We start from the raw sequence: 72089 nt of genomic DNA, 5'->3' as shown, positions 1-72089 counted from the left end.
ACCTGTCCTCACAGTACACCTCGCTGCACAGCTAACCATAGGTCTGGGCATCGTAGCTTCCTGCCAGGTGACCGAAGTTCGCAGGCAGATGTGTCCCAGGGACACATGCAAAGAGGCTCCTGCCCGGGCCACAGGCTGCCCACTGCCCCTGCCCCAGATCGGGGGCCGCCAATCAGCCCTGTCGGAGTCCCCTTCCTCTAGAGGGAGTATTGGACCAACACTTGTAGAAAACGGTGTCCTCGTGGGCAACTCATGGGAGGGACACAAATAAATCTTTGCCGTCTTTCTGCGGAAGCTTACGAGCGTTCACACCTAAGCGTCTTACAAGGTCAGCTGTTTAGCTAAACATGAGCTCATGATCTAAATTTACACAATAATGAAGAAATCAGCTACGAGGGGAGACAATCAGTAAAGACTATCAATACCAGAATTAGATTCCCAAGGCCATCCATCAATTGTTGGAATAATCAGGTGCAAGGCAGAATATATACATAAAACTGGAACTGAAACAAGGAACAAGGATGTTTTCAAAGACTGGTAGGATCTCTAAAACATTTTTAAAGTACATGTCATTGATAAAGCTAAATACTCAAAGGTTGTGTAATACAACAGATTAAGCATTGAGAAGAGTGAAATTATGCTGTTTTGAAAACTATGGCAGGTGAGATTTTCTGCCTAATTATAGAAGAAGATTTCTCTAAAAATACACATTATTTCAATGACTTATTGGCTGTGAAATAAGTTAAGGGTATTTCAAATGGCTTGTCTGCAAAGAAAGGTGAGATGTAGGGAATCACAGAAAGTCGAGGGGAAAATAGGTCAATATATACATTGCTATATGGTGAACTAAACCTTAGGCCAGCAACAATGGAGAGGACCTGACCCTTAGAAACTTACAAGTAAGCTGGAATCTTCAAAAGTTCAAATCTTTATGAGTAAAATATTTATTAAAATGAATAACCAAGTGTTTTAATTGACATCAGAAGATCAAAACAATAAACCCTGAGAACATAGAAAAAAGATAAATAAAGATATGAGCAGAACTTAATACAACAGAAAACGGATAAAATTGAGGTGATTTAGTAAGTCCAAAGAATCTTCTTTGAAAAGATTGAAAAGACACACTTTGATTAAGGAAAACAAAAACATAAGTAAAGAATATACAGAAAGAATCAGGACAATGTTATAACAGAGAATATATGAAATGCCAGTAAATTTGAACATTTCTGTAAAGTGGACCATTTCCTAGCTCCTAAAGTTTACCAAACCTGACACAAGAGGAAATCATTTAAGGTCATCATGTCTGCCCTTGGCATTCTCGGAACGCCCTGGCCTCAGGATGCAGCCTCTGTAGTCCATGGTAACCTGCGGAGAGGGGGCGGGGCTGAGGGTGGTTGGAACTCTGCCCTCACTGAAGGAGTGGGTGTGGCCATCTCTGCTGTGACTGAACAAAGGGCAGGGGAGCAGGGGGCCCAGGGCAGGGCCCTCAGAGCACGGCAGGTCCAGTGGGCTGTCACAAGCATTTAGGCCCAGGCCAAAGGGCGCCTTCTTTGTCTGCACAGCTGCCCAAACTCTCACCTTTCCACTCAGGCCGACCTCTTACTTGAAGTGTGTGTGGAACCTGTCCTCACAGTACACCTCGCTGCACAGCTAACCATAGGTCTGGGCATCGTAGCTTCCTGCCAGGTGACCAAAGTTCGCAGGCAGATGTGTCCCAGGGACACATGCAAAGAGGCTCCTGCCCGGGCCACAGGCTGCCCACTGCCCCTGCCCCAGATCGGGGGCCGCCAATCAGCCCTGTCGGAGTCCCCTTCCTCTAGAGGGAGTATTGGACCAACACTTGTAGAAAACGGTGTCCTCGTGGGCAACTCATTGGAGGGACACAAATAAATCTTTGCCGTCTTTCTGCGGAAGCTTACGAGCGTTCACACCTAAGCGTCTTAGAAGGACAGCTGTTTAGCTAAACATGAGCTCATGATCTAAATTTACACAATAATGAAGAAATCAGCTACGAGGGGAGACAATCAGTAAAGACTATCAATACCAGAATTAGATTCCCAAGGCCATCCATCAATTGTTGGAATAATCAGGTGCAAGGCAGAATATATACATAAAACTGGAACTGAAACAAGGAACAAGGATGTTTTCAAAGACTGGTAGGATCTCTAAAACATTTTTAAAGTACATGTCATTGATAAAGCTAAATACTCAAAGGTTGTGTAATACAACAGATTAAGCATTGAGAAGAGTGAAATTATGCTGTTTTGAAAACTATGGCAGGTGAGATTTTCTGCCTAATTATATAAGAAGATTTCTCTAAAAATACACATTATTTCAATGACTTATTGGCTGTGAACTAAGTTAAGGGTATTTCAAATGGCTTGTCTGCAAAGAAAGGTGAGATGGAGGGAATCACAGAAAGTCGAGGGGAAAATAGGTCAATATATACATTGCTATATGGTGAACTAAACCTTAGGCCAGCAACAATGGAGAGGACCTGACCCTTAGAAACTTACAAGTAAGCTGGAATCTTCAAAAGTTCAAATCTTTATAAGTAAAATATTTATTAAAATGAATAACCAAGTGTTTGAATTGACATCAGAAGATCAAAACAATAAACCCTGAGAACATAGAAAAAAGATAAATAAAGATATGAGCAGAACTTAATACAACAGAAAACGTATAAAATTCAGGTGATTTAGTAAGTCCAAAGAATCTTCTTTGAGAAGATTGAAAAGACACACATTGATTAAGGAAAACAAAAACATAAGTATAGAATATACAGAAAGAATCAGGACAATGTTATAGCAGAGAATATATGAAATGCCAGTAAATTTGAACATTTCTGTAAAGTGGACCATTTCCTAGCTCCTAAAGTTTACCAAACCTGACACAAGAGGAAATCATTTAAGGTCATCATGTCTGCCCTTGGCATTCTCGGAACGCCCTGGCCTCAGGATGCAGCCTCTGTAGTCCATGGTAACCTGCGGAGAGGGGGCGGGGCTGAGGGTGGGTGGAACTCTGGCCTCACTGGAGGAGTGGGTGTGGCCATCTCTGCTGTGACTGAACAAAGGGCAGGGGAGCAGGGCGCCCAGGGCAGGGCCCTCAGAGCACGGCAGGTCCAGTGGGCTGTCACAAGCATTTAGGCCCAGGCCAAAGGGCGCCTTCTTTGTCTGCACAGCTGCCCAAACTCTCACCTTTCCACTCAGGCCGACCTCTTACTTGAAGTGTGTGTGGAACCTGTCCTCACAGTACACCTCGCTGCACAGCTAACCATAGGTCTGGGCATCGTAGCTTCCTGCCAGGTGACCGAAGTTCGCAGGCAGATATGTCCCAGGGACACATGCAAAGAGGCTCCTGCCCGGGCCACAGGCTGCCCACTGCCCCTGCCCCAGATCGGGGGCCGCCAATCAGCCCTGTCGGAGTCCCCTTCCTCTAGAGGGAGTATTGGACCAACACTTGTAGAAAACGGTGTCCTCGTGGGCAACTCATTGGAGGGACACAAATAAATCTTTGCCGTCTTTCTGCGGAAGCTTACGAGCGTTCACACCTAAGCGTCTTACAAGGTCAGCTCTTTAGCTAAACATGAGCTCATGATCTAACTTTACACAATAATGAAGAAATCAGCTACGAGGGGAGACAATCAGTAAAGACTATCAATACCAGAATTAGATTCCCAAGGCCATCCATCAATTGTTGGAATAATCAGGTGCAAGGCAGAATATATACATAAAACTGGAACTGAAACAAGGAACAAGGATGTTTTCAAAGACTGGTAGGATGTCTAAAACATTTTTAAAGTACATGTCATTGATAAAGCTAAATACTCAAAGGTTGTGTAATACAACAGATTAAGCATTGAGAAGAGTGAAATTATGCTGTTTTGAAAACTATGGCAGGTGAGATTTTCTGCCTAATTATATAAGAAGATTTCTCTAAAAATACACATTATTTCAATGACTTATTGGCTGTGAAATAAGTTAAGGGTATTTCAAATGGCTTGTCTGCAAAGAAAGGTGAGATGTAGGGAATCACAGAAAGTCGAGGGGAAAATAGGTCAATATATACATTGCTATATGGTGAACTAAACCTTAGGCCAGCAACAATGGAGAGGACCTGACCCTTAGAAACTTACAAGTAAGCTGGAATCTTCAAAAGTTCCAATCTTTATAAGTAAAATATTTATTAAAATGAATAACCAAGTGTTTTAATTGACATCAGAAGATCAAAACAATAAACCCTGAGAACATAGAAAAAAGATAAATAAAGATATGAGCAGAACTTAATACAACAGAAAACGGATAAAATTGAGGTGATTTAGTAAGTCCAAAGAATCTTCTTTGAAAAGATTGAAGAGACACAATTTGATTAAGGAAAACAAAAACATAAGTATAGAATATACAGAAAGAATCAGGACAATGTTATAGCAGAGAATATATGAAATGCCAGTAAATTTGAACATTTCTGTAAAGTGGACCATTTCCTAGCTCCTAAAGTTTACCAAACCTGACACAAGAGGAAATCATTTAAGGTCATCATGTCTGCCCTTGGCATTGTCGGAACGCCCTGGCCTCAGGATGCAGCCTCTGTAGTCCATGGTAACCTGCGGAGAGGGGGCGGGGCTGAGGGTGGGTGGAACTCTGGCCTCACTGGAGGAGTGGGTGTGGCCATCTCTGCTGTGTCTGAACAAAGGGCAGGGGAGCAGGGCGCCCAGGGCAGGGCCCTCAGAGCACGGCAGGTCCAGTGCGCTGTCACAAGCATTTAGGCCCAGGCCAAAGGGCGCCTTCTTTGTCTGCACAGCTGCCCAAACTCTCACCTTTCCACTCAGGCCGACCTCTTACTTGAAGTGTGTGTGGAACCTGTCCTCACAGTACACCTCGCTGCACAGCTAACCATAGGTCTGGGCATCGTAGCTTCCTGCCAGGTGACCGAAGTTCGCAGGCAGATGTGTCCCAGGGACACATGCAAAGAGGCTCCTGCCCGGGCCACAGGCTGCCCACTGCCCCTGCCCCAGATCGGGGGCCGCCAATCAGCCCTGTCGGAGTCCCCTTCCTCTAGAGGGAGTATTGGACCAACACTTGTAGAAAACGGTGTCCTCGTGGGCAACTCATTGGAGGGACACAAATAAATCTTTGCCGTCTTTCTGCGGAAGCTTACGAGCGTTCACACCTAAGCGTCTTACAAGGTCAGCTCTTTAGCTAAACATGAGCTCATGATCTAAATTTACACAATAATGAAGAAATCAGCTACGAGGGGAGACAATCAGTAAAGACTATCAATACCAGAATTAGATTCCCAAGGCCATCCATCAATTGTTGGAATAATCAGGTGCAAGGCAGAATATATACATAAAACTGGAACTGAAACAAGGAACAAGGATGTTTTCAAAGACTGGTAGGATGTCTAAAACATTTTTAAAGTACATGTCATTGATAAAGCTAAATACTCAAAGGTTGTGTAATACAACAGATTAAGCATTGAGAAGAGTGAAATTATGCTGTTTTGAAAACTATGGCAGGTGAGATTTTCTGCCTAATTATATAAGAAGATTTCTCTAAAAATACACATTATTTCAATGACTTATTGGCTGTGAAATAAGTTAAGGGTATTTCAAATGGCTTGTCTGCAAAGAAAGGTGAGATGTAGGGAATCACAGAAAGTCGAGGGGAAAATAGGTCAATATATACATTGCTATATGGTGAACTAAACCTTAGGCCAGCAACAATGGAGAGGACCTGACCCTTAGAAACTTACAAGTAAGCTGGAATCTTCAAAAGTTCCAATCTTTATAAGTAAAATATTTATTAAAATGAATAACCAAGTGTTTTAATTGACATCAGAAGATCAAAACAATAAACCCTGAGAACATAGAAAAAAGATAAATAAAGATATGAGCAGAACTTAATACAACAGAAAACGGATAAAATTGAGGTGATTTAGTAAGTCCAAAGAATCTTCTTTGAAAAGATTGAAGAGACACAATTTGATTAAGGAAAACAAAAACATAAGTATAGAATATACAGAAAGAATCAGGACAATGTTATAGCAGAGAATATATGAAATGCCAGTAAATTTGAACATTTCTGTAAAGTGGACCATTTCCTAGCTCCTAAAGTTTACCAAACCTGACACAAGAGGAAATCATTTAAGGTCATCATGTCTGCCCTTGGCATTGTCGGAACGCCCTGGCCTCAGGATGCAGCCTCTGTAGTCCATGGTAACCTGCGGAGAGGGGGCGGGGCTGAGGGTGGGTGGAACTCTGGCCTCACTGGAGGAGTGGGTGTGGCCATCTCTGCTGTGTCTGAACAAAGGGCAGGGGAGCAGGGCGCCCAGGGCAGGGCCCTCAGAGCACGGCAGGTCCAGTGCGCTGTCACAAGCATTTAGGCCCAGGCCAAAGGGCGCCTTCTTTGTCTGCACAGCTGCCCAAACTCTCACCTTTCCACTCAGGCCGACCTCTTACTTGAAGTGTGTGTGGAACCTGTCCTCACAGTACACCTCGCTGCACAGCTAACCATAGGTCTGGGCATCGTAGCTTCCTGCCAGGTGACCGAAGTTCGCAGGCAGATGTGTCCCAGGGACACATGCAAAGAGGCTCCTGCCCGGGCCACAGGCTGCCCACTGCCCCTGCCCCAGATCGGGGGCCGCCAATCAGCCCTGTCGGAGTCCCCTTCCTCTAGAGGGAGTATTGGACCAACACTTGTAGAAAACGGTGTCCTCGTGGGCAACTCATTGGAGGGACACAAATAAATCTTTGCCTTCTTTCTGCGGAAGCTTACGAGCGTTCACACCTAAGCGTCTTACAAGGTCAGCTGTTTAGCTAAACATGAGCTCATGATCTAAATTTACACAATAATGAAGAAATCAGCTACGAGGGGAGACAATCAGTAAAGACTATCAATACCAGAATTAGATTCCCAAGGCCATCCATCAATTGTTGGAATAATCAGGTGCAAGGCAGAATATATACATAAAACTGGAACTGAAACAAGGAACAAGGATGTTTTCAAAGACTGGTAGGATCTCTAAAACATTTTTAAAGTACATGTCATTGATAAAGCTAAATACTCAAAGGTTGTGTAATACAACAGATTAAGCATTGAGAAGAGTGAAATTATGCTGTTTTGAAAACTATGGCAGGTGAGATTTTCTGCCTAATTATATAAGAAGATTTCTCTAAAAATACACATTATTTCAATGACTTATTGGCTGTGAAATAAGTTAAGGGTATTTCAAATGGCTTGTCTGCAAAGAAAGGTGAGATGTAGGGAATCACAGAAAGTCGAGGGGAAAATAGGTCAATATATACATTGCTATATGGTGAACTAAACCTTAGGCCAGCAACAATGGAGAGGACCTGACCCTTAGAAACTTACAAGTAAGCTGGAATCTTCAAAAGTTCAAATCTTTATGAGTAAAATATTTATTAAAATGAATAACCAAGTGTTTTAATTGACATCAGAAGATCAAAACAATAAACCCTGAGAACATAGAAAAAAGATAAATAAAGATATGAGCAGAACTTAATACAACAGAAAACGGATAAAATTCAGGTGATTTAGTAAGTCCAAAGAATCTTCTTTGAAAAGATTGAAAAGACACACTTTGATTAAGGAAAACAAAAACATAAGTAAAGAATATACAGAAAGAATCAGGACAATGTTATAACAGAGAATATATGAAATGCCAGTAAATTTGAACATTTCTGTAAAGTGGACCATTTCCTAGCTCCTAAAGTTTACCAAACCTGACACAAGAGGAAATCATTTAAGGTCATCATGTCTGCCCTTGGCATTCTCGGAACGCCCTGGCCTCAGGATGCAGCCTCTGTAGTCCATGGTAACCTGCGGAGAGGGGGCGGGGCTGAGGGTGGGTGGAACTCTGGCCTCACTGGAGGAGTGGGTGTGGCCATCTCTGCTGTGACTGAACAAAGGGCAGGGGAGCAGGGCGCCCAGGGCAGGGCCCTCAGAGCACGGCAGGTCCAGTGGGCTGTCACAAGCATTTAGGCCCAGGCCAAAGGGCGCCTTCTTTGTCTGCACAGCTGCCCAAACTCTCACCTTTCCACTCAGGCCGACCTCTTACTTGAAGTGTGTGTGGAACCTGTCCTCACAGTACATCTCGCTGCACAGCTAACCATAGGTCTGGGCATCGTAGCTTCCTGCCAGGTGACCGAAGTTCGCAGGCAGATATGTCCCAGGGACACATGCAAAGAGGCTCCTGCCCGGGCCACAGGCTGCCCACTGCCCCTGCCCCAGATCGGGGGCCGCCAATCAGCCCTGTCGGAGTCCCCTTCCTCTAGAGGGAGTATTGGACCAACACTTGTAGAAAACGGTGTCCTCGTGGGCAACTCATTGGAGGGACACAAATAAATCTTTGCCGTCTTTCTGCGGAAGCTTACGAGCGTTCACACCTAAGCGTCTTACAAGGTCAGCTCTTTAGCTAAACATGAGCTCATGATCTAAATTTACACAATAATGAAGAAATCAGCTACGAGGGGAGACAATCAGTAAAGACTATCAATACCAGAATTAGATTCCCAAGGCCATCCATCAATTGTTGGAATAATCAGGTGCAAGGCAGAATATATACATAAAACTGGAACTGAAACAAGGAACAAGGATGTTTTCAAAGACTGGTAGGATGTCTAAAACATTTTTAAAGTACATGTCATTGATAAAGCTAAATACTCAAAGGTTTTGTAATACAACAGATTAAGCATTGAGAAGAGTGAAATTATGCTGTTTTGAAAACTATGGCAGGTGAGATTTTCTGCCTAATTATATAAGAAGATTTCTCTAAAAATACACATTATTTCAATGACTTATTGGCTGTGAACTAATTTAAGGGTATTTCAAATGGCTTGTCTGCAAAGAAAGGTGAGATGTAGGGAATCACAGAAAGTCGAGGGGAAAATAGGTCAATATATACATTGCTATATGGTGAACTAAACCTTAGGCCAGCAACAATGGAGAGGACCTGACCCTTAGAAACTTACAAGTAAGCTGGAATCTTCAAAAGTTCAAATCTTTATAAGTAAAATATTTATTAAAATGAATAACCAAGTGTTTGAATTGACATCAGAAGATCAAAACAATAAACCCTGAGAACATAGAAAAAAGATAAATAAAGATATGAGCAGGACTTAATACAACAGAAAACGGATAAAATTCAGGTGATTTAGTAAGTCCAAAGAATCTTCTTTGAAAAGATTGAAAAGACACACTTTGATTAAGGAAAACAAAAACATAAGTAAAGAATATACAGAAAGAATCAGGACAATGTTATAACAGAGAATATATGAAATGCCAGTAAATTTGAACATTTCTGTAAAGTGGACCATTTCCTAGCTCCTAAAGTTTACCAAACCTGACACAAGAGGAAATCATTTAAGGTCATCATGTCTGCCCTTGGCATTGTCGGAACGCCCTGGCCTCAGGATGCAGCCTCTGTAGTCCATGGTAACCTGCGGAGAGGGGGCGGGGCTGAGGGTGGTTGGAACTCTGCCCTCACTGAAGGAGTGGGTGTGGCCATCTCTGCTGTGACTGAACAAAGGGCAGGGGAGCAGGTGGCCCAGGGCAGGGCCCTCAGAGCACGGCAGGTCCAGTGGGCTGTCACAAGCATTTAGGCCCAGGCCAAAGGGCGCCTTCTTTGTCTGCACAGCTGCCCAAACTCTCACCTTTCCACTCAGGCCGACCTCTTACTTGAAGTGTGTGTGGAACCTGTCCTCACAGTACACTTCGCTGCATAGCTAACCATAGGTCTGGGCATCGTAGCTTCCTGCCAGTTGACCGAAGTTCGCAGGCAGATGTGTCCCAGGGACACATGCAAAGAGGCTCCAGCCCGGGACACAGGCTGACCACTGCCCCTGCCCCAGATCGGGGGCCGCCAATCAGCCCTGTCGGAGTCCCCTTCCTCTAGAGGGAGTATTGGACCAACACTTGTAGAAAACGGTGTCCTCGTGGGCAACTCATTGAAGGGACACAAATAAATCTTTGCCGTCTTTCTGCGGAAGCTTACGAGCGTTCACACCTAAGCGTCTTACAAGGTCAGCTGTTTAGCTAAACATGAGCTCATGATCTAAATTTACACAATAATGAAGAAATCAGCTACGAGGGGAGACAATCAGTAAAGACTATCAATACCAGAATTAGATTCCCAAGGCCATCCATCAATTGTTGGAATAATCAGGTGCAAGGCAGAATATATACATAAAACTGGAACTGAAACAAGGAACAAGGATGTTTTCAAAGACTGGTAGGATCTCTAAAACATTTTTAAAGTACATGTCATTGATAAAGCTAAATACTCAAAGGTTGTGTAATACAACAGATTAAGCATTGAGAAGAGTGAAATTATGCTGTTTTGAAAACTATGGCAGGTGAGATTTTCTGCCTAATTATATAAGAAGATTTCTCTAAAAATACACATTATTTCAATGACTTATTGGCTGTGAACTAAGTTAAGGGTATTTCAAATGGCTTGTCTGCAAAGAAAGGTGAGATGGAGGGAATCACAGAAAGTCGAGGGGAAAATAGGTCAATATATACATTGCTATATGGTGAACTAAACCTTAGGCCAGCAACAATGGAGAGGACCTGACCCTTAGAAACTTACAAGTAAGCTGGAATCTTCAAAAGTTCAAATCTTTATAAGTAAAATATTTATTAAAATGAATAACCAAGTGTTTTAATTGACATCAGAAGATCAAAACAATAAACCCTGAGAACATAGAAAAAAGATAAATAAAGATATGAGCAGAACTTAATACAACAGAAAACGTATAAAATTCAGGTGATTTAGTAAGTCCAAAGAATCTTCTTTGAGAAGATTGAAAAGACACACTTTGATTAAGGAAAACAAAAACATAAGTATAGAATATACAGAAAGAATCAGGACAATGTTATAGCAGAGAATATATGAAATGCCAGTAAATTTGAACATTTCTGTAAAGTGGACCATTTCCTAGCTCCTAAAGTTTACCAAACCTGACACAAGAGGAAATCATTTAAGGTCATCATGTCTGCCCTTGGCATTCTCGGAACGCCCTGGCCTCAGGATGCAGCCTCTGTAGTCCATGGTAACCTGCGGAGAGGGGGCGGGGCTGAGGGTGGGTGGAACTCTGGCCTCACTGGAGGAGTGGGTGTGGCCATCTCTGCTGTGACTGAACAAAGGGCAGGGGAGCAGGGCGCCCAGGGCAGGGCCCTCAGAGCACGGCAGGTCCAGTGGGCTGTCACAAGCATTTAGGCCCAGGCCAAAGGGCGCCTTCTTTGTCTGCACAGCTGCCCAAACTCTCACCTTTCCACTCAGGCCGACCTCTTACTTGAAGTGTGTGTGGAACCTGTCCTCACAGTACACCTCGCTGCACAGCTAACCATAGGTCTGGGCATCGTAGCTTCCTGCCAGGTGACCGAAGTTCGCAGGCAGATATGTCCCAGGGACACATGCAAAGAGGCTCCTGCCCGGGCCACAGGCTGCCCACTGCCCCTGCCCCAGATCGGGGGCCGCCAATCAGCCCTGTCGGAGTCCCCTTCCTCTAGAGGGAGTATTGGACCAACACTTGTAGAAAACGGTTTCCTCGTGGGCAACTCATTGGAGGGACACAAATAAATCTTTGCCGTCTTTCTGCGGAAGCTTACGAGCGTTCACACCTAAGCGTCTTACAAGGTCAGCTCTTTAGCTAAACATGAGCTCATGATCTAAATTTACACAATAATGAAGAAATCAGCTACGAGGGGAGACAATCAGTAAAGACTATCAATACCAGAATTAGATTCCCAAGGCCATCCATCAATAGTTGGAATAATCAGGTGCAAGGCAGAATATATACATAAAACTGGAACTGAAACAAGGAACAAGGATGTTTTCAAAGACTGGTAGGATGTCTAAAACATTTTTAAAGTACATGTCATTGATAAAGCTAAATACTCAAAGGTTTTGTAATACAACAGATTAAGCATTGAGAAGAGTGAAATTATGCTGTTTTGAAAACTATGGCAGGTGAGATTTTCTGCCTAATTATATAAGAAGATTTCTCTAAAAATACACATTATTTCAATGACTTATTGGCTGTGAAATAATTTAAGGGTATTTCAAATGGCTTGTCTGCAAAGAAAGGTGAGATGTAGGGAATCACAGAAAGTCGAGGGGAAAATAGGTCAATATATACATTGCTATATGGTGAACTAAACCTTAGGCCAGCAACAATGGAGAGGACCTGACCCTTAGAAACTTACAAGTAAGCTGGAATCTTCAAAAGTTCAAATCTTTATGAGTAAAATATTTATTAAAATGAATAACCAAGTGTTTTAATTGACATCAGAAGATCAAAACAATAAACCCTGAGAACATAGAAAAAAGATAAATAAAGATATGAGCAGAACTTAATACAACAGAAAACGTATAAAATTGAGGTGATTTAGTAAGTCCAAAGAATCTTCTTTGAAAAGATTGAAAAGACACACTTTGATTAAGGAAAACAAAAACATAAGTATAGAATATACAGAAAGAATCAGGACAATGTTATAGCAGAGAATATATGAAATGCCAGTAAATTTGAACATTTCTGTAAAGTGGACCATTTCCTAGCTCCTAAAGTTTACCAAACCTGACACAAGAGGAAATCATTTAAGGTCATCATGTCTGCCCTTGGCATTCTCGGAACGCCCTGGCCTCAGGATGCAGCCTCTGTAGTCCATGGTAACCTGCGGAGAGGGGGCGGGGCTGAGGGTGGGTGGAACTCTGGCCTCACTGGAGGAGTGGGTGTGGCCATCTCTGCTGTGACTGAACAAAGGGCAGGGGAGCAGGGGGCCCAGGGCAGGGCCCTCAGAGCACGGCAGGTCCAGTGGGGTGTCACAAGCATTTATGCCCAGGCCAAAGGGCGCCTTCTTTGTCTGCACAGCTGCCCAAACTCTCACCTTTCCACTCAGGCCGACCTCTTACTTGAAGTGTGTGTGGAACCTGTCCTCACAGTACACCTCGCTGCACAGCTAACCATAGGTCTGGGCATCGTAGCTTCCTGCCAGTTGACCGAAGTTCGCAGGCAGATGTGTCCCAGGGACACATGCAAAGAGGCTCCAGCCCGGGCCACAGGCTGCCCACTGCCCCTGCCCCAGATCGGGGGCCGCCAATCAGCCCTGTCTGAGTTCCCTTCCTCTAGAGGGAGTATTGGACCAACACTTGTAGAAAACGGTGTCCTCGTGGGCAACTCATTGGAGGGACACAAATAAATCTTTGCCGTCTTTCTGCGGAAGCTTACGAGCGTTCACACCTAAGCGTCTTACAAGGTCAGCTGTTTAGCTAAACATGAGCTCATGATCTAAATTTACACAATAATGAAGAAATCAGCTACGAGTGGAGACAATAAGTAAAGACTATCAATACCAGAATTAGATTCCCAAGGCCATCCATCAATTGTTGGAATAATCAGGTGCAAGGCAGAATATATACATAAAACTGGAACTGAAACAAGGAACAAGGATGTTTTCAAAGACTGGTATGATCTTTAAAACATTTTTAAAGTACATGACATTGATAAAGCTAAATACTCAAAGGTTGTGTAATACAACAGATTAAGCATTGAGAAGAGTGAAATTATGCTGTTTTGAAAACTATGGCAGGTGAGATTTTCTGCCTAATTATATAAGAAGATTTCTCTAAAAATACACATTATTTCAATGACTTATTGGCTGTGAAATAAGTTAAGGGTATTTCAAATGGCTTGTCTGCAAAGAAAGGTGAGATGTAGGGAATCACAGAAAGTCGAGGGGAAAATAGGTCAATATATACATTGCTATATGGTGAACTAAACCTTAGGCCAGCAACAATGGAGAGGACCTGACCCTTAGAAACTTACAAGTAAGCTGGAATCTTCAAAAGTTCCAATCTTTATAAGTAAAATATTTATTAAAATGAATAACCAAGTGTTTTAATTGACATCAGAAGATCAAAACAATAAACCCTGAGAACATAGAAAAAAGATAAATAAAGATATGAGCAGAACTTAATACAACAGAAAACGGATAAAATTGAGGTGATTTAGTAAGTCCAAAGAATCTTCTTTGAAAAGATTGAAAAGACACACTTTGATTAAGGAAAACAAAAACATAAGTATAGAATATACAGAAAGAATCAGGACAATGTTATAGCAGAGAATATATGAAATGCCAGTAAATTTGAACATTTCTGTAAAGTGGACCATTTCCTAGCTCCTAAAGTTTACCAAACCTGACACAAGAGGAAATCTTTTAAGGTCATCATGTCTGCCCTTGGCATTCTCGGAACGCCCTGGCCTCAGGATGCAGCCTCTGTAGTCCATGGTAACCTGCGGAGAGGGGGCGGGGCTGAGGGTGGGTGGAACTCTGGCCTCACTGGAGGAGTGGGTGTGGCCATCTCTGCTGTGACTGAACAAAGGGCAGGGGAGCAGGGGGCCCAGGGCAGGGCCCTCAGAGCACGGCAGGTCCAGTGGGGTGTCACAAGCATTTAGGCCCAGGCCAAAGGGCGCCTTCTTTGTCTGCACAGCTGCCCAAACTCTCACCTTTCCACTCAGGCCGACCTCTTACTTGAAGTGTGTGTGGAACCTGTCCTCACAGTACACCTCGCTGCACAGCTAACCATAGGTCTGGGCATCGTAGCTTCCTGCCAGGTGACCGAAGTTCGCAGGCAGATGTGTCCCAGGGACACATGCAAAGAGGCTCCTGCCCGGGCCACAGGCTGCCCACTGCCCCTGCCCCAGATCGGGGGCCGCCAATCAGCCCTGTCTGAGTTCCCTTCCTCTAGAGGGAGTATTGGACCAACACTTGTAGAAAACGGTGTCCTCGTGGGCAACTCATTGGAGGGACACAAATAAATCTTTGCCGTCTTTCTCCGGAAGCTTACGAGCGTTCACACCTAAGCGTCTTACAAGGTCAGCTGTTTAGCTAAACATGAGCTCATGATCTAAATTTACACAATAATGAAGAAATCAGCTACGAGGGGAGACAATCAGTAAAGACTATCAATACCAGAATTAGATTCCCAAGGCCATCCATCAATTGTTGGAATAATCAGGTGCAAGGCAGAATATATACATAAAACTGGAACTGAAACAAGGAACAAGGATGTTTTCAAAGACTGGTAGGATGTCTAAAACATTTTTAAAGTACATGTCATTGATAAAGCTAAATACTCAAAGGTTGTGTAATACAACAGATTAAGCATTGAGAAGAGTGAAATTATGCTGTTTTGAAAACTATGGCAGGTGAGATTTTCTGCCTAATTATATAAGAAGATTTCTCTAAAAATACACATTATTTCAATGACTTATTGGCTGTGAAATAAGTTAAGGGTATTTCAAATGGCTTGTCTGCAAAGAAAGGTGAGATGTAGGGAATCACAGAAAGTCGAGGGGAAAATAGGTCAATATATACATTGCTATATGGTGAACTAAACCTTAGGCCAGCAACAATGGAGAGGACCTGACCCTTAGAAACTTACAAGTAAGCTGGAATCTTCAAAAGTTCAAATCTTTATGAGTAAAATATTTATTAAAATGAATAACCAAGTGTTTTAATTGACATCAGAAGATCAAAACAATAAACCCTGAGAACATAGAAAAAAGATAAATAAAGATATGAGCAGAACTTAATACAACAGAAAACGTATAAAATTGAGGTGATTTAGTAAGTCCAAAGAATCTTCTTTGAAAAGATTGAAAAGACACACTTTGATTAAGGAAAACAAAAACATAAGTATAGAATATACAGAAAGAATCAGGACAATGTTATAGCAGAGAATATATGAAATGCCAGTAAATTTGAACATTTCTGTAAAGTGGACCATTTCCTAGCTCCTAAAGTTTACCAAACCTGACACAAGAGGAAATCATTTAAGGTCATCATGTCTGCCCTTGGCATTCTCGGAACGCCCTGGCCTCAGGATGCAGCCTCTGTAGTCCATGGTAACCTGCGGAGAGGGGGCGGGGCTGAGGGTGGGTGGAACTCTGGCCTCACTGGAGGAGTGGGTGTGGCCATCTCTGCTGTGACTGAACAAAGGGCAGGGGAGCAGGGGGCCCAGGGCAGGGCCCTCAGAGCACGGCAGGTCCAGTGGGGTGTCACAAGCATTTATGCCCAGGCCAAAGGGCGCCTTCTTTGTCTGCACAGCTGCCCAAACTCTCACCTTTCCACTCAGGCCGACCTCTTACTTGAAGTGTGTGTGGAACCTGTCCTCACAGTACACCTCGCTGCACAGCTAACCATAGGTCTGGGCATCGTAGCTTCCTGCCAGTTGACCGAAGTTCGCAGGCAGATGTGTCCCAGGGACACATGCAAAGAGGCTCCAGCCCGGGCCACAGGCTGCCCACTGCCCCTGCCCCAGATCGGGGGCCGCCAATCAGCCCTGTCTGAGTTCCCTTCCTCTAGAGGGAGTATTGGACCAACACTTGTAGAAAACGGTGTCCTCGTGGGCAACTCATTGGAGGGACACAAATAAATCTTTGCCGTCTTTCTGCGGAAGCTTACGAGCGTTCACACCTAAGCGTCTTACAAGGTCAGCTGTTTAGCTAAACATGAGCTCATGATCTAAATTTACACAATAATGAAGAAATCAGCTACGAGTGGAGACAATCAGTAAAGACTATCAATACCAGAATTAGATTCCCAAGGCCATCCATCAATTGTTGGAATAATCAGGTGCAAGGCAGAATATATACATAAAACTGGAACTGAAACAAGGAACAAGGATGTTTTCAAAGACTGGTATGATCTTTAAAACATTTTTAAAGTACATGACATTGATAAAGCTAAATACTCAAAGGTTGTGTAATACAACAGATTAAGCATTGAGAAGAGTGAAATTATGCTGTTTTGAAAACTATGGCAGGTGAGATTTTCTGCCTAATTATATAAGAAGATTTCTCTAAAAATACACATTATTTCAATGACTTATTGGCTGTGAAATAAGTTAAGGGTATTTCAAATGGCTTGTCTGCAAAGAAAGGTGAGATGTAGGGAATCACAGAAAGTCGAGGGGAAAATAGGTCAATATATACATTGCTATATGGTGAACTAAACCTTAGGCCAGCAACAATGGAGAGGACCTGACCCTTAGAAACTTACAAGTAAGCTGGAATCTTCAAAAGTTCCAATCTTTATAAGTAAAATATTTATTAAAATGAATAACCAAGTGTTTTAATTGACATCAGAAGATCAAAACAATAAACCCTGAGAACATAGAAAAAAGATAAATAAAGATATGAGCAGAACTTAATACAACAGAAAACGGATAAAATTGAGGTGATTTAGTAAGTCCAAAGAATCTTCTTTGAAAAGATTGAAAAGACACACTTTGATTAAGGAAAACAAAAACATAAGTATAGAATATACAGAAAGAATCAGGACAATGTTATAGCAGAGAATATATGAAATGCCAGTAAATTTGAACATTTCTGTAAAGTGGACCATTTCCTAGCTCCTAAAGTTTACCAAACCTGACACAAGAGGAAATCTTTTAAGGTCATCATGTCTGCCCTTGGCATTCTCGGAACGCCCTGGCCTCAGGATGCAGCCTCTGTAGTCCATGGTAACCTGCGGAGAGGGGGCGGGGCTGAGGGTGGGTGGAACTCTGGCCTCACTGGAGGAGTGGGTGTGGCCATCTCTGCTGTGACTGAACAAAGGGCAGGGGAGCAGGGGGCCCAGGGCAGGGCCCTCAGAGCACGGCAGGTCCAGTGGGGTGTCACAAGCATTTAGGCCCAGGCCAAAGGGCGCCTTCTTTGTCTGCACAGCTGCCCAAACTCTCACCTTTCCACTCAGGCCGACCTCTTACTTGAAGTGTGTGTGGAACCTGTCCTCACAGTACACCTCGCTGCACAGCTAACCATAGGTCTGGGCATCGTAGCTTCCTGCCAGGTGACCGAAGTTCGCAGGCAGATGTGTCCCAGGGACACATGCAAAGAGGCTCCTGCCCGGGCCACAGGCTGCCCACTGCCCCTGCCCCAGATCGGGGGCCGCCAATCAGCCCTGTCTGAGTTCCCTTCCTCTAGAGGGAGTATTGGACCAACACTTGTAGAAAACGGTGTCCTCGTGGGCAACTCATTGGAGGGACACAAATAAATCTTTGCCGTCTTTCTCCGGAAGCTTACGAGCGTTCACACCTAAGCGTCTTACAAGGTCAGCTGTTTAGCTAAACATGAGCTCATGATCTAAATTTACACAATAATGAAGAAATCAGCTACGAGGGGAGACAATCAGTAAAGACTATCAATACCAGAATTAGATTCCCAAGGCCATCCATCAATTGTTGGAATAATCAGGTGCAAGGCAGAATATATACATAAAACTGGAACTGAAACAAGGAACAAGGATGTTTTCAAAGACTGGTAGGATGTCTAAAACATTTTTAAAGTACATGTCATTGATAAAGCTAAATACTCAAAGGTTGTGTAATACAACAGATTAAGCATTGAGAAGAGTGAAATTATGCTGTTTTGAAAACTATGGCAGGTGAGATTTTCTGCCTAATTATATAAGAAGATTTCTCTAAAAATACACATTATTTCAATGACTTATTGGCTGTGAAATAAGTTAAGGGTATTTCAAATGGCTTGTCTGCAAAGAAAGGTGAGATGGAGGGAATCACAGAAAGTCGAGGGGAAAATAGGTCAATATATACATTGCTATATGGTGAACTAAACCTTAGGCCAGCAACAATGGAGAGGACCTGACCCTTAGAAACTTACAAGTAAGCTGGAATCTTCAAAAGTTCCAATCTTTATGAGTAAAATATTTATTAAAATGAATAACCAAGTGTTTTAATTGACATCAGAAGATCAAAACAATAAACCCTGAGAACATAGAAAAAAGATAAATAAAGATATGAGCAGAACTTAATACAACAGAAAACGGATAAAATTGAGGTGATTTAGTAAGTCCAAAGAATCTTCTTTGAAAAGATTGAAGAGACACAATTTGATTAAGGAAAACAAAAACATAAGTATAGAATATACAGAAAGAATCAGGACAATGTTATAGCAGAGAATATATGAAATGCCAGTAAATTTGAACATTTCTGTAAAGTGGACCATTTCCTAGCTCCTAAAGTTTACCAAACCTGACACAAGAGGAAATCATTTAAGGTCATCATGTCTGCCCTTGGCATTGTCGGAACGCACTGGCCTCAGGATGCAGCCTCTGTAGTCCATGGTAACCTGCGGAGAGGGGGCGGGGCTGAGGGTGGGTGGAACTCTGGCCTCACTGGAGGAGTGGGTGTGGCCATCTCTGCTGTGCCTGAACAAAGGGCAGGGGAGCAGGGCGCCCAGGGCAGGGCCCTCAGAGCACGGCAGGTCCAGTGGGCTGTCACAAGCATTTAGGCCCAGGCCAAAGGGCGCCTTCTTTGTCTGCACAGCTGCCCAAACTCTCACCTTTCCACTCAGGCCGACCTCTTACTTGAAGTGTGTGTGGAACCTGTCCTCACAGTACACCTCGCTGCACAGCTAACCATAGGTCTGGGCATCGTAGCTTCCTGCCAGGTGACCGAAGTTCGCAGGCAGATGTGTCCCAGGGACACATGCAAAGAGGCTCCTGCCCAGGCCACAGGCTGCCCACTGCCCCTGCCCCAGATCGGGGGCCGCCAATCAGCCCTGTCGGAGTCCCCTTCCTCTAGAGGGAGTATTGGACCAACACTTGTAGAAAACGGTGTCCTCGTGGGCAACTCATGGGAGGGACACAAATAAATCTTTGCCGTCTTTCTGCGGAAGCTTACGAGCGTTCACACCTAAGCGTCTTACAAGGTCAGCTGTTTAGCTAAACATGAGCTCATGATCTAAATTTACACAATAATGAAGAAATCAGCTACGAGGGGAGACAATCAGTAAAGACTATCAATACCAGAATTAGATTCCCAAGGCCATCCATCAATTGTTGGAATAATCAGGTGCAAGGCAGAATATATACATAAAACTGGAACTGAAACAAGGAACAAGGATGTTTTCAAAGACTGGTAGGATCTCTAAAACATTTTTAAAGTACATGTCATTGATAAAGCTAAATACTCAAAGGTTGTGTAATACAACAGATTAAGCATTGAGAAGAGTGAAATTATGCTGTTTTGAAAACTATGGCAGGTGAGATTTTCTGCCTAATTATAGAAGAAGATTTCTCTAAAAATACACATTATTTCAATGACTTATTGGCTGTGAAATAAGTTAAGGGTATTTCAAATGGCTTGTCTGCAAAGAAAGGTGAGATGTAGGGAATCACAGAAAGTCGAGGGGAAAATAGGTCAATATATACATTGCTATATGGTGAACTAAACCTTAGGCCAGCAACAATGGAGAGGACCTGACCCTTAGAAACTTACAAGTAAGCTGGAATCTTCAAAAGTTCAAATCTTTATGAGTAAAATATTTATTAAAATGAATAACCAAGTGTTTTAATTGACATCAGAAGATCAAAACAATAAACCCTGAGAACATAGAAAAAAGATAAATAAAGATATGAGCAGAACTTAATACAACAGAAAACGGATAAAATTGAGGTGATTTAGTAAGTCCAAAGAATCTTCTTTGAAAAGATTGAAAAGACACACTTTGATTAAGGAAAACAAAAACATAAGTAAAGAATATACAGAAAGAATCAGGACAATGTTATAACAGAGAATATATGAAATGCCAGTAAATTTGAACATTTCTGTAAAGTGGACCATTTCCTAGCTCCTAAAGTTTACCAAACCTGACACAAGAGGAAATCATTTAAGGTCATCATGTCTGCCCTTGGCATTCTCGGAACGCCCTGGCCTCAGGATGCAGCCTCTGTAGTCCATGGTAACCTGCGGAGAGGGGGCGGGGCTGAGGGTGGTTGGAACTCTGCCCTCACTGAAGGAGTGGGTGTGGCCATCTCTGCTGTGACTGAACAAAGGGCAGGGGAGCAGGGGGCCCAGGGCAGGGCCCTCAGAGCACGGCAGGTCCAGTGGGCTGTCACAAGCATTTAGGCCCAGGCCAAAGGGCGCCTTCTTTGTCTGCACAGCTGCCCAAACTCTCACCTTCCCACTCAGGCCGACCTCTTACTTGAAGTGTGTGTGGAACCTGTCCTCACAGTACACCTCGCTGCACAGCTAACCATAGGTCTGGGCATCGTAGCTTCCTGCCAGGTGACCAAAGTTCGCAGGCAGATGTGTCCCAGGGACACATGCAAAGAGGCTCCTGCCCGGGCCACAGGCTGCCCACTGCCCCTGCCCCAGATCGGGGGCCGCCAATCAGCCCTGTCGGAGTCCCCTTCCTCTAGAGGGAGTATTGGACCAACACTTGTAGAAAACGGTGTCCTCGTGGGCAACTCATTGGAGGGACACAAATAAATCTTTGCCGTCTTTCTGCGGAAGCTTACGAGCGTTCACACCTAAGCGTCTTAGAAGGACAGCTGTTTAGCTAAACATGAGCTCATGATCTAAATTTACACAATAATGAAGAAATCAGCTACGAGGGGAGACAATCAGTAAAGACTATCAATACCAGAATTAGATTCCCAAGGCCATCCATCAATTGTTGGAATAATCAGGTGCAAGGCAGAATATATACATAAAACTGGAACTGAAACAAGGAACAAGGATGTTTTCAAAGACTGGTAGGATCTCTAAAACATTTTTAAAGTACATGTCATTGATAAAGCTAAATACTCAAAGGTTGTGTAATACAACAGATTAAGCATTGAGAAGAGTGAAATTATGCTGTTTTGAAAACTATGGCAGGTGAGATTTTCTGCCTAATTATATAAGAAGATTTCTCTAAAAATACACATTATTTCAATGACTTATTGGCTGTGAACTAAGTTAAGGGTATTTCAAATGGCTTGTCTGCAAAGAAAGGTGAGATGGAGGGAATCACAGAAAGTCGAGGGGAAAATAGGTCAATATATACATTGCTATATGGTGAACTAAACCTTAGGCCAGCAACAATGGAGAGGACCTGACCCTTAGAAACTTACAAGTAAGCTGGAATCTTCAAAAGTTCAAATCTTTATAAGTAAAATATTTATTAAAATGAATAACCAAGTGTTTTAATTGACATCAGAAGATCAAAACAATAAACCCTGAGAACATAGAAAAAAGATAAATAAAGATATGAGCAGAACTTAATACAACAGAAAACGTATAAAATTCAGGTGATTTAGTAAGTCCAAAGAATCTTCTTTGAGAAGATTGAAAAGACACACTTTGATTAAGGAAAACAAAAACATAAGTATAGAATATACAGAAAGAATCAGGACAATGTTATAGCAGAGAATATATGAAATGCCAGTAAATTTGAACATTTCTGTAAAGTGGACCATTTCCTAGCTCCTAAAGTTTACCAAACCTGACACAAGAGGAAATCATTTAAGGTCATCATGTCTGCCCTTGGCATTCTCGGAACGCCCTGGCCTCAGGATGCAGCCTCTGTAGTCCATGGTAACCTGCGGAGAGGGGGCGGGGCTGAGGGTGGGTGGAACTCTGGCCTCAATGGAGGAGTGGGTGTGGCCATCTCTGCTGTGACTGAACAAAGGGCAGGGGAGCAGGGCGCCCAGGGCAGGGCCCTCAGAGCACGGCAGGTCCAGTGGGCTGTCACAAGCATTTAGGCCCAGGCCAAAGGGCGCCTTCTTTATCTGCACAGCTGCCCAAACTCTCACCTTTCCACTCAGGCCGACCTCTTACTTGAAGTGTGTGTGGAACCTGTCCTCACAGTACACCTCGCTGCACAGCTAACCATAGGTCTGGGCATCGTAGCTTCCTGCCAGGTGACCGAAGTTCGCAGGCAGATATGTCCCAGGGACACATGCAAAGAGGCTCCTGCCCGGGCCACAGGCTGCCCACTGCCCCTGCCCCAGATCGGGGGCCGCCAATCAGCCCTGTCGGAGTCCCCTTCCTCTAGAGGGAGTATTGGACCAACACTTGTAGAAAACGGTTTCCTCGTGGGCAACTCATTGGAGGGACACAAATAAATCTTTGCCGTCTTTCTGCGGAAGCTTACGAGCGTTCACACCTAAGCGTCTTACAAGGTCAGCTCTTTAGCTAAACATGAGCTCATGATCTAAATTTACACAATAATGAAGAAATCAGCTACGAGGGGAGACAATCAGTAAAGACTATCAATACCAGAATTAGATTCCCAAGGCCATCCATCAATTGTTGGAATAATCAGGTGCAAGGCAGAATATATACATAAAACTGGAACTGAAACAAGGAACAAGGATGTTTTCAAAGACTGGTAGGATGTCTAAAACATTTTTAAAGTACATGTCATTGATAAAGCTAAATACTCAAAGGTTGTGTAATACAACAGATTAAGCATTGAGAAGAGTGAAATTATGCTGTTTTGAAAACTATGGCAGGTGAGATTTTCTGCCTAATTATAGAAGAAGATTTCTCTAAAAATACACATTATTTCAATGACTTATTGGCTGTGAAATAAGTTAAGGGTATTTCAAATGGCTTGTCTGCAAAGAAAGGTGAGATGTAGGGAATCACAGAAAGTCGAGGGGAAAATAGGTCAATATATACATTGCTATATGGTGAACTAAACCTTAGGCCAGCAACAATGGAGAGGACCTGACCCTTAGAAACTTACAAGTAAGCTGGAATCTTCAAAAGTTCCAATCTTTATAAGTAAAATATTTATTAAAATGAATAACCAAGTGTTTTAATTGACATCAGAAGATCAAAACAATAAACCCTGAGAACATAGAAAAAAGATAAATAAAGATATGAGCAGAACTTAATACAACAGAAAACGGATAAAATTGAGGTGATTTAGTAAGTCCAAAGAATCTTCTTTGAAAAGATTGAAGAGACACAATTTGATTAAGGAAAACAAAAACATAAGTATAGAATATACAGAAAGAATCAGGACAATGTTATAGCAGAGAATATATGAAATGCCAGTAAATTTGAACATTTCTGTAAAGTGGACCATTTCCTAGCTCCTAAAGTTTACCAAACCTGACACAAGAGGAAATCATTTAAGGTCATCATGTCTGCCCTTGGCATTGTCGGAACGCCCTGGCCTCAGGATGCAGCCTCTGTAGTCCATGGTAACCTGCGGAGAGGGGGCGGGGCTGAGGGTGGGTGGAACTCTGGCCTCACTGGAGGAGTGGGTGTGGCCATCTCTGCTGTGTCTGAACAAAGGGCAGGGGAGCAGGGCGCCCAGGGCAGGGCCCTCAGAGCACGGCAGGTCCAGTGCGCTGTCACAAGCATTTAGGCCCAGGCCAAAGGGCGCCTTCTTTGTCTGCACAGCTGCCCAAACTCTCACCTTTCCACTCAGGCCGACCTCTTACTTGAAGTGTGTGTGGAACCTGTCCTCACAGTACACCTCGCTGCACAGCTAACCATAGGTCTGGGCATCGTAGCTTCCTGCCAGGTGACCGAAGTTCGCAGGCAGATGTGTCCCAGGGACACATGCAAAGAGGCTCCTGCCCGGGCCACAGGCTGCCCACTGCCCCTGCCCCAGATCGGGGGCCGCCAATCAGCCCTGTCGGAGTCCCCTTCCTCTAGAGGGAGTATTGGACCAACACTTGTAGAAAACGGTGTCCTCGTGGGCAACTCATTGGAGGGACACAAATAAATCTTTGCCGTCTTTCTGCGGAAGCTTACGAGCGTTCACACCTAAGCGTCTTACAAGGTCAGCTGTTTAGCTAAACATGAGCTCATGATCTAAATTTACACAATAATGAAGAAATCAGCTACGAGGGGAGACAATCAGTAAAGACTATCAATACCAGAATTAGATTCCCAAGGCCATCCATCAATTGTTGGAATAATCAGGTGCAAGGCAGAATATATACATAAAACTGGAACTGAAACAAGGAACAAGGATGTTTTCAAAGACTGGTAGGATGTCTAAAACATTTTTAAAGTACATGTCATTGATAAAGCTAAATACTCAAAGGTTGTGTAATACAACAGATTAAGCATTGAGAAGAGTGAAATTATGCTGTTTTGAAAACTATGGCAGGTGAGATTTTCTGCCTAATTATATAAGAAGATTTCTCTAAAAATACACATTATTTCAATGACTTATTGGCTGTGAACTAAGTTAAGGGTATTTCAAATGGCTTGTCTGCAAAGAAAGGTGAGATGGAGGGAATCACAGAAAGTCGAGGGGAAAATAGGTCAATATATACATTGCTATATGGTGAACTAAACCTTAGGCCAGCAACAATGGAGAGGACCTGACCCTTAGAAACTTACAAGTAAGCTGGAATCTTCAAAAGTTCAAATCTTTATAAGTAAAATATTTATTAAAATGAATAACCAAGTGTTTTAATTGACATCAGAAGATCAAAACAATAAACCCTGAGAACATAGAAAAAAGATAAATAAAGATATGAGCAGAACTTAATACAACAGAAAACGTATAAAATTCAGGTGATTTAGTAAGTCCAAAGAATCTTCTTTGAGAAGATTGAAAAGACACACTTTGATTAAGGAAAACAAAAACATAAGTATAGAATATACAGAAAGAATCAGGACAATGTTATAGCAGAGAATATATGAAATGCCAGTAAATTTGAACATTTCTGTAAAGTGGACCATTTCCTAGCTCCTAAAGTTTACCAAACCTGACACAAGAGGAAATCATTTAAGGTCATCATGTCTGCCCTTGGCATTCTCGGAACGCCCTGGCCTCAGGATGCAGCCTCTGTAGTCCATGGTAACCTGCGGAGAGGGGGCGGGGCTGAGGGTGGGTGGAACTCTGGCCTCACTGGAGGAGTGGGTGTGGCCATCTCTGCTGTGACTGAACAAAGGGCAGGGGAGCAGGGCGCCCAGGGCAGGGCCCTCAGAGCACGGCAGGTCCAGTGGGCTGTCACAAGCATTTAGGCCCAGGCCAAAGGGCGCCTTCTTTGTCTGCACAGCTGCCCAAACTCTCACCTTTCCACTCAGGCCGACCTCTTACTTGAAGTGTGTGTGGAACCTGTCCTCACAGTACACCTCGCTGCACAGCTAACCATAGGTCTGGGCATCGTAGCTTCCTGCCAGGTGACCGAAGTTCGCAGGCAGATATGTCCCAGGGACACATGCAAAGAGGCTCCTGCCCGGGCCACAGGCTGCCCACTGCCCCTGCCCCAGATCGGGGGCCGCCAATCAGCCCTGTCGGAGTCCCCTTCCTCTAGAGGGAGTATTGGACCAACACTTGTAGAAAACGGTTTCCTCGTGGGCAACTCATTGGAGGGACACAAATAAATCTTTGCCGTCTTTCTGCGGAAGCTTACGAGCGTTCACACCTAAGCGTCTTACAAGGTCAGCTCTTTAGCTAAACATGAGCTCATGATCTAAATTTACACAATAATGAAGAAATCAGCTACGAGGGGAGACAATCAGTAAAGACTATCAATACCAGAATTAGATTCCCAAGGCCATCCATCAATAGTTGGAATAATCAGGTGCAAGGCAGAATATATACATAAAACTGGAACTGAAACAAGGAACAAGGATGTTTTCAAAGACTGGTAGGATGTCTAAAACATTTTTAAAGTACATGTCATTGATAAAGCTAAATACTCAAAGGTTTTGTAATACAACAGATTAAGCATTGAGAAGAGTGAAATTATGCTGTTTTGAAAACTATGGCAGGTGAGATTTTCTGCCTAATTATATAAGAAGATTTCTCTAAAAATACACATTATTTCAATGACTTATTGGCTGTGAAATAATTTAAGGGTATTTCAAATGGCTTGTCTGCAAAGAAAGGTGAGATGGAGGGAATCACAGAAAGTCGAGGGGAAAATAGGTCAATATATACATTGCTATATGGTGAACTAAACCTTAGGCCAGCAACAATGGAGAGGACCTGACCCTTAGAAACTTACAAGTAAGCTGGAATCTTCAAAAGTTCAAATCTTTATAAGTAAAATATTTATTAAAATGAATAACCAAGTGTTTGAATTGACATCAGAAGATCAAAACAATAAACCCTGAGAACATAGAAAAAAGATAAATAAAGATATGAGCAGGACTTAATACAACAGAAAACGGATAAAATTCAGGTGATTTAGTAAGTCCAAAGAATCTTCTTTGAAAAGATTGAAAAGACACACTTTGATTAAGGAAAACAAAAACATAAGTAAAGAATATACAGAAAGAATCAGGACAATGTTATAACAGAGAATATATGAAATGCCAGTAAATTTGAACATTTCTGTAAAGTGGACCATTTCCTAGCTCCTAAAGTTTACCAAACCTGACACAAGAGGAAATCATTTAAGGTCATCATGTCTGCCCTTGGCATTGTCGGAACGCCCTGGCCTCAGGATGCAGCCTCTGTAGTCCATGGTAACCTGCGGAGAGGGGGCGGGGCTGAGGGTGGTTGGAACTCTGCCCTCACTGAAGGAGTGGGTGTGGCCATCTCTGCTGTGACTGAACAAAGGGCAGGGGAGCAGGTGGCCCAGGGCAGCGCCCTCAGAGCACGGCAGGTCCAGTGGGCTGTCACAAGCATTTAGGCCCAGGCCAAAGGGCGCCTTATTTGTCTGCACAGCTGCCCAAACTCTCACCTTCCCACTCAGGCCGACCTCTTACTTGAAGTGTGTGTGGAACCTGTCCTCACAGTACACCTCGCTGCACAGCTAACCATAGGTCTGGGCATCGTAGCTTCCTGCCAGGTGACCAAAGTTCGCAGGCAGATGTGTCCCAGTGACACATGCAAAGAGGCTCCTGCCCGGGCCACAGGCTGCCCACTGCCCCTGCCCCAGATCGGGGACCACCAATCAGCCCTGTCGGAATCCCCTTCCTCTAGAGGGAGTATTGGACCAACATTTGTAGAAAACGGTGTCCTCGTGGGCAACTCATTGGAGGGACACAAATAAATCTTTGCCGTCTTTCTGCGGAAGCTTACGAGCGTTCACACCTAAGCGTCTTACAAGGTCAGCTCTTTAGCTAAACATGAGCTCATGATCTAAATTTACACAATAATGAAGAAATCAGCTACGAGGGGAGACAATCAGTAAAGACTATCAATACCAGAATTAGATTCCCAAGGCCATCCATCAATTGTTGGAATAATCAGGTGCAAGGCAGAATATATACATAAAACTGGAACTGAAACAAGGAACAAGGATGTTTTCAAAGACTGGTAGGATGTCTAAAACATTTTTAAAGTACATGTCATTGATAAAGCTAAATACTCAAAGGTTTTGTAATACAACAGATTAAGCATTGAGAAGAGTGAAATTATGCTGTTTTGAAAACTATGGCAGGTGAGATTTTCTGCCTAATTATATAAGAAGATTTCTCTAAAAATACACATTATTTCAATGACTTATTGGCTGTGAAATAAGTTAAGGGTATTTCAAATGGCTTGTCTGCAAAGAAAGGTGAGATGTAGGGAATCACAGAAAGTCGAGGGGAAAATAGGTCAATATATACATTGCTATATGGTGAACTAAACCTTAGGCCAGCAACAATGGAGAGGACCTGACCCTTAGAAACTTACAAGTAAGCTGGAATCTTCAAAAGTTCCAATCTTTATAAGTAAAATATTTATTAAAATGAATAACCAAGTGTTTTAATTGACATCAGAAGATCAAAACAATAAACCCTGAGAACATAGAAAAAAGATAAATAAAGATATGAGCAGAACTTAATACAACAGAAAACGTATAAAATTGAGGTGATTTAGTAAGTCCAAAGAATCTTCTTTGAAAAGATTGAAAAGACACACTTTGATTAAGGAAAACAAAAACATAAGTATAGAATATACAGAAAGAATCAGGACAATGTTATAGCAGAGAATATATGAAATGCCAGTAAATTTGAACATTTCTGTAAAGTGGACCATTTCCTAGCTCCTAAAGTTTACCAAACCTGACACAAGAGGAAATCATTTAAGGTCATCATGTCTGCCCTTGGCATTCTCGGAACGCCCTGGCCTCAGGATGCAGCCTCTGTAGTCCATGGTAACCTGCGGTGAGGGGGCGGGGCTGAGGGTGGGTGGAACTCTGGCCTCACTGGAGGAGTGGCTGTGGCCATCTCTGCTGTGACTGAACAAAGGGCAGGGGAGCAGGGGGCCCAGTGCAGGGCCCTCAGAGCATGGCAGGTCCAGTGGGGTGTCACAAGCATTTAGGCCCAGGCCAAAGGGCGCCTTCTTTGTCTGCACAGCTGCCCAAACTCTCACCTTTCCACTCAGGCCGACCCCTTACTTGAAGTGTGTGTGGAACCTGTCCTCACAGTACACTTCGCTGCATAGCTAACCATAGGTCTGGGCATCGTAGCTTCCTGCCAGTTGACCGAAGTTCGCAGGCAGATGTGTCCCAGGGACACATGCAAAGAGGCTCCAGCCCGGGACACAGGCTGACCACTGCCCCTGCCCCAGATCGGGGGCCGCCAATCAGCCCTGTCGGAGTCCCCTTCCTCTAGAGGGAGTATTGGACCAACACTTGTAGAAAACGGTGTCCTCGTGGGCAACTCATTGAAGGGACACAAATAAATCTTTGCCGTCTTTCTGCGGAAGCTTACGAGCGTTCACACCTAAGCGTCTTACAAGGTCAGCTGTTTAGCTAAACATGAGCTCATGATCTAAATTTACACAATAATGAAGAAATCAGCTACGAGGGGAGACAATCAGTAAAGACTATCAATACCAGAATTAGATTCCCAAGGCCATCCATCAATTGTTGGAATAATCAGGTGCAAGGCAGAATATATACATAAAACTGGAACTGAAACAAGGAACAAGGATGTTTTCAAAGACTGGTAGGATCTCTAAAACATTTTTAAAGTACATGTCATTGATAAAGCTAAATACTCAAAGGTTGTGTAATACAACAGATTAAGCATTGAGAAGAGTGAAATTATGCTGTTTTGAAAACTATGGCAGGTGAGATTTTCTGCCTAATTATATAAGAAGATTTCTCTAAAAATACACATTATTTCAATGACTTATTGGCTGTGAACTAAGTTAAGGGTATTTCAAATGGCTTGTCTGCAAAGAAAGGTGAGATGGAGGGAATCACAGAAAGTCGAGGGGAAAATAGGTCAATATATACATTGCTATATGGTGAACTAAACCTTAGGCCAGCAACAATGGAGAGGACCTGACCCTTAGAAACTTACAAGTAAGCTGGAATCTTCAAAAGTTCAAATCTTTATAAGTAAAATATTTATTAAAATGAATAACCAAGTGTTTTAATTGACATCAGAAGATCAAAACAATAAACCCTGAGAACATAGAAAAAAGATAAATAAAGATATGAGCAGAACTTAATACAACAGAAAACGTATAAAATTCAGGTGATTTAGTAAGTCCAAAGAATCTTCTTTGAGAAGATTGAAAAGACACACTTTGATTAAGGAAAACAAAAACATAAGTATAGAATATACAGAAAGAATCAGGACAATGTTATAGCAGAGAATATATGAAATGCCAGTAAATTTGAACATTTCTGTAAAGTGGACCATTTCCTAGCTCCTAAAGTTTACCAAACCTGACACAAGAGGAAATCATTTAAGGTCATCATGTCTGCCCTTGGCATTCTCGGAACGCCCTGGCCTCAGGATGCAGCCTCTGTAGTCCATGGTAACCTGCGGAGAGGGGGCGGGGCTGAGGGTGGGTGGAACTCTGGCCTCACTGGAGGAGTGGGTGTGGCCATCTCTGCTGTGACTGAACAAAGGGCAGGGGAGCAGGGCGCCCAGGGCAGGGCCCTCAGAGCACGGCAGGTCCACTGGGCTGTCACAAGCATTTAGGCCCAGGCCAAAGGGCGCCTTCTTTGTCTGCACAGCTGCCCAAACTCTCACCTTTCCACTCAGGCCGACCTCTTACTTGAAGTGTGTGTGGAACCTGTCCTCACAGTACACCTCGCTGCACAGCTAACCATAGGTCTGGGCATCGTAGCTTCCTGCCAGGTGACCGAAGTTCGCAGGCAGATATGTCCCAGGGACACATGCAAAGAGGCTCCTGCCCGGGCCACAGGCTGCCCACTGCCCCTGCCCCAGATCGGGGGCCGCCAATCAGCCCTGTCGGAGTCCCCTTCCTCTAGAGGGAGTATTTGACCAACACTTGTAGAAAACGGTTTCCTCGTGGGCAACTCATTGGAGGGACACAAATAAATCTTTGCCGTCTTTCTGCGGAAGCTTACGAGCGTTCACACCTAAGCGTCTTACAAGGTCAGCTCTTTAGCTAAACATGAGCTCATGATCTAAATTTACACAATAATGAAGAAATCAGCTACGAGGGGAGACAATCAGTAAAGACTATCAATACCAGAATTAGATTCCCAAGGCCATCCATCAATAGTTGGAATAATCAGGTGCAAGGCAGAATATATACATAAAACTGGAACTGAAACAAGGAACAAGGATGTTTTCAAAGACTGGTAGGATGTCTAAAACATTTTTAAAGTACATGTCATTGATAAAGCTAAATACTCAAAGGTTTTGTAATACAACAGATTAAGCATTGAGAAGAGTGAAATTATGCTGTTTTGAAAACTATGGCAGGTGAGATTTTCTGCCTAATTATATAAGAAGATTTCTCTAAAAATACACATTATTTCAATGACTTATTGGCTGTGAAATAATTTAAGGGTATTTCAAATGGCTTGTCTGCAAAGAAAGGTGAGATGGAGGGAATCACAGAAAGTCGAGGGGAAAATAGGTCAATATATACATTGCTATATGGTGAACTAAACCTTAGGCCAGCAACAATGGAGAGGACCTGACCCTTAGAAACTTACAAGTAAGCTGGAATCTTCAAAAGTTCAAATCTTTATAAGTAAAATATTTATTAAAATGAATAACCAAGTGTTTTAATTGACATCAGAAGATCAAAACAATAAACCCTGAGAACATAGAAAAAAGATAAATAAAGATATGAGCAGAACTTAATACAACAGAAAACGGATAAAATTGAGGTGATTTAGTAAGTCCAAAGAATCTTCTTTGAAAAGATTGAAAAGACACACTTTGATTAAGGAAAACAAAAACATAAGTAAAGAATATACAGAAAGAATCAGGACAATGTTATAACAGAGAATATATGAAATGCCAGTAAATTTGAACATTTCTGTAAAGTGGACCATTTCCTAGCTCCTAAAGTTTACCAAACCTGACACAAGAGGAAATCATTTAAGGTCATCATGTCTGCCCTTGGCATTGTCGGAACGCCCTGGCCTCAGGATGCAGCCTCTGTAGTCCATGGTAACCTGCGGAGAGGGGGCGGGGCTGAGGGTGGTTGGAACTCTGCCCTCACTGAAGGAGTGGGTGTGGCCATCTCTGCTGTGACTGAACAAAGGGCAGGGGAGCAGGTGGCCCAGGGCAGCGCCCTCAGAGCACGGCAGGTCCAGTGGGCTGTCACAAGCATTTAGGCCCAGGCCAAAGGGCGCCTTATTTGTCTGCACAGCTGCCCAAACTCTCACCTTCCCACTCAGGCCGACCTCTTACTTGAAGTGTGTGTGGAACCTGTCCTCACAGTACACCTCGCTGCACAGCTAACCATAGGTCTGGGCATCGTAGCTTCCTGCCAGGTGACCAAAGTTCGCAGGCAGATGTGTCCCAGTGACACATGCAAAGAGGCTCCTGCCCGGGCCACAGGCTGCCCACTGCCCCTGCCCCAGATCGGGGACCACCAATCAGCCCTGTCGGAATCCCCTTCCTCTAGAGGGAGTATTGGACCAACATTTGTAGAAAACGGTGTCCTCGTGGGCAACTCATTGGAGGGACACAAATAAATCTTTGCCGTCTTTCTGCGGAAGCTTACGAGCGTTCACACCTAAGCGTCTTACAAGGTCAGCTCTTTAGCTAAACATGAGCTCATGATCTAAATTTACACAATAATGAAGAAATCAGCTACGAGGGGAGACAATCAGTAAAGACTATCAATACCAGAATTAGATTCCCAAGGCCATCCATCAATTGTTGGAATAATCAGGTGCAAGGCAGAATATATACATAAAACTGGAACTGAAACAAGGAACAAGGATGTTTTCAAAGACTGGTAGGATGTCTAAAACATTTTTAAAGTACATGTCATTGATAAAGCTAAATACTCAAAGGTTTTGTAATACAACAGATTAAGCATTGAGAAGAGTGAAATTATGCTGTTTTGAAAACTATGGCAGGTGAGATTTTCTGCCTAATTATATAAGAAGATTTCTCTAAAAATACACATTATTTCAATGACTTATTGGCTGTGAACTAAGTTAAGGGTATTTCAAATGGCTTGTCTGCAAAGAAAGGTGAGATGGAGGGAATCACAGAAAGTCGAGGGGAAAATAGGTCAATATATACATTGCTATATGGTGAACTAAACCTTAGGCCAGCAACAATGGAGAGGACCTGACCCTTAGAAACTTACAAGTAAGCTGGAATCTTCAAAAGTTCAAATCTTTATAAGTAAAATATTTATTAAAATGAATAACCAAGTGTTTTAATTGACATCAGAAGATCAAAACAATAAACCCTGAGAACATAGAAAAAAGATAAATAAAGATATGAGCAGAACTTAATACAACAGAAAACGTATAAAATTCAGGTGATTTAGTAAGTCCAAAGAATCTTCTTTGAGAAGATTGAAAAGACACACTTTGATTAAGGAAAACAAAAACATAAGTATAGAATATACAGAAAGAATCAGGACAATGTTATAGCAGAGAATATATGAAATGCCAGTAAATTTGAACATTTCTGTAAAGTGGACCATTTCCTAGCTCCTAAAGTTTACCAAACCTGACACAAGAGGAAATCATTTAAGGTCATCATGTCTGCCCTTGGCATTCTCGGAACGCCCTGGCCTCAGGATGCAGCCTCTGTAGTCCATGGTAACCTGCGGAGAGGGGGCGGGGCTGAGGGTGGGTGGAACTCTGGCCTCACTGGAGGAGTGGGTGTGGCCATCTCTGCTGTGACTGAACAAAGGGCAGGGGAGCAGGGCGCCCAGGGCAGGGCCCTCAGAGCACGGCAGGTCCACTGGGCTGTCACAAGCATTTAGGCCCAGGCCAAAGGGCGCCTTCTTTGTCTGCACAGCTGCCCAAACTCTCACCTTTCCACTCAGGCCGACCTCTTACTTGAAGTGTGTGTGGAACCTGTCCTCACAGTACACCTTGCTGCACAGCTAACCATAGGTCTGGGCATCGTAGCTTCCTGCCAGGTGACCGAAGTTCGCAGGCAGATATGTCCCAGGGACACATGCAAAGAGGCTCCTGCCCGGGCCACAGGCTGCCCACTGCCCCTGCCCCAGATCGGGGGCCGCCAATCAGCCCTGTCGGAGTCCCCTTCCTCTAGAGGGAGTATTGGACCAACACTTGTAGAATACGGTTTCCTCGTGGGCAACTCATTGGAGGGACACAAATAAATCTTTGCCGTCTTTCTGCGGAAGCTTACGAGCGTTCACACCTAAGCGTCTTACAAGGTCAGCTCTTTAGCTAAACATGAGCTCATGATCTAAATTTACACAATAATGAAGAAATCAGCTACGAGGGGAGACAATCAGTAAAGACTATCAATACCAGAATTAGATTCCCAAGGCCATCCATCAATAGTTGGAATAATCAGGTGCAAGGCAGAATATATACATAAAACTGGAACTGAAACAAGGAACAAGGATGTTTTCAAAGACTGGTAGGATGTCTAAAACATTTTTAAAGTACATGTCATTGATAAAGCTAAATACTCAAAGGTTTTGTAATACAACAGATTAAGCATTGAGAAGAGTGAAATTATGCTGTTTTGAAAACTATGGCAGGTGAGATTTTCTGCCTAATTATATAAGAAGATTTCTCTAAAAATACACATTATTTCAATGACTTATTGGCTGTGAAATAATTTAAGGGTATTTCAAATGGCTTGTCTGCAAAGAAAGGTGAGATGGAGGGAATCACAGAAAGTCGAGGGGAAAATAGGTCAATATATACATTGCTATATGGTGAACTAAACCTTAGGCCAGCAACAATGGAGAGGACCTGACCCTTAGAAACTTACAAGTAAGCTGGAATCTTCAAAAGTTCAAATCTTTATAAGTAAAATATTTATTAAAATGAATAACCAAGTGTTTTAATTGACATCAGAAGATCAAAACAATAAACCCTGAGAACATAGAAAAAAGATAAATAAAGATATGAGCAGAACTTAATACAACAGAAAACGGATAAAATTGAGGTGATTTAGTAAGTCCAAAGAATCTTCTTTGAAAAGATTGAAAAGACACACTTTGATTAAGGAAAACAAAAACATAAGTAAAGAATATACAGAAAGAATCAGGACAATGTTATAACAGAGAATATATGAAATGCCAGTAAATTTGAACATTTCTGTAAAGTGGACCATTTCCTAGCTCCTAAAGTTTACCAAACCTGACACAAGAGGAAATCATTTAAGGTCATCATGTCTGCCCTTGGCATTGTCGGAACGCCCTGGCCTCAGGATGCAGCCTCTGTAGTCCATGGTAACCTGCGGAGAGGGGGCGGGGCTGAGGGTGGTTGGAACTCTGCCCTCACTGAAGGAGTGGGTGTGGCCATCTCTGCTGTGACTGAACAAAGGGCAGGGGAGCAGGTGGCCCAGGGCAGCGCCCTCAGAGCACGGCAGGTCCAGTGGGCTGTCACAAGCATTTAGGCCCAGGCCAAAGGGCGCCTTATTTGTCTGCACAGCTGCCCAAACTCTCACCTTCCCACTCAGGCCGACCTCTTACTTGAAGTGTGTGTGGAACCTGTCCTCACAGTACACCTCGCTGCACAGCTAACCATAGGTCTGGGCATCGTAGCTTCCTGCCAGGTGACCAAAGTTCGCAGGCAGATGTGTCCCAGTGACACATGCAAAGAGGCTCCTGCCCGGGCCACAGGCTGCCCACTGCCCCTGCCCCAGATCGGGGACCACCAATCAGCCCTGTCGGAATCCCCTTCCTCTAGAGGGAGTATTGGACCAACATTTGTAGAAAACGGTGTCCTCGTGGGCAACTCATTGGAGGGACACAAATAAATCTTTGCCGTCTTTCTGCGGAAGATTACGAGCGTTCACACCTAAGCGTCTTACAAGGTCAGCTCTTTAGCTAAACATGAGCTCATGATCTAAATTTACACAATAATGAAGAAATCAGCTACGAGGGGAGACAATCAGTAAAGACTATCAATACCAGAATTAGATTCCCAAGGCCATCCATCAATTGTTGGAATAATCAGGTGCAAGGCAGAATATATACATAAAACTGGAACTGAAACAAGGAACAAGGATGTTTTCAAAGACTGGTAGGATGTCTAAAACATTTTTAAAGTACATGTCATTGATAAAGCTAAATACTCAAAGGTTTTGTAATACAACAGATTAAGCATTGAGAAGAGTGAAATTATGCTGTTTTGAAAACTATGGCAGGTGAGATTTTCTGCCTAATTATATAAGAAGATTTCTCTAAAAATACACATTATTTCAATGACTTATTGGCTGTGAAATAAGTTAAGGGTATTTCAAATGGCTTGTCTGCAAAGAAAGGTGAGATGTAGGGAATCACAGAAAGTCGAGGGGAAAATAGGTCAATATATACATTGCTATATGGTGAACTAAACCTTAGGCCAGCAACAATGGAGAGGACCTGACCCTTAGAAACTTACAAGTAAGCTGGAATCTTCAAAAGTTCCAATCTTTATAAGTAAAATATTTATTAAAATGAATAACCAAGTGTTTTAATTGACATCAGAAGATCAAAACAATAAACCCTGAGAACATAGAAAAAAGATAAATAAAGATATGAGCAGAACTTAATACAACAGAAAACGTATAAAATTGAGGTGATTTAGTAAGTCCAAAGAATCTTCTTTGAAAAGATTGAAAAGACACACTTTGATTAAGGAAAACAAAAACATAAGTATAGAATATACAGAAAGAATCAGGACAATGTTATAGCAGAGAATATATGAAATGCCAGTAAATTTGAACATTTCTGTAAAGTGGACCATTTCCTAGCTCCTAAAGTTTACCAAACCTGACACAAGAGGAAATCATTTAAGGTCATCATGTCTGCCCTTGGCATTCTCGGAACGCCCTGGCCTCAGGATGCAGCCTCTGTAGTCCATGGTAACCTGCGGTGAGGGGGCGGGGCTGAGGGTGGGTGGAACTCTGGCCTCACTGGAGGAGTGGCTGTGGCCATCTCTGCTGTGACTGAACAAAGGGCAGGGGAGCAGGGGGCCCAGTGCAGGGCCCTCAGAGCATGGCAGGTCCAGTGGGGTGTCACAAGCATTTAGGCCCAGGCCAAAGGGCGCCTTCTTTGTCTGCACAGCTGCCCAAACTCTCACCTTTCCACTCAGGCCGACCCCTTACTTGAAGTGTGTGTGGAACCTGTCCTCACAGTACACTTCGCTGCATAGCTAACCATAGGTCTGGGCATCGTAGCTTCCTGCCAGTTGACCGAAGTTCGCAGGCAGATGTGTCCCAGGGACACATGCAAAGAGGCTCCAGCCCGGGACACAGGCTGACCACTGCCCCTGCCCCAGATCGGGGGCCGCCAATCAGCCCTGTCGGAGTCCCCTTCCTCTAGAGGGAGTATTGGACCAACACTTGTAGAAAACGGTGTCCTCGTGGGCAACTCATTGAAGGGACACAAATAAATCTTTGCCGTCTTTCTGCGGAAGCTTACGAGCGTTCACACCTAAGCGTCTTACAAGGTCAGCTGTTTAGCTAAACATGAGCTCATGATCTAAATTTACACAATAATGAAGAAATCAGCTACGAGGGGAGACAATCAGTAAAGACTATCAATACCAGAATTAGATTCCCAAGGCCATCCATCAATTGTTGGAATAATCAGGTGCAAGGCAGAATATATACATAAAACTGGAACTGAAACAAGGAACAAGGATGTTTTCAAAGACTGGTAGGATCTCTAAAACATTTTTAAAGTACATGTCATTGATAAAGCTAAATACTCAAAGGTTGTGTAATACAACAGATTAAGCATTGAGAAGAGTGAAATTATGCTGTTTTGAAAACTATGGCAGGTGAGATTTTCTGCCTAATTATATAAGAAGATTTCTCTAAAAATACACATTATTTCAATGACTTATTGGCTGTGAACTAAGTTAAGGGTATTTCAAATGGCTTGTCTGCAAAGAAAGGTGAGATGGAGGGAATCACAGAAAGTCGAGGGGAAAATAGGTCAATATATACATTGCTATATGGTGAACTAAACCTTAGGCCAGCAACAATGGAGAGGACCTGACCCTTAGAAACTTACAAGTAAGCTGGAATCTTCAAAAGTTCAAATCTTTATAAGTAAAATATTTATTAAAATGAATAACCAAGTGTTTTAATTGACATCAGAAGATCAAAACAATAAACCCTGAGAACATAGAAAAAAGATAAATAAAGATATGAGCAGAACTTAATACAACAGAAAACGTATAAAATTCAGGTGATTTAGTAAGTCCAAAGAATCTTCTTTGAGAAGATTGAAAAGACACACTTTGATTAAGGAAAACAAAAACATAAGTATAGAATATACAGAAAGAATCAGGACAATGTTATAGCAGAGAATATATGAAATGCCAGTAAATTTGAACATTTCTGTAAAGTGGACCATTTCCTAGCTCCTAAAGTTTACCAAACCTGACACAAGAGGAAATCATTTAAGGTCATCATGTCTGCCCTTGGCATTCTCGGAACGCCCTGGCCTCAGGATGCAGCCTCTGTAGTCCATGGTAACCTGCGGAGAGGGGGCGGGGCTGAGGGTGGGTGGAACTCTGGCCTCACTGGAGGAGTGGGTGTGGCCATCTCTGCTGTGACTGAACAAAGGGCAGGGGAGCAGGGCGCCCAGGGCAGGGCCCTCAGAGCACGGCAGGTCCACTGGTCTGTCACAAGCATTTAGGCCCAGGCCAAAGGGCGCCTTCTTTGTCTGCACAGCTGCCCAAACTCTCACCTTTCCACTCAGGCCGACCTCTTACTTGAAGTGTGTGTGGAACCTGTCCTCACAGTACACCTCGCTGCACAGCTAACCATAGGTCTGGGCATCGTAGCTTCCTGCCAGGTGACCGAAGTTCGCAGGCAGATATGTCCCAGGGACACATGCAAAGAGGCTCCTGCCCGGGCCACAGGCTGCCCACTGCCCCTGCCCCAGATCGGGGGCCGCCAATCAGCCCTGTCGGAGTCCCCTTCCTCTAGAGGGAGTATTGGACCAACACTTGTAGAAAACGGTTTCCTCGTGGGCAACTCATTGGAGGGACACAAATAAATCTTTGCCGTCTTTCTGCGGAAGCTTACGAGCGTTCACACCTAAGCGTCTTACAAGGTCAGCTCTTTAGCTAAACATGAGCTCATGATCTAAATTTACACAATAATGAAGAAATCAGCTACGAGGGGAGACAATCAGTAAAGACTATCAATACCAGAATTAGATTCCCAAGGCCATCCATCAATAGTTGGAATAATCAGGTGCAAGGCAGAATATATACATAAAACTGGAACTGAAACAAGGAACAAGGATGTTTTCAAAGACTGGTAGGATGTCTAAAACATTTTTAAAGTACATGTCATTGATAAAGCTAAATACTCAAAGGTTTTGTAATACAACAGATTAAGCATTGAGAAGAGTGAAATTATGCTGTTTTGAAAACTATGGCAGGTGAGATTTTCTGCCTAATTATATAAGAAGATTTCTCTAAAAATACACATTATTTCAATGACTTATTGGCTGTGAAATAATTTAAGGGTATTTCAAATGGCTTGTCTGCAAAGAAAGGTGAGATGGAGGGAATCACAGAAAGTCGAGGGGAAAATAGGTCAATATATACATTGCTATATGGTGAACTAAACCTTAGGCCAGCAACAATGGAGAGGACCTGACCCTTAGAAACTTACAAGTAAGCTGGAATCTTCAAAAGTTCAAATCTTTATAAGTAAAATATTTATTAAAATGAATAACCAAGTGTTTTAATTGACATCAGAAGATCAAAACAATAAACCCTGAGAACATAGAAAAAAGATAAATAAAGATATGAGCAGAACTTAATACAACAGAAAACGGATAAAATTGAGGTGATTTAGTAAGTCCAAAGAATCTTCTTTGAAAAGATTGAAAAGACACACTTTGATTAAGGAAAACAAAAACATAAGTAAAGAATATACAGAAAGAATCAGGACAATGTTATAACAGAGAATATATGAAATGCCAGTAAATTTGAACATTTCTGTAAAGTGGACCATTTCCTAGCTCCTAAAGTTTACCAAACCTGACACAAGAGGAAATCATTTAAGGTCATCATGTCTGCCCTTGGCGTTGTCGGAACGCCCTGGCCTCAGGATGCAGCCTCTGTAGTCCATGGTAACCTGCGGAGAGGGGGCGGGGCTGAGGGTGGTTGGAACTCTGCCCTCACTGAAGGAGTGGGTGTGGCCATCTCTGCTGTGACTGAACAAAGGGCAGGGGAGCAGGTGGCCCAGGGCAGCGCCCTCAGAGCACGGCAGGTCCAGTGGGCTGTCACAAGCATTTAGGCCCAGGCCAAAGGGCGCCTTCTTTGTCTGCACAGCTGCCCAAACTCTCACCTTCCCACTCAGGCCGACCTCTTACTTGAAGTGTGTGTGGAACCTGTCCTCACAGTACACCTCGCTGCACAGCTAACCATAGGTCTGGGCATCGTAGCTTCCTGCCAGGTGACCAAAGTTCGCAGGCAGATGTGTCCCAGTGACACATGCAAAGAGGCTCCTGCCCGGGCCACAGGCTGCCCACTGCCCCTGCCCCAGATCGGGGACCACCAATCAGCCCTGTCGGAATCCCCTTCCTCTAGAGGGAGTATTGGACCAACATTTGTAGAAAACGGTGTCCTCGTGGGCAACTCATTGGAGGGACACAAATAAATCTTTGCCGTCTTTCTGCGGAAGCTTACGAGCGTTCACACCTAAGCGTCTTACAAGGTCAGCTCTTTAGCTAAACATGAGCTCATGATCTAAATTTACACAATAATGAAGAAATCAGCTACGAGGGGAGACAATCAGTAAAGACTATCAATACCAGAATTAGATTCCCAAGGCCATCCATCAATTGTTGGAATAATCAGGTGCAAGGCAGAATATATACATAAAACTGGAACTGAAACAAGGAACAAGGATGTTTTCAAAGACTGGTAGGATGTCTAAAACATTTTTAAAGTACATGTCATTGATAAAGCTAAATACTCAAAGGTTTTGTAATACAACAGATTAAGCATTGAGAAGAGTGAAATTATGCTGTTTTGAAAACTATGGCAGGTGAGATTTTCTGCCTAATTATATAAGAAGATTTCTCTAAAAATACACATTATTTCAATGACTTATTGGCTGTGAAATAAGTTAAGGGTATTTCAAATGGCTTGTCTGCAAAGAAAGGTGAGATGTAGGGAATCACAGAAAGTCGAGGGGAAAATAGGTCAATATATACATTGCTATATGGTGAACTAAACCTTAGGCCAGCAACAATGGAGAGGACCTGACCCTTAGAAACTTACAAGTAAGCTGGAATCTTCAAAAGTTCCAATCTTTATAAGTAAAATATTTATTAAAATGAATAACCAAGTGTTTTAATTGACATCAGAAGATCAAAACAATAAACCCTGAGAACATAGAAAAAAGATAAATAAAGATATGAGCAGAACTTAATACAACAGAAAACGTATAAAATTCAGGTGATTTAGTAAGTCCAAAGAATCTTCTTTGAAAAGATTGAAAAGACACACTTTGATTAAGGAAAACAAAAACATAAGTATAGAATATACAGAAAGAATCAGGACAATGTTATAGCAGAGAATATATGAAATGCCAGTAAATTTGAACATTTCTGTAAAGTGGACCATTTCCTAGCTCCTAAAGTTTACCAAACCTGACACAAGAGGAAATCATTTAAGGTCATCATGTCTGCCCTTGGCATTCTCGGAACGCCCTGGCCTCAGGATGCAGCCTCTGTAGTCCATGGTAACCTGCGGTGAGGGGGCGGGGCTGAGGGTGGGTGGAACTCTGGCCTCACTGGAGGAGTGGCTGTGGCCATCTCTGCTGTGACTGAACAAAGGGCAGGGGAGAAGGGGGCCCAGTGCAGGGCCCTCAGAGCATGGCAGGTCCAGTGGGGTGTCACAAGCATTTAGGCCCAGGCCAAAGGGCGCCTTCTTTGTCTGCACAGCTGCCCAAACTCTCACCTTTCCACTCAGGCCGACCCCTTACTTGAAGTGTGTGTGGAACCTGTCCTCACAGTACACTTCGCTGCATAGCTAACCATAGGTCTGGGCATCGTAGCTTCCTGCCAGTTGACCGAAGTTCGCAGGCAGATGTGTCCCAGGGACACATGCAAAGAGGCTCCAGCCCGGGACACAGGCTGACCACTGCCCCTGCCCCAGATCGGGGGCCGCCAATCAGCCCTGTCGGAGTCCCCTTCCTCTAGAGGGAGTATTGGACCAACACTTGTAGAAAACGGTGTCCTCGTGGGCAACTCATTGAAGGGACACAAATAAATCTTTGCCGTCTTTCTGCGGAAGCTTACGAGCGTTCACACCTAAGCGTCTTACAAGGTCAGCTGTTTAGCTAAACATGAGCTCATGATCTAAATTTACACAATAATGAAGAAATCAGCTACGAGGGGAGACAATCAGTAAAGACTATCAATACCAGAATTAGATTCCCAAGGCCATCCATCAATTGTTGGAATAATCAGGTGCAAGGCAGAATATATACATAAAACTGGAACTGAAACAAGGAACAAGGATGTTTTCAAAGACTGGTAGGATCTCTCAAACATTTTTAAAGTACATGGCATTGATAAAGCTAAATACTCAAAGGTTGTGTAATACAACAGATTAAGCATTGAGAAGAGTGAAATTATGCTGTTTTGAAAACTATGGCAGGTGAGATTTTCTGCCTAATTATATAAGAAGATTTCTCTAAAAATACACATTATTTCAATGACTTATTGGCTGTGAACTAAGTTAAGGGTATTTCAAATGGCTTGTCTGCAAAGAAAGGTGAGATGGAGGGAATCACAGAAAGTCGAGGGGAAAATAGGTCAATATATACATTGCTATATGGTGAACTAAACCTTAGGCCAGCAACAATGGAGAGGACCTGACCCTTAGAAACTTACAAGTAAGCTGGAATCTTCAAAAGTTCAAATCTTTATAAGTAAAATATTTATTAAAATGAATAACCAAGTGTTTTAATTGACATCAGAAGATCAAAACAATAAACCCTGAGAACATAGAAAAAAGATAAATAAAGATATGAGCAGAACTTAATACAACAGAAAACGTATAAAATTCAGGTGATTTAGTAAGTCCAAAGAATCTTCTTTGAAAAGATTGAAAAGACACACTTTGATTAAGGAAAACAAAAACATAAGTATAGAATATACAGAAAGAATCAGGACAATGTTATAGCAGAGAATATATGAAATGCCAGTAAATTTGAACATTTCTGTAAAGTGGACCATTTCCTAGCTCCTAAAGTTTACCAAACCTGACACAAGAGGAAATCATTTAAGGTCATCATGTCTGCCCTTGGCATTCTCGGAACGCCCTGGCCTCAGGATGCAGCCTCTGTAGTCCATGGTAACCTGCGGTGAGGGGGCGGGGCTGAGGGTGGGTGGAACTCTGGCCTCACTGGAGGAGTGGCTGTGGCCATCTCTGCTGTGACTGAACAAAGGGCAGGGGAGCAGGGGGCCCAGTGCAGGGCCCTCAGAGCATGGCAGGTCCAGTGGGGTGTCACAAGCATTTAGGCCCAGGCCAAAGGGCGCCTTCTTTGTCTGCACAGCTGCCCAAACTCTCACCTTTCCACTCAGGCCGACCCCTTACTTGAAGTGTGTGTGGAACCTGTCCTCACAGTACACTTCGCTGCATAGCTAACCATAGGTCTGGGCATCGTAGCTTCCTGCCAGTTGACCGAAGTTCGCAGGCAGATGTGTCCCAGGGACACATGCAAAGAGGCTCCAGCCCGGGACACAGGCTGACCACTGCCCCTGCCCCAGATCGGGGGCCGCCAATCAGCCCTGTCGGAGTCCCCTTCCTCTAGAGGGAGTATTGGACCAACACTTGTAGAAAACGGTGTCCTCGTGGGCAACTCATTGAAGGGACACAAATAAATCTTTGCCGTCTTTCTGCGGAAGCTTACGAGCGTTCACACCTAAGCGTCTTACAAGGTCAGCTGTTTAGCTAAACATGAGCTCATGATCTAAATTTACACAATAATGAAGAAATCAGCTACGAGGGGAGACAATCAGTAAAGACTATCAATACCAGAATTAGATTCCCAAGGCCATCCATCAATTGTTGGAATAATCAGGTGCAAGGCAGAATATATACATAAAACTGGAACTGAAACAAGGAACAAGGATGTTTTCAAAGACTGGTAGGATCTCTCAAACATTTTTAAAGTACATGGCATTGATAAAGCTAAATACTCAAAGGTTGTGTAATACAACAGATTAAGCATTGAGAAGAGTGAAATTATGCTGTTTTGAAAACTATGGCAGGTGAGATTTTCTGCCTAATTATATAAGAAGATTTCTCTAAAAATACACATTATTTCAATGACTTATTGGCTGTGAACTAAGTTAAGGGTATTTCAAATGGCTTGTCTGCAAAGAAAGGTGAGATGGAGGGAATCACAGAAAGTCGAGGGGAAAATAGGTCAATATATACATTGCTATATGGTGAACTAAACCTTAGGCCAGCAACAATGGAGAGGACCTGACCCTTAGAAACTTACAAGTAAGCTGGAATCTTCAAAAGTTCAAATCTTTATAAGTAAAATATTTATTAAAATGAATAACCAAGTGTTTTAATTGACATCAGAAGATCAAAACAATAAACCCTGAGAACATAGAAAAAAGATAAATAAAGATATGAGCAGAACTTAATACAACAGAAAACGTATAAAATTCAGGTGATTTAGTAAGTCCAAAGAATCTTCTTTGAAAAGATTGAAAAGACACACTTTGATTAAGGAAAACAATAACATAAGTATAGAATATACAGAAAGAATCAGGACAATGTTATAGCAGAGAATATATGAAATGCCCGTAAATTTGAACATTTCTGTAAAGTGGACCATTTCCTAGCTCCTAAAGTTTACCAAACCTGACACAAGAGGAAATCATTTAAGGTCATCATGTCTGCCCTTGGCATTCTCGGAACGCCCTGGCCTCAGGATGCAGCCTCTGTAGTCCATGGTAACCTGCGGAGAGGGGGCGGGGCTGAGGGTGGTTGGAACTCTGGCCTCACTGGAGGAGTGGGTGTGGCCATCTCTGCTGTGACTGAACAAAGGGCAGGGGAGCAGGGGGCCCAGGGCAGGGCCCTCAGAGCACGGCAGGTCCACTGGGGTGTCACAAGCATTTAGGCCCAGGCCAAAGTGCGCCTTCTTTGTCTGCACTGCTGCCCAAACTCTCACCTTTCCACTCAGGCCGACCCCTTACTTGAAGTGTGTGTGGAACCTGTCCTCACAGTACACCTCGCTGCACAGCTAACCATAGGTCTGGGCATCGTAGCTTCCTGCCAGGTGACCGAAGTTCGCAGGCAGATGTGTCCCAGGGACACATGCAAAGAGGCTCCTGCCCGGGCCACAGGCTGCCCACTGCCCCTGCCCCAGATCGGGGGCCGCCAATCAGCCCTGTCGGAATCCCCTTCCTGTAGAGGGAGTATTGGACCAACACTTGTAGAAAACGGTGTCCTCGTGGGCAACTCATTGGAGGGACACAAATAAATCTTTGCCGTCTTTCTGCGGAAGCTTACGAGCGTTCACACCTAAGCGTCTTACAAGGTCAGCTGTTGAGCTAAACATGAGCTCATGATCTAAATTTACACAATAATGAAGAAATCAGCTACGAGGGGAGACAATCAGTAAAGACTATCAATACCAGAATTAGATTCCCAAGGCCATCCATCAATTGTTGGAATAATCAGGTGCACGGCAGAATATATACATAAAACTGGAACTGAAACAAGGAACAAGGATGTTTTCAAAGACTGGTAGGATGTCTAAAACATTTTTAAAGTACATGTCATTGATAAAGCTAAATACTCAAAGGTTTTGTAATACAACAGATTAAGCATTGAGAAGAGTGAAATTATGCTGTTTTGAAAACTATGGCAGGTGAGATTTTCTGCCTAATTATATAAGAAGATTTCTCTAAAAATACACATTATTTCAATGACTTATTGGCTGTGAAATAAGTTAAGGGTATTTCAAATGGCTTGTCTGCAAAGAAAGGTGAGATGTAGGGAATCACAGAAAGTCGAGGGGAAAATAGGTCAATATATACATTGCTATATGGTGAACTAAACCTTAGGCCAGCAACAATGGAGAGGACCTGACCCTTAGAAACTTACAAGTAAGCTGGAATCTTCAAAAGTTCCAATCTTTATAAGTAAAATATTTATTAAAATGAATAACCAAGTGTTTTAATTGACATCAGAAGATCAAAACAATAAACCCTGAGAACATAGAAAAAAGATAAATAAAGATATGAGCAGAACTTAATACAACAGAAAACGTATAAAATTGAGGTGATTTAGTAAGTCCAAAGAATCTTCTTTGAAAAGATTGAAAAGACACACTTTGATTAAGGAAAACAAAAACATAAGTATAGAATATACAGAAAGAATCAGGACAATGTTATAGCAGAGAATATATGAAATGCCAGTAAATTTGAACATTTCTGTAAAGTGGACCATTTCCTAGCTCCTAAAGTTTACCAAACCTGACACAAGAGGAAATCATTTAAGGTCATCATGTCTGCCCTTGGCATTCTCGGAACGCCCTGGCCTCAGGATGCAGCCTCTGTAGTCCATGGTAACCTGCGGTGAGGGGGCGGGGCTGAGGGTGGGTGGAACTCTGGCCTCACTGGAGGAGTGGCGGTGGCCATCTCTGCTGTGACTGAACAAAGGGCAGGGGAGCAGGGGGCCCAGTGCAGGGCCCTCAGAGCATGGCAGGTCCAGTGGGGTGTCACAAGCATTTAGGCCCAGGCCAAAGGGCGCCTTCTTTGTCTGCACAGCTGCCCAAACTCTCACCTTTCCACTCAGGCCGACCCCTTACTTGAAGTGTGTGTGGAACCTGTCCTCACAGTACACTTCGCTGCATAGCTAACCATAGGTCTGGGCATCGTAGCTTCCTGCCAGTTGACCGAAGTTCGCAGGCAGATGTGTCCCAGGGACACATGCAAAGAGGCTCCAGCCCGGGACACAGGCTGACCACTGCCCCTGCCCCAGATCGGGGGCCGCCAATCAGCCCTGTCGGAGTCCCCTTCCTCTAGAGGGAGTATTGGACCAACACTTGTAGAAAACGGTGTCCTCGTGGGCAACTCATTGAAGGGACACAAATAAATCTTTGCCGTCTTTCTGCGGAAGCTTACGAGCGTTCACACCTAAGCGTCTTACAAGGTCAGCTGTTTAGCTAAACATGAGCTCATGATCTAAATTTACACAATAATGAAGAAATCAGCTACGAGGGGAGACAATCAGTAAAGACTATCAATACCAGAATTAGATTCCCAAGGCCATCCATCAATTGTTGGAATAATCAGGTGCAAGGCAGAATATATACATAAAACTGGAACTGAAACAAGGAACAAGGATGTTTTCAAAGACTGGTAGGATCTCTCAAACATTTTTAAAGTACATGTCATTGATAAAGCTAAATACTCAAAGGTTGTGTAATACAACAGATTAAGCATTGAGAAGAGTGAAATTATGCTGTTTTGAAAACTATGGCAGGTGAGATTTTCTGCCTAATTATATAAGAAGATTTCTCTAAAAATACACATTATTTCAATGACTTATTGGCTGTGAACTAAGTTAAGGGTATTTCAAATGGCTTGTCTGCAAAGAAAGGTGACATGTAGGGAATCACAGAAAGTCGAGGGGAAAATAGGTCAATATATACATTGCTATATGGTGAACTAAACCTTAGGCCAGCAACAATGGAGAGGACCTGACCCTTAGAAACTTACAAGTAAGCTGGAATCTTCAAAAGTTCAAATCTTTATAAGTAAAATATTTATTAAAATGAATAACCAAGTGTTTTAATTGACATCAGAAGATCAAAACAATAAACCCTGAGAACATAGAAAAAAGATAAATAAAGATATGAGCAGAACTTAATACAACAGAAAACGTATAAAATTCAGGTGATTTAGTAAGTCCAAAGAATCTTCTTTGAAAAGATTGAAAAGACACACTTTGATTAAGGAAAACAAAAACATAAGTATAGAATATACAGAAAGAAACAGGACAATGTTATAGCAGAGAATATATGAAATGCCAGTAAATTTGAACATTTCTGTAAAGTGGACCATTTCCTAGCTCCTAAAGTTTACCAAACCTGACACAAGAGGAAATCATTTAAGGTCATCATGTCTGCCCTTGGCATTCTCGAAACGCCCTGGCCTCAGGATGCAGCCTCTGTAGTCCATGGTAACCTGCGGAGAGGGGGTGGGGCTGAGGGTGGTTGGAACTCTGGCCTCACTGAAGGAGTGGGTGTGGCCATCTCTGCTGTGACTGAACAAAGAGCAGGGGAGCAGGGGGCCCAGGGCAGGGCCCTCAGAGCACGGCAGGTCCAGTGGGGTGTCACAAGCATTTAGGCCCAGGCCAAAGGGTGCCTTCTTTGTCTGCACAGCTGCCCAAACTCTCACCTTTCCACTCAGGCCGACCTCTTACTTGAAGTGTGTGTGGAACCTGTCCTCAAAGTACACCTCGCTGCACAGCTAACCATAGGTCTGGGCATCGTAGCTTCCTGCCAGGTGACCGAAGTTCGCAGGCAGATGTGTCCCAGGGACACATGCAAAGAGGCTCCTGCCCGGGCCACAGGCTGCCCACTGCCCCTGCCCCAGATCGGGGGCCGCCAATCAGCCCTGTCGGAGTCCCCTTCCTGTAGAGGGAGTATTGGAACAACACTTGTAGAAAACGGTGTCCTCGTGGGCAACTCATTGGAGGGACACAAATAAATCTTTGCCGTCTTTCTGCGGAAGCTTACAAGCGTACACACCTAAGCGTCTTACAAGGTCAGCTGTTTAGCTAAACATGAGCTCATGATCTAAATTTACACAATAATGAAAAAATCAGCTACGAGGGGAGACAATCAGTAAAGACTATCAATACCAGAATTAGATTCCCAAGGCCATCCATCAATTGTTGGAATAATCAGGTGCAAGGCAGAATATATACATAAAACTGGAACTGAAACAAGGAACAAGGATGTTTTCAAAGACTGGTAGGATCTCTAAAACATTTTTAAAGTACATGTCATTGATAAAGCTAAATACTCAAAGGTTGTGTAATACAACAGATTAAGCATTGAGAAGAGTGAAATTATGCTGTTTTGAAAACTATGGCAGGTGAGATTTTCTGCCTAATTATATAAGAAGATTTCTCTAAAAATACACATTATTTCAATGACTTATTGGCTGTGAACTAAGTTAAGGGTATTTCAAATGGCTTGTCTGCAAAGAAAGGTGAGATGTAGGGAATCACAGAAAGTCGAGGGGAAAATAGGTCAATATATACATTGCTATATGGTGAACTAAACCTTAGGCCAGCAACAATGGAGAGGACCTGACCCTTAGAAACTTACAAGTAAGCTGGAATCTTCAAAAGTTCAAATCTTTATAAGTAAAATATTTATTAAAATGAATAACCAAGTGTTTTAATTGACATCAGAAGATCAAAACAATAAACCCTGAGAACATAGAAAAAAGATAAATAAAGATATGAGCAGAACTTAATACAACAGAAAACGTATAAAATTGAGGTGATTTAGTAAGTCCAAAGAATCTTCTTTGAAAAGATTGAAAAGACACACTTTGATTAAGGAAAACAAAAACATAAATATAGAATATACAGAAAGAATCAGGACAATGTTATAGCAGAGAATATATGAAATGCCAGTAAATTTGAACATTTCTGTAAAGTGGACCATTTCCTAGCTCCTAAAGTTTACCAAACCTGACACAAGAGGAAATCATTTAAGGTCATCATGTCTGCCCTTGGCATTGTCGGAACGCCCTGGCCTCAGGATGCAGCCTCTGTAGTCCATGGTAACCTGCGGAGAGGGGCCGGGGCTGAGGGTGGTTGGAACTCTGCCCTCACTGAAGGAGTGGGTGTGGCCATCTCTGCTGTGACTGAACAAAGGGCAGGGGAGCAGGGGGCCCAGGGCAGGGCCCTCAGAGCACGGCAGGTCCAGTGGGGTGTCACAAGCATTTAGGCCCAGGCCAAAGGGTGCCTTCTTTGTCTGCACAGCTGCCCAAACTCTCACCTTTCCACTCAGGCCGACCTCTTACTTGAAGTGTGTGTGGAACCTGTCCTCACAGTACACCTCGCTGCACAGCTAACCATAGGTATGGGCATCGTAGCTTCCTGCCAAGTGACCGAAGTTCGCAGGCAGATGTGTCCCAAGGACACATGCAAAGAGGCTCCTGCCCGGGCCACAGGCTGCCCACTGCCCCTGCCCCAGATCGGGGGCCGCCAATCAGCCCTGTCGGAGTCCCCTTCCTCTAGAGGGAGTATTGGACCAACACTTGTAGAAAACGGTGTCCTCGTGGGCAACTCATTGGAGGGACACAAATAAATCTTTGCCATCTTTCTGCGGAAGCTTACGAGCGTTCACACCTAAGCGTCTTACAAGGTCAGCTGTTTAGCTAAACATGAGCTCATGATCTAAATTTACACAATAATGAAGAAATCAGCTACGAGTGGAGACAATCAGTAAAGTCTATCAATACCAGAATTAGATTCCCAAGGCCATCCATCAATTGTTGGAATAATCAGGTGCAAGGCAGAATATATACATAAAACTGGAACTGAAACAAGGAACAAGGATGTTTTCAAAGACTGGTAGGATCTCTAAAACATATTTAAAGTACATGTCATTGATAAAGCTAAATACTCAATGGTTGTGTAATACAACAGATTAAGCATTGAGAAGAGTGAAATTATGCTGTTTTGAAAACTATGGCAGGTGAGATTTTCTGCCTAATTATATAAGAAGATTTCTCTAAAAATACACATTATTTCAATGACTTATTGGCTGTGAACTAAGTTAAGGGTATTTCAAATGGCTTGTCTGCAAAGAAAGGTGAGATGTAGGGAATCACAGAAAGTCGAGGGGAAAATAGGTCAATATATACATTGCTATATGGTGAACTAAACCTTAGGCCAGCAACAATGGAGAGGACCTGACCCTTAGAAACTTACAAGTAAGCTGGAATCTTCCAAAGTTCAAATATTTATAAGTAAAATATTTATTAAAATGAATAACCAAGTGTTTTAATTGACATCAGAAGATCAAAACAATAAACCCTGAGAACATAGAAAAAAGATAAATAAAGATATGACCAGAACTTAATACAACAGAAAACGGATAAAATTGAGGTGATTTAGTAAGTCCAAAGAATCTTCTTTGAAAAGATTGAAAAGACACACTTTGATTAAGGAAAACAAAAACATAAGTATAGAATATACAGAAAGAATCAGGACAATGTTATAGCAGAGAATATATGAAATGCCCGTAAATTTGAACATTTCTGTAAAGTGGACCATTTCCTAGCTCCTAAAGTTTACCAAACCTGACACAAGAGGAAATCATTTAAGGTCATCATGTCTGCCCTTGGCATTCTCGGAACGCCCTGGCCTCAGGATGCAGCCTCTGTAGTCCATGGTAACCTGCGGAGAGGGGGCGGGGCTGAGGGTGGTTGGAAATCTGCCCTCACTGAAGGAGTGGGTGTGGCCATCTCTGCTGTGACTGAACAAAGGGCAGGGGAGCAGGGGGCCCAGAGCAGGGCCCTCAGAGCACGGCAGGTCCAGTGGGGTGTCACAAGCATTTAGGCCCAGGCCAAAGGGTGCCTTCTTTGTCTGCACAGCTGCCCAAACTCTCACCTTTCCACTCAGGCCGACCTCTTACTTGAAGTGTGTGTGGAACCTGTCCTCACAGTACACCTCGCTGCACAGCTAACCATAGGTATGGGCATCGTAGCTTCCTGCCAGGTGACCGAAGATCGCAGGCAGATGTGTCCCAGGGACACATGCAAAGAGGCTCCTGCCCGGGCCACAGGCTGCCCACTGCCCCTGCCCCAGATCGGGGTCCGCCAATCAGCCCTGTCGGAGTCCCCTGCCTCTAGAGGGAGTATTGGAACAACACTTATAGAAAACGGTGTCCTCGTGGGCAACTCATTGGAGGGACACAAATAAATCTTTGCCGTCTTTCTGCGGAAGCTTACGAGCGTTCACACCTAAGCGTCTTACAAGGTCAGCTGTTTAGCTAAACATGAGCTCTTGATCTAAATTTACACAGTAATGAAGAAATCAGCTACGAGGGGAGACAATCAGTAAAGACTATCAATACCAGAATTAGATTCCCAAGGCCATCCATCAATTTTTGGAATAATCAGGTGCAAGGCAGAATATATACATAAAACTGGAACTGAAACAAGGAACAAGGATATTTTCAAAGACTGGTATGATGTCTAAAACATTTTTAAAGTACATGTCATTGATAAAGCTAAATACTCAAAGGTTGTGTAATACAACAGATTAAGCCTTTAGAAGAGTGAAATTATGCTGTTTTGAAAACTATGGCAGGTGAGATTTTCTGCCTAATTATATAAGAAGATTTCTCTAAAAATACACATTATTTCAATGACTTATTGGCTGTGAAATAAGTTAAGGGTATTTCAAATGGCTTGTCTGCAAAGAAAGGTGAGATGTAGGGAATCACAGAAAGTCGAGGGGAAAATAGGTCAAAATATACATTGCTATATGGTGAACTAAACCTTAGGCCAGCAACAATGGAGAGGACCTGACCCTTAGAAACTTACAAGTAAGCTGGAATCTTCAAAAGTTCAAATCTTTATAAGTAAAATATTTATTAAAATGAATAACCAAGTGTTTTAATTGACATCAGAAGATCAAAACAATAAACCCTGAGAACATAGAAAAAAGATAAATAAAGATATGAGCAGAACTTAATACAACAGAAAACGTATAAAATTCAGGAGATTTAGTAAGTCCAAAGAATCTTCTTTGAAAAGATTGAAAAGACACACTTTGATTAAGGAAAACAAAAACATAATTATAGAATATACAGAAAGAATCAGGACAATGTTATAGCAGAGAATATATGAAATGCCCGTAAATTTGAACATTTCTGTAAAGTGGACCATTTCCTAGCTCCTAAAGTTTACCAAACCTGACACAAGAGGAAATCATTTAAGGTCATCATGTCTGCCCTTGGCATTCTCGGAACGCCCTGGCCTCAGGATGCAGCCTCTGTAGTCCATGGTAACCTGCGGAGAGGGGGCGGGGCTGAGGGTGGTTGGAACTCTGGCCTCACTGGAGGAGTGGGTGTGGCCATCTCTGCTGTGACTGAACAAAGGGCAGGGGAGCAGGGGGCCCAGGGCAGGGCCCTCAGAGCACGGCAGGTCCACTGGGGTGTCACAAGCATTTAGGCCCAGGCCAAAGTGCGCCTTCTTTGTCTGCACTGCTGCCCAAACTCTCACCTTTCCACTCAGGCCGACCCCTTACTTGAAGTGTGTGTGGAACCTGTCCTCACAGTACACCTCGCTGCACAGCTAACCATAGGTCTGGGCATCGTAGCTTCCTGCCAGGTGACCGAAGTTCGCAGGCAGATGTGTCCCAGGGACACATGCAAAGAGGCTCCTGCCCGGGCCACAGGCTGCCCACTGCCCCTGCCCCAGATCGGGGGCCGCCAATCAGCCCTGTCGGAATCCCCTTCCTGTAGAGGGAGTATTGGACCAACACTTGTAGAAAACGGTGTCCTCGTGGGCAACTCATTGGAGGGACACAAATAAATCTTTGCCGTCTTTCTGCGGAAGCTTACGAGCGTTCACACCTAAGCGTCTTACAAGGTCAGCTGTTGAGCTAAACATGAGCTCATGATCTAAATTTACACAATAATGAAGAAATCAGCTACGAGGGGAGACAATCAGTAAAGACTATCAATACCAGAATTAGATTCCCAAGGCCATCCATCAATTGTTGGAATAATCAGGTGCACGGCAGAATATATACATAAAACTGGAACTGAAACAAGGAACAAGGATGTTTTCAAAGACTGGTAGGATCTCTCAAACATTTTTAAAGTACATGTCATTGATAAAGCTAAATACTCAAAGGTTGTGTAATACAACAGATTAAGCATTGAGAAGAGTGAAATTATGCTGTTTTGAAAACTATGGCAGGTGAGATTTTCTGCCTAAGTATATAAGAAGATTTCTCTAAAAATACACATTATTTCAATGACTTATTGGCTGTGAAATAATTTAAGGGTATTTCAAATGGCTTGTCTGCAAAGAAAGGTGAGATGTAGGGAATCACAGAAAGTCGAGGGGAAAATAGGTCAATATATACATTGCTATATGGTGAACTAAACCTTAGGCCAGCAACAATGGAGAGGACCTGACCCTTAGAAACTTACAAGTAAGCTGGAATCTTCAAAAGTTCAAATCTTTATAAGTAAAATATTTATTAAAATGAATAACCAAGTGTTTGAATTGACATCAGAAGATCAAAACAATAAACCCTGAGAACATAGAAAAAAGATAAATAAAGATATGAGCAGAACTTAAAACAACAGAAAACGGATAAAATTGAGGTGATTTAGTAAGTCCAAAGAATCTTCTTTGAAAAGATTGAAAAGACAAACTTTGATTAAGGAAAACAAAAACATAAGTAAAGAATATACAGAAAGAATCAGGACAATGTTATAACAGAGAATATATGAAATGCCAGTAAATTTGAACATTTCTGTAAAGTGGACCATTTCCTAGCTCCTAAAGTTTACCAAACCTGACACAAGAGGAAATCATTTAAGGTCATCATGTCTGCCCTTGGCCTTCTCGGAACGCCCTGGCCTCAGGATGCAGCCTCTGTAGTCCATGGTAACCTGCGGAGAGGGGGTGGGGCTGAGGGTGGTTGGAACTCTGGCCTCACTGAAGGAGTGGGTGTGGCCATCTCTGCTGTGACTGAACAAAGGGCAGGGGAGCATGGGGCCCAGGGCAGGGCCCTCAGAGCACGGCATGTCCAGTGGGCTGTCACAAGCATTTAGGCCCAGGCCAAAGGGCGCCTTCTTTGTCTGCACAGCTGCCCAAACTCTCACCTTTCCACTCAGGCCGACCTCTTACTTGAAGTGTGTGTGGAACCTGTCCTCACAGTACACCTCGCTGCACAGCTAACCATAGGTCTGGGCATCGTAGCTTCCTGCCAGGTGACCGAAGTTCACAGGCAGATGTGTCCCAGGGACACATGCAAAGAGGCTCCTGCCCGGGCCACAGGCTGCCCACTGCCCCTGCCCCAGATCGGGGGCCGCCAATCAGCCCTGTCGGAGTCCCCTTCCTGTAGAGGGATTATTGGACCAACAATTGTAGAAAACGGTGTCCTCGTGGGCAACTCATTGGAGGGACACAAATAAATCTTTGCCGTCTTTCTGCGGAAGCTTACGAGCGTACAAACCTAAGCGTCTTACAAGGTCAGCTGTTTAGCTAAACATGAGCTCATGATCTAAATTTACACAATAATGAATAAATCAGCTACGAGGGGAGACAATCAGTAAAGACTATCAATACCAGAATTAGATTCCCAAGGCCATCCATCAATTGTTGGAATAATCAGGTGCAAGGCAGAATATATACATAAAACTGGAACTGAAAGAAGGAACAAGGATGTTTTCAAAGACTGGTAGGATCTCTAAAACATTTTTAAAGTACATGTCATTGATAAAGCTAAATACTCTAAGGTTGTGTAATACAACAGATTAAGCATTGAGAAGAGTGAAATTATGCCGTTTTGAAAACTATGGCAGGTGAGATTTTCTGCCTAAGTATATAAGAAGATTTCTCTAAAAATACACATTATTTCAATGACTTATTGGCTGTGAACTAATTTAAGGGTATTTCAAATGGCTTGTCTGCAAAGAAAGGTGAGATGTAGGGAATCACAGAAAGTCGAGGGGAAAATAGGTCAATATATACATTGCTATATGGTGAACTAAACCTTAGGCCAGCAACAATGGAGAGGACCTGACCCTTAGAAACTTACAAGTAAGCTGGAATCTTCAAAAGTTCAAATCTTTATAAGTAAAATATTTATTAAAATGAATAACCAAGTGTTTGAATTGACATCAGAAGATCAAAACAATAAACCCTGAGAACATAGAAAAAAGATAAATAAAGATATGAGCAGAACTTAATACAACAGAAAACGGATAAAATTGAGGTGATTTAGTAAGTCCAAAGAATCTTCTTTGAAAAGATTGAAAAGACACACTTTGATTAAGGAAAACAAAAACATAAGTAAAGAATATACAGAAAGAATCAGGACAAAGTTATAGCAGAGAATATAAGAAATGCCAGTAAATTTGAACATTTCTGTAAAGTGGACCATTTCCTAGATCCTAAAGTTTACCAAACCTGACACAAGAGGAAATCATTTAAGGTCATCATGTCTGCCCTTGGCATTCTCGGAACGCCCTGGCCTCAGGATGCAGGCTCTGTAGTCCATGGTAACCTGCGGAGAGGGGGCGGGGCTGAGGGTGGTTGGAACTCTGGCCTCACTGGAGGAGTGGGTGTGGCCATCTCTGCTGTGACTGAACAAAGGGCAGGGGAGCAGGGGGCCCAGGGCAGGGCCCTCAGAGCAAGGCAGGTCCAGTGGGGTGTCACAAGCATTTAGGCCCAGGCCAAAGGGCGCCTTCTTTGTCTGCACAGCTGCCCAAACTCTCACCTTCCCACTCAGGCCGACCTCTTACTTGAAGTGTGTGTGGAACCTGTCCTCACAGTACACCTCGCTGCATAGCTAACCATAGGTCTGGGCATCGTGGCTTCCTGCCAGGTGACCGAAGTTCGCAGGCAGATGTGTCCCAGGGACACATGCAAAGAGGCTCCTGCCCGGGCCACAGGCTGCCCACTGCCCCTTCCCGAGATCGGGGGCCGCCAATCAGCCCTGTCGGAGTCCCCTTCCTCTAGAGGGAGTATTGGACCAACACTTGTAGAAAACGGTGTCCTCGTGGGCAACTCATTGGAGGGACACAAATAAATCTTTGCCGTCTTTCTGCGGAAGCTTACGAGCGTTCACACCTAAGCGTCTTACAAGGTCAGCTGTTTAGCTAAACATGAGCTCATGATCTAAATTTACACAATAATGAAGAAATCAGCTACGAGGGGAGACAATCAGTAAAGACTATCAATACCAGAATTAGATTCCCAAGGCCATCCATCAATTGTTGGAATAATCAGGTGCAAGGCAGAATATATACATAAAACTGGAACTGAAACAAGGAACAAGGATGTTTTCAAAGACTGGTAGGATCTCTAAAACATTTTTAAAGGACATGTCATTGATAAAGCTAAATACTCAAAGGTTGTGTAATACAACAGATTAAGCATTGAGAAGAGTGAAATTATGCTGTTTTGAAAACTATGGCAGGTGAGATTTTCTGCCTAATTATATAAGAAGATTTCTCTAAAAATACACATTATTTCAATGACTTATTGGCTGTGAAATAAGTTAAGGGTATTTCAAATGGCTTGTCTGCAAAGAAAGGTGAGATGTAGGGAATCACAGAAAGTCGAGGGGAAAATAGGTCAATATATACATTGCTATATGGTGAACTAAATCTTAGGCCAGCAACAATGGAGAGGACCTGACCCTTAGAAACTTACAAGTAAGCTGGAATCTTCAAAAGTTCAAATCTTTATAAGTAAAATATTTATTAAAATGAATAACCAAGTGTTTTAATTGACATCAGAAGATCAAAACAATAAACCCTGAGAACATAGAAAAAAAGATAAATAAAGATATGAGCAGAACTTAATACAACAGAAAACGTATAAAATTGAGGTGATTTAGTAAGTCCAAAGAATCTTCTTTGAAAAGATTGAAAAGACACACTTTGATTAAGGAAAACAAAAACATAAGTATAGAATATACAGAAAGAATCAGGACAATGTTATAGCAGAGAATATATGAAATGCCCGTAAATTTGAACATTTCTGTAAAGTGGACCATTTCCTAGCTCCTAAAGTTTACCAAACCTGACACAAGAGGAAATCATTTAAGGTCATCATGTCTGCCCTTGGCATTGTCGGAACGCCCTGGCCTCAGGATGCAGCCTCTGTAGTCCATGGTAACCTGCGGAGAGGGGGCGGGGCTGAGGTTGGGTGGAACTCTGGCCTCACTGGAGGAGTGGGTGTGGCCATCTCTGCTGTGACTGAACAAAGGGCAGTGGAGCAGGGGGCCGAGGGCAGGGCCCTCAGAACACGGCAGGTCCAGTGGGGTGTCACAAGCATTTAGGCCCAGGCCAAAGGGCGCCTTCTTTGTCTGCACAGCTGCCCAAACTCTCACCTTTCCACTCAGGCCGACCTCTTACTTGAAGTGTGTGTGGAACCTGTCCTACAGTACACCTCGCTGCACAGCTAACCATAGGTCTGGGCATCGTAGCTTCCTGCCAGGTGACCGAAGTTCGCAGGCAGATGTGTCCCAGGGACACATGCAAAGAGGCTCCTGCCCGGGCCACAGGCTGCCCACTGCCCCTGCCCCAGATCGGGGGCCGCAAATCAGCCCTGTCGGAGTCCCCTTCCTCTAGACGGAGTATTGGACCAACACTTGTAGAAAACGGTGTCCTCGTGGGCAACTCATTGGAGGGACACAAATAAATCTTTGCCGTCTTTCTGCGGAAGCTTATGAGCGTTCACACCTAAGCGTCTTACAAGGTCAGCTGTTTAGCTAAACATGAGCTCATGATCTAAATTTACACAATAATGAAGAAATCAGCTACGAGGGGAGACAATCAGTAAAGGCTATCAATACCAGAATTAGATTCCCAAGGCCATCCATCAATTGTTGGAATAATCAGGTGCAAGGCAGAATATATACATAAAACTGGAACTGAAACAAGGAACAAGGATGTTTTCAAAGACTGGTAGGATGTCTAAAACATTTTTAAAGTACATGTCATTGATAAAGCTAAATACTCAAAGGTTGTGTAATACAACAGATTAAGCATTGATAAGCGTGAAATTATGCTGTTTTGAAAACTATGGCAGGTGAGATTTTCTGCCTAATTATATAAGAAGATTTCTCTAAAAATACACATTATTTCAATGACTTATTGGCTGTGAAATAAGTTAAGGGTATTTCAAATGGCTTGTCTGCAAAGAAAGGTGAGATGTAGGGAATCACAGAAAGTCGAGGGGAAAATAGGTCAATATATACATTGCTATATGGTGAACTAAACCTTAGGCCAGCAACAATGGAGAGGACCTGACCCTTAGAAACTTACAAGTAAGCTGGAATCTTCAAAAGTTCAAATCTTTATGAGTAAAATATTTATTAAAATGAATAACCAAGTGTTTTAATTGACATCAGAAGATCAAAACAATAAACCCTGAGAACATAGAAAAAAGATAAATAAAGATATGAGCAGAACTTAATACAACAGAAAACGTATAAAATTGAGGTGATTTAGTAAGTCCAAAGAATCTTCTTTGAAAAGATTGAAAAGACACACTTTGATTAAGGAAAACAAAAACATAAGTAAAGAATATACAGAAAGAATCAGGACAAAGTTATAGCAGAGAATATAAGAAATGCCAGTAAATTTGAACATTTCTGTAAAGTGGACCATTTCCTAGCTCCTAAAGTTTACCAAACCTGACACAAGAGGAAATCATTTAAGGTCATCATGTCTGCCCTTGGCATTCTCAGAACGCCCTGGCCTCAGGATGCAGCCTCTGTAGTCCATGGTAACCTGCGGAGAGGGGGCGGGGCTGAGGGTGGTTGGAACTCTGGCCTCACTGAAGGAGTGGGTGTGGCCATCTCTGCTGTGACTGAACAAAGGGCAGGGGAGCAGGGGGCCCAGGGAAGGGCCCTCAGATCACGGCAGGTCCAGTGGGGTGTCACAAGCATTTAGGCCCAGGCCAAAGGGCGCCTTCTTTGTCTGCACAGCTGCCCAAACTCTCACCTTCCCACTCAGGCCGACCTCTTACTTGAAGTGAGTGTGGAACCTGTCCTACAGTACACCTCGCTGCACAGCTAACCATAGGTCTGGGCATCGTAGCTTCCTGCCAGGTGACCGAAGTTCGCAGGCAGATGTGTCCCAGGGACACATGCAAAGAGGCTCCTGCCCGGGCCACAGGCTGCCCACTGCCCCTGCCCCTGATCGGGGGCCGCCAATCAGCCCTGTCGGAGTCCCCTTCCTCTAGACGGAGTATTGGACCAACACTTGTAGAAAACGGTGTCCTCGTGGGCAACTCATTGGTGGGACACAAATAAATCTTTGCCGTCTTTCTGCGGAAGCTTACGAGCGTTCACACCTAAGCGTCTTACAAGGTCAGCTGTTTAGCTAAACATGAGCTCATGATCTAAATTTACACAATAATGAAAAAATCAGCTACGAGGGGAGACAATCAGTAAAGACTATCAATACCAGAATTAGATTCCCAAGGCCATCCATCAATTGTTGGAATAATCAGGTGCAAGGCAGAATATATACATAAAACTGGAACTGAAACAAGGAACAAGGATGTTTTCAAAGACTGGTAGGATCTCTAAAACATTTTTAAAGTACATGTCATTGATAAAGCTAAATACTCAAAGGTTGTGTAATACAACAGATTAAGCATTGAGAAGAGTGAAATTATGCTGTTTTGAAAACTATGGCAGGTGAGATTTTCTGCCTAATTATATAAGAAGATTTCTCTAAAAATACACATTATTTCAATGACTTATTGGCTGTGAACTAAGTTAAGGGTATTTCAAATGGCTTGTCTGCAAAGAAAGGTGAGATGTAGGGAATCACAGAAAGTCGAGGGGAAAATAGGTCAATATATACATTGCTATATGGTGAACTAAACCTTAGGCCAGCAACAATGGAGAGGACCTGACCCTTAGAAACTTACAAGTAAGCTGGAATCTTCAAAAGTTCAAATCTTTATAAGTAAAATATTTATTAAAATGAATAACCAAGTGTTTTAATTGACATCAGAAGATCAAAACAATAAACCCTGAGAACATAGAAAAAAGATAAATAAAGATATGAGCAGAACTTAATACAACAGAAAACGTATAAAATTCAGGAGATTTAGTAAGTCCAAAGAATCTTCTTTGAAAAGATTGAAAAGACACACTTTGATTAAGGAAAACAAAAACATAAGTATAGAATATACAGAAAGAAACAGGACAATGTTATAGCAGAGAATATATGAAATGCCCGTAAATTTGAAGATTTCTGTAAAGTGGACCATTTCCTAGCTCCTAAAGTTTACCAAACCTGACACAAGAGGAAATCATTTAAGGTCATCATGTCTGCCCTTGGCATTCTCGGAACGCCCTGGCCTCAGGATGCAGCCTCTGTAGTCCATGGTAACCTGCGGAGAGGGGGCGGGGCTGAGGGTGGTTGGAACTCTGGCCTCACTGGAGGAGTGGGTGTGGCCATCTCTGCTGTGACTGAACAAAGGGCAGGGGAGCAGGGGGCCCAGGGCAGGGCCCTCAGAGCACGGCAGGTCCACTGGGGTGTCACAAGCATTTAGGCCCAGGCCAAAGGGCGCCTTCTTTGTCTGCACAGCTGCCCAAACTCTCACCTTCCCACTCAGGCCGACCTCTTACTTGAAGTGTGTGTGGAACCTGTCCTCACAGTACACCTCGCTGCACAGCTAACCATAGGTCTGGGCATCGTAGCTTCCTGCCAGATGACCGAAGTTCGCAGGCAGATGTGTCCCAGGGACACATGCAAAGAGGCTCCTGCCCGGGCCACAGGCTGCCCACTGCCCCTGCCCCAGATCGGGGGCCGCCAATCAGCCCTGTCGGAGTCCCCTTCCTCTAGACGGAGTATTGGACCTACACTTGTAGAAAACGGTGTCCTCGTGGGCAACTCATTGGAGGGACACAAATAAATCTTTGCCGTCTTTCTGCGGAAGCTTACGAGCGTTCACACCTAAGCGTCTTACAAGGTCAGCTGTTTAGCTAAACATGAGCTCATGATCTAAATGTACACAATAATGAAGAAATCAGCTACGAGGGGAGACAATCAGTAAAGACTATCAATACCAGAATTAGATTCCCAAGGCCATCCATCAATTGTTGGAATAATCAGGTGCAAGGCAGAATATATACATAAAACTGGAACTGAAACAAGGAACAAGGATGTTTTCAAAGACTGGTAGGATCTCTAAAACATTTTTAAAGTACATGTCATTGATAAAGCTAAATACTCAAAGGTTGTGTAATACAACAGATTAAGCATTGAGAAGAGTGAAATTATGCTGTTTTGAAAACTATGGCAGGAGAGATTTTCTGCCTAATTATATAAGAAGATTTCTCTAAAAATACACATTATTTCAATGACTTATTGGCTGTGAAATAAGTTAAGGGTATTTCAAATGGCTTGTCTGCAAAGAAAGGTGAGATGTAGGGAATCACAGAAAGTCGAGGGGAAAATAGGTCAAAATATACATTGCTATATGGTGAACTAAACCTTAGGCCAGCAACAATGGAGAGGACCTGACCCTTAGAAACTTACAAGTAAGCTGGAATCTTCAAAAGTTCAAATCTTTATGAGTAAAATATTTATTAAAATGAATAACCAAGTGTTTTAATTGACATCAGAAGATCAAAACAATAAACCCTGAGAACATAGAAAAAAGATAAATAAAGATATGAGCAGAACTTAATACAACAGAAAACGTATAAAATTGAGGTGATTTAGTAAGTCCAAAGAATCTTCTTTGAAAAGATTGAAAAGACACACTTTGATTAAGGAAAACAAAAACATAAGTAAAGAATATACAGAAAGAATCAGGACAAAGTTATAGCAGAGAATATAAGAAATGCCAGTAAATTTGAACATTTCTGTAAAGTGGACCATTTCCTAGCTCCTAAAGTTTACCAAACCTGACACAAGAGGAAATCATTTAAGGTCATCATGTCTGCCCTTGGCATTCTCAGAACGCCCTGGCCTCAGGATGCATCCTCTGTAGTCCATGGTAACCTGCGGAGCGGGGGCGGGGCTGAGGGTGGTTGGAACACTGCCCTCACTGAAGGAGTGGGTGTGGCCATCTCTGCTGTGACTGAACAAAGGGCAGGGGAGCAGGGGGCCCAGGGAAGGGCCCTCAGATCACGGCAGGTCCAGTGGGGTGTCACAAGCATTTAGGCCCAGGCCAAAGGGCGCCTTCTTTGTCTGCACAGCTGCCCAAACTCTCACCTTCCCACTCAGGCCGACCTCTTACTTGAAGTGAGTGTGGAACCTGTCCTACAGTACACCTCGCTGCACAGCTAACCATAGGTCTGGGCATCGTAGCTTCCTGCCAGATGACCGAAGTTCGCAGGCAGATGTGTCCCAGGGACACATGCAAAGAGGCTCCTGCCCGGGCCACAGGCTGCCCACTGCCCCTGCCCCAGATCGGGGGCCGCCAATCAGCCCTGTCGGAGTCCCCTTCCTCTAGACGGAGTATTGGACCAACACTTGTAGAAAACGGTGTCCTCGTGGGCAACTCATTGGAGGGACACAAATAAATCTTTGCCATCTTTCTGCGGAAGCTTACGAGCGTTCACACCTAAGCGTCTTACAAGGTCAGCTGTTTAGCTAAACATGAGCTCATGATCTAAATGTACACAATAATGAAGAAATCAGCTACGAGGGGAGACAATCAGTAAAGACTATCAATACCAGAATTAGATTCCCAAGGCCATCCATCAATTGTTGGAATAATCAGGTGCAAGGCAGAATATATACATAAAACTGGAACTGAAACAAGGAACAAGGATGTTTTCAAAGACTGGTAGGATCTCTAAAACATTTTTAAAGTACATGTCATTGATAAAGCTAAATACTCAAAGGTTGTGTAATACAACAGATTAAGCATTGAGAAGAGTGAAATTATGCTGTTTTGAAAACTATGGCAGGAGAGATTTTCTGCCTAATTATATAAGAAGATTTCTCTAAAAATACACATTATTTCAATGACTTATTGGCTGTGAAATAAGTTAAGGGTATTTCAAATGGCTTGTCTGCAAAGAAAGGTGAGATGTAGGGAATCACAGAAAGTCGAGGGGAAAATAGGTCAAAATATACATTGCTATATGGTGAACTAAACCTTAGGCCAGCAACAATGGAGAGGACCTGACCCTTAGAAACTTACAAGTAAGCTGGAATCTTCAAAAGTTCAAATCTTTATGAGTAAAATATTTATTAAAATGAATAACCAAGTGTTTTAATTGACATCAGAAGATCAAAACAATAAACCCTGAGAACATAGAAAAAAGATAAATAAAGATATGAGCAGAACTTAATACAACAGAAAACGTATAAAATTGAGGTGATTTAGTAAGTCCAAAGAATCTTCTTTGAAAAGATTGAAAAGACACACTTTGATTAAGGAAAACAAAAACATAAGTAAAGAATATACAGAAAGAATCAGGACAAAGTTATAGCAGAGAATATAAGAAATGCCAGTAAATTTGAACATTTCTGTAAAGTGGACCATTTCCTAGCTCCTAAAGTTTACCAAACCTGACACAAGAGGAAATCATTTAAGGTCATCATGTCTGCCCTTGGCATTCTCAGAACGCCCTGGCCTCAGGATGCATCCTCTGTAGTCCATGGTAACCTGCGGAGCGGGGGCGGGGCTGAGGGTGGTTGGAACACTGCCCTCACTGAAGGAGTGGGTGTGGCCATCTCTGCTGTGACTGAAAAAAGGGCAGGGGAGGAGGGGGCACAGGGCAGGGCCCTCAGAGCATGGCAGGTCCAGTGTGGTGTCACAAGCATTTAGGCCCAGGCCAAAGGGCGCCTTCTTTGTCTGCACAGCTGCCCAAATTCTCAACTTTCCACTCAGGCCGACCTCTTACTTGAAGTGTGTGTGGAACCTGTCCTCACAGTACACCTCGCTGCACAGCTAACCATAGGTCTGGGCATCGTAGCTTCCTGCCAGGTGACCGACGTTCGCAGGCAGATGTGTCCCAGGGACACATGCAAAGACGCTCCAGCCCGGGCCACAGGCTGCCCACTGCCCCTGCCCCAGATCGGGGGCCGCCAATCAGCCCTGTCGGAGTCCCCTTCCTCTAGAGGGAGTATTGGACCAACACTTATAGAAAACGGTGTCCTCGTGGGCAACTCATTGCAGGGACACAAATAAATCTTTGCCGTCTTTCTGCAGAAGCTTACGAGCGTTCACACCTAAGCGTCTTACAAGGTCAGCTGTTTAGCTAAACATGAGCTCATGATCTAAATTTACACAATAATGAAGAAATCAGCTACGAGGGGAGACAATCAGTAAAGACTATCAATACCAGAATTAGATTCCCAAGGCCATCCATCAATTTTTGGAATAATCAGGTGCAAGGCAGAATATATACATAAAACTGGAACTGAAACAAGGAACAAGGATGTTTTCAAAGACTGGTATGATGTCTAAAACATTTTTAAAGTACATGTCATTGATAAAGCTAAATACTCAAAGGTTGTGTAATACAACAGATTAAGCATTGAGAAGAGTGAAATTATGCTGTTTTGAAAACTATGGCAGGTGAGATTTTCTGCCTAATTATATAAGAAGATTTCTCTAAAAATACACATTATTTCAATGACTTATTGGCTGTGAACTAAGTTAAGGGTATTTCAAATGGCTTGTCTGCAAAGAAAGGTGAGATGTAGGGAATCACAGAAAGTCGAGGGGAAAATATGTCAAAATATACATTGCTATATGGTGAACTAAACCTTAGGCCAGCAACAATGGAGAGGACCTGACCCTTACAAACTTACAAGTAAGCTGGAATCTTCAAAAGTTCAAATCTTTATAAGTAAAATATTTATTAAAATGAATAACCAAGTGTTTTAATTGACATCAGAAGATCAAAACAATAAACCCTGAGAACATAGAAAAAAGATAAATAAAGATATGAGCAGAACTTAATACAACAGAAAACGTATAAAATTCAGGAGATTTAGTAAGTCCAAAGAATCTTCTTTGAAAAGATTGAAAAGACACACTTTGATTAAGGAAAACAAAAACATAAGTATAGAATATACAGAAAGAATCAGGACAATGTTATAGCAGAGAATATATGAAATGCCCGTAAATTTGAACATTTCTGTAAAGTGGACCATTTCCTAGCTCCTAAAGTTTACCAAACCTGACACAAGAGGAAATCATTTAAGGTCATCATGTCTGCCCTTGGCATTCTCGGAACGCCCTGGCCTCAGGATGCAGCCTCTGTAGGCCATGGTAACCTGCGGAGAGGTGGCGGGGCTGAGGGTGGGTGGAACTCTGGCCTCACTGGAGGAGTGGGTGTGGCCATCTCTGCTGTGACTGAACAAAGGGCAGGGGAACAGGGGGCCCAGGGCAGGGCCCTCAGAGCACGGCAGGTCCACTGGGGTGTCACAAGCATTTAGGCCCAGGCCAAAGGGCGCCTTCTTTGTCTGCACAGCTGCCCAAACTCTCAGCTTTCCACTCAGGCCGACCCCTTACTTGAAGTGTGTGTGGAACCTGTCCTCACAGTACACCTCGCTGCACAGCTAACCATAGGTCTGGGCATCGTAGCTTCCTGCCAGGTGACCGAAGTTCGCAGGCAGATGTGTCCCAGGGACACATGCAAAGAGGCTCCTGCCCGGGCCACAGGCTGCCCACTGCCCTTGCCCCAGATCGGGGGCCGCCAATCAGCCCTGTCGGAGTCCCCTTCCTGTAGAGGGAGTATTGGACCAACACTTGTAGAAAACGGTGTCCTCGTGGGCAACTCATTGGAGGGACACAAATAAATCTTTGCCGTCTTTCTGCGGAAGCTTACGAGCGTTCACACCTAAGCGTCTTACAAGGTCAGCTGTTGAGCTAAACATGAGCTCATGATCTAAATTTACACAATAATGAAGAAATCAGCTACGAGGGGAGACAATCAGTAAAGACTATCAATACCAGAATTAGATTCCCAAGGCCATCCATCAATTGTTGGAATAATCAGGTGCAAGGCAGAATATATACATAAAACTGGAACTGAAACAAGGAACAAGGATGTTTTCAAAGACTGGTAGGATCTCTAAATCATTTTTAAAGGACATGTCATTGATAAAGCTAAATACTCAAAGGTTGTGTAATACAACAGATTAAGCATTGAGAAGAGTGAAATTATGCTGTTTTGAAAACTATGGCAGGTGAGATTTTCTGCCTAAGTATATAAGAAGATTTCTCTAAAAATACACATTATTTCAATGACTTATTGGCTGTGAAATAATTTAAGGGTATTTCAAATGGCTTGTCTGCAAAGAAAGGTGAGATGTAGGGAATCACAGAAAGTCGAGGGGAAAATAGGTCAATATATACATTGCTATATGGTGAACTAAACCTTAGGCCAGCAACAATGGAGAGGACCTGACCCTTAGAAACTTACAAGTAAGCTGGAATCTTCAAAAGTTCAAATCTTTATAAGTAAAATATTTATTAAAATGAATAACCAAGTGTTTTAATTGACATCAGAAGATCAAAACAATAAACCCTGAGAACATAGAAAAAAGATAAATAAAGATATGAGCAGAACTTAATACAACAGAAAACGGATAAAATTGAGGTGATTTAGTAAGTCCAAAGAATCTTCTTTGAAAAGATTGAAAAGACACACTTTGATTAAGGAAAACAAAAACATAAGTAAAGAATATACAGAAAGAATCAGGACAAAGTTATAGCAGAGAATATAAGAAATGCCAGTAAATTTGAACATTTCTGTAAAGTGGACCATTTCCTAGCTCCTAAAGTTTACCAAACCTGACACAAGAGGAAATCATTTAAGGTCATCATGTCTGCCCTTGGCATTCTCGGAACGCCCTGGCCTCAGGATGCAGCCTCTGTAGTCCATGGTAACCTGCGGAGAGGGGGCGGGGCTGAGGGTGGTTGGAACTCTGCCCTCACTGAAGGAGTGGGTGTGGCCATCTCTGCTGTGACTGAACAAAGGGCAGGGGAGCAGGCGGCCCAGTGCAGGGCCCTCAGAGCACGGCAGGTCCAGTGGTGTGTCACAAGCATTTAGGCCCAGGTCAAAGGGCGCCTTCTTTGTCTGCACAGCTGCCCAAACTCTCACCTTTCCACTCAGGCCGACCTCTTACTTGAAGTGTGTGTGGAACCTGTCCTCACAGTACACCTCGCTGCACAGCTAACCATAGGTCTGGGCATCGTAGCTTCCTGACAGGTGACCGAAGTTCGCAGGCAGATGTGTCCCAGGGACACATGCAAAGAGGCTCCTGCCCGGGCCACAGGCTGCCCACTGCCCCTGCCCCAAATCGCGGGCCGCCAATCAGCCCTGTCGGAGTCCCCTGACTCTAGAGGGAGTATTGGACCAACACTTGTAGAAAACGGTGTCCTCGTGGGCAACTCATTGGAGGGACACAAATAAATCTTTGCCGTCTTTCTGCGGAAGCTTACGAGCGTTCACACCTAAGCGTCTTACAAGGTCAGCTGTTGAGCTAAACATGAGCTCATGATCTAAATTTACACAATAATGAAGAAATCAGCTACGAGGGGAGACAATCAGTAAAGACTATCAATACCAGAATTAGATTCCCAAGGCCATCCATCAATTGTTGGAATAATCAGGTGCAAGGCAGAATATATACATAAAACTGGAACTGAAACAAGGAACAAGGATGTTTTCAAAGACTGGTAGGATCTCTAAAACATTTTTAAAGTACATGTCATTGATAAAGCTAAATACTCAAAGGTTGTGTAATACAACAGATTAAGCATTGAGAAGAGTGAAATTATGCTGTTTTGAAAACTATGGCAGGTGAGATTTTCTGCCTAATTATATAAGAAGATTTCTCTAAAAATACACATTATTTCAATGACTTATTGGCTGTGAAATAAGTTAAGGGTATTTCAAATGGCTTGTCTGCCAAGAAAGTTGAGATGTAGGGAATCACAGAAAGTCGAGGGGAAAATAGTTCAATATATACATTGCTATATGGTGAACTAAACCTTAGGCCAGCAACAATGGAGAGGACCTGACCCTTAGAAACTTACAAGTAAGCTGGAATATTCAAAAGTTCAAATCTTTATGAGTAAAATATTTATTAAAATGAATAACCAAGTGTTTTAATTGACATCAGAAGATCAAAACAATAAACCCTGAGAACATAGAAAAAAGATAAATAAAGATATGAGCAGAACTTAATACAACAGAAAACGTATAAAATTGAGGTGATTTAGTAAGTCCAAAGAATCTTCTTTGAAAAGATTGAAAAGACACACTTTGATTAAGGAAAACAAAAACATAAGTATAGAATATACAGAAAGAATCAGGACAATGTTATAGCAGAGAATATATGAAATGCCCGTAAATTTGAACATTTCTGTAAAGTGGACCATTTCCTAGCTCCTAAAGTTTACCAAACCTGACACAAGAGGAAATCATTTAAGGTCATCATGTCTGCCCTTGGCATTCTCGGAACGCCCTGGCCTCAGGATGCAGCCTCTGTAGGCCATGGTAACCTGCGGAGAGGGGGCGGGGCTGAGGGTGGGTGGAACTCTGGCCTCACTGGAGGAGTGGGTGTGGCCATCTCTGCTGTGACTGAACAAAGGGCAGGGGAGCAGGGGGCCCAGGGCAGGGCCCTCAGAGCACGGCAGGTCCACTGGGGTGTCACAAGCATTTAGGCCCAGGCCAAAGGGCGCCTTCTTTGTCTGCACAGCTGCCCAAACTCTCACCTTTCCACTCAGGCCGACCCCTTACTTGAAGTGTGTGTGGAACCTGTCCTCACAGTACACCTCGCTGCACAGCTAACCATAGGTCTGGGCATCGTAGCTTCCTGCCAGGTGACCGAAGTTCGCAGGCAGATGTGTCCCAGGGACACATGCAAAGAGGCTCCTGCCCGGGCCACAGGCTGCCCACTGCCCCTGCCCCAGATCGGGGGCCGCCAATGAGCCCTGTCGGAATCCCCTTCCTGTAGAGGGAGTATTGGACCAACACTTGTAGAAAACGGTGTCCTCGTGGGCAACTCATTGGAGGGAAACAAATAAATCTTTGCCGTCTTTCTGCGGAAGCTTACGAGCGTTCACACCTAAGCGTCTTACAAGGTCAGCTGTGAGCTAAACATGAGCTCATGATCTAAATTTACACAATAATGAAGAAATCAGCTACGAGGGGAGACAATCAGTAAAGACTATCAATACCAGAATTAGATTCCCAAGGCCATCCATCAATTGTTGGAATAATCAGGTGCAAGGCAGAATATATACATAAAACTGGAACTGAAACAAGGAACAAGGATGTTTTCAAAGACTGGTAGGATCTCTAAAACATTTTTAAAGTACATGTCATTGATAAAGCTAAATACTCAAAGGTTGTGTAATACAACAGATTAAGCATTGAGAAGAGTGAAATTATGCTGTTTTGAAAACTATGGCAGGTGAGATTTTCTGCCTAATTATATAAGAAGATTTCTCTAAAAATACACATTATTTCAATGACTTATTGGCTGTGAAATAAGTTAAGGGTATTTCAAATGGCTTGTCTGCAAAGAAAGGTGAGATGTAGGGAATCACAGAAAGTCGAGGGGAAAATAGTTCAATATATACATTGCTATATGGTGAACTAAACCTTAGGCCAGCAACAATGGAGAGGACCTGACCCTTAGAAACTTACAAGTAAGCTGGAATCTTCAAAAGTTCAAATCTTTATGAGTAAAATATTTATTAAAATGAATAACCAAGTGTTTTAATTGACATCAGAAGATCAAAACAATAAACCCTGAGAACATAGAAAAAAGATAAATAAAGATATGAGCAGAACTTAATACAACAGAAAACGTATAAACTTGAGGTGATTTAGTAAGTCCAAAGAATCTTCTTTGAAAAGATTGAAAAGACACACTTTGATTAAGGAAAACAAAAACATAAGTATAGAATATACAGAAAGAATCAGGACAATGTTATAGCAGAGAATATATGAAATGCCAGTAAATTTGATCATTTCTGTAAAGTGGACCATTTCCTAGCTCCTAAAGTTTACCAAACCTGAAACAAGAGGAAATCATTTAAGGTCATCATGTCTGCCCTTGGCCTTCTCGGAACGCCCTGGCCTCAGGATGCAGCCTCTGTAGTCCATGTTAACCTGCGGAGAGGGGGCGGGCCTGAGGGTGGTTGGAAGTCTGGCCTCACTGGAGGAGTGGGTGTGGCCATCTCTGCTGTGACTGAACAAAGGGCTGGGGAGCAGGGGGCCCAGGGCAGGGCCCTCAGAGCACGGCAGGTCCAGTGGGGTGTCACAAGCATTTAGGCCCAGGCCAAAGGGCGCCTTCTTTGTCTGCACAGCTGCCCAAACTCTCACCTTTCCTCTCAGGCCGACCTCTTACTTGAAGTGTGTGTGGAACCTGCCCTCACAGTACACCTCGCTGCACAGCTAACCATAGGTCTGGGCATCGTAGCTTCCTGCCAGGTGACCGAAGTTCGCAGGCAGATGTGTCCCAGGGACACATGCAAAGAGGTTCCTGCCCGGGCCACAGGCTGCCCACTGCCCCTGCCCCTGATCGGGGGCCGCCAATCAGCCCTGTCGGAGTCCCCTGCCTCTAGAGGGAGTATTGTACCAACACTTGTAGAAAACGGTGTCCTCGTGGGCAACTCATTGGAGGGACACAAATAAATCTTTGCCGACTTTCTGCTGAAGATTACGAGCATTCACACCTAAGCGTCTTACAAGGTCAGCTGTTTAGCTAAACATGAGCTCATGATCTAAATTTACTCAATAATGAAGAAATCAGCTACGAGGGGAGACAATCAGTAAAGACTATCAATACCAGAATTAGATTCCCAAGGCCATCCATCAATTGTTGGAATAATCAGGTGCAAGACAGAATATACACATAAATCTGGACCTGAAACAAGGAACAAGGATGTTTTCAAAGACTGGTAGGATCTCTAAAACATTTTTAAAGTACATGTCATTGATAAAGCTAAATACTCAAAGGTTGTGTAATACAACAGATTAAGAATTGAGAAGAGTGAAATTATGCTGTTTTGAAAACTATGGCAGGTGAGATTTTCTGCCTAATTATATAAGAAGATTTCTCTAAAAATACATATTATTTCAATGACTTATTGGCTGTGACATAAGTTAAGGGTATTTCAAATGGCTTGTCTTCAAAGAAAGGTGAGATGTAGGGAATCACAGAAAGTCGAGGGGAAAATAGGTCAATATATACATTGCTATATGGTGAACTAAACCTTA

Source organism: Mesoplodon mirus (assembly GCF_964341445.2).
Source record: "Mesoplodon mirus genome assembly, chromosome: 1".
Taxonomy (NCBI): domain Eukaryota; kingdom Metazoa; phylum Chordata; class Mammalia; order Artiodactyla; family Ziphiidae; genus Mesoplodon; species Mesoplodon mirus.
Note: the sequence above shows the minus strand (reverse complement) of the source record.